At 45.1% G+C, this 72,089-nt stretch overlaps 3 protein-coding genes across 6 annotated transcripts; 2 read left to right on the forward strand and 1 right to left on the reverse strand.

Moving 5' to 3' along the window:
• Positions 1–5,073: 5,073 nt before the first annotated feature.
• LOC124043334 (basic leucine zipper and W2 domain-containing protein 2) lies at positions 5,074–31,318 on the reverse strand. Of its 4 annotated transcripts, none has more exons than XM_046361844.1 (12): positions 31,230–31,318; positions 11,874–11,944; positions 10,443–10,619; positions 8,381–8,484; positions 7,802–7,867; positions 7,501–7,636; positions 7,297–7,406; positions 6,910–7,080; positions 6,573–6,719; positions 6,264–6,402; positions 5,934–6,056; positions 5,074–5,717 (listed from the first exon to the last, which is right to left on the reverse strand). In XM_046361844.1, exons 2-12 carry the CDS (start codon positions 11,935–11,937, stop codon positions 5,689–5,691), a joined length of 1,266 nt encoding a protein of 421 aa, XP_046217800.1. In that variant the 5' UTR covers positions 11,938–11,944; positions 31,230–31,318; the 3' UTR covers positions 5,074–5,688. The 4 variants fall into 4 exon arrangements, with proteins under 4 accessions (XP_046217800.1, XP_046217802.1, XP_046217801.1 ...); XM_046361846.1 differs by lacking the exon at positions 31,230–31,318 and adding an exon at positions 12,856–12,875; XM_046361845.1 differs by lacking the exon at positions 31,230–31,318 and adding an exon at positions 12,340–12,624.
• Positions 31,319–31,704: 386 nt separating this feature from the next.
• LOC124044339 (ankyrin repeat and MYND domain-containing protein 2-like) lies at positions 31,705–41,933 on the forward strand. The gene is made up of 6 exons (XM_046363995.1): positions 31,705–31,771; positions 32,455–32,518; positions 40,051–40,162; positions 40,571–40,699; positions 40,842–40,944; positions 41,191–41,933. Exons 1-6 carry the CDS (start codon positions 31,705–31,707, stop codon positions 41,247–41,249), a joined length of 534 nt encoding a protein of 177 aa, XP_046219951.1. The 3' UTR covers positions 41,250–41,933.
• A 7,102-nt stretch (positions 41,934–49,035) lies between these two features.
• LOC124042749 (sclerostin domain-containing protein 1-like) lies at positions 49,036–52,459 on the forward strand. The gene is made up of 2 exons (XM_046360853.1): positions 49,036–49,361; positions 49,961–52,459. Exons 1-2 carry the CDS (start codon positions 49,166–49,168, stop codon positions 50,443–50,445), a joined length of 681 nt encoding a protein of 226 aa, XP_046216809.1. The 5' UTR covers positions 49,036–49,165; the 3' UTR covers positions 50,446–52,459.
• The last annotated feature ends 19,630 nt before the right edge of the window (positions 52,460–72,089 follow it).

Consider the following 72,089-nt stretch of genomic DNA (forward strand, 5'->3'; position numbering starts at 1 on the left):
CCGAGCTCGTGGTAGAGAGCTCGCGTTAACGGTGTTCCCCCTCTCCGCATCGCAACCATCTCCTTCCTCCGGTTCAGAGACTGAGCCCATGCAGCTGGGAAGTATTCGCATCTCGACTAAGGAGAGGGAACGGAGGATCACCAACCGCCTTTGCCTCTATTGCGGTTCTGCTGGACATTTTGTCAATTCATGTCCAGTAAAAGCCAGAGCTCATCAGTAAGCGGAGGGCTACTGGTGAGCGCTACTACTCAGGTCTCTCCATCAAGATCCTGTACTACCATGTCGGTCCATCTACGCTGGACCGGTTCGGCTGCTTCTTGCAGTGCCTTGATAGACTCTGGGGCTGAGGGTTGTTTTATGGACGAAGCATGGGCTCGGAAACATGACATTCCTCTCAGACAGTTAGGGAAGCCCACGCCCATGTTCGCCTTAGATGGTAGTCTTCTCCCCAGTATCAGATATGAGACACTACCTTTAACCCTCACAGTATCTGGTAACCACAGTGAGACCATTTCCTTTTTGATTTTTCGTTCACCTTTTACACCTGTTGTTTTGGGTTAGTTAATGATGTACTGAGAGACATGCTGAACATCTTTGTTTTTGTCTACCTTGACGATATCCTGATTTTTTCACCGTCACTCGAGATTCATGTTCAGCACGTTCGACGTGTACTCCAATGCCTTTTAGAGAATTGTCTCTACGTGAAGGCTGAGAAGTGCGCCTTTCATGTCTCCTCTGTCACATTTCTCGGTTCTGTTATTTCCGCTGAAGGCATTCAGATGGATCCTGCTAAGGTCCAGGCTGTCAGTGATTGGCCCGTTCCAAGGTCACGTGTCGAGTTGCAGCGCTTTCTAGGTTTCGCTAATTTCTATCGGCGTTTCATTCGTAATTTCGGTCAAGTTGCTGCCCCTCTCACAGCTCTTACTTCTGTCAAGATGTGCTTTAAGTGGTCCGGTTCCGCCCAGGGAGCTTTTGATCTCCTCAAGAAGCGTTTTACGTCCGCTCCTATCCTTGTTACTCCTGACGTCACTAAACAATTCATTGTCGAGGTTGACGCTTCAGAGGTGGGCGTGGGAGCCATTCTATCCCAGCGCTTCCAGTCTGACGATAAGGTCCATCCTTGCGCTTATTTTTCTCATCGCCTGTCGCCATCGGAACGCAACTATGATGTGGGTAACCGCGAACTGCTCGCCATCCGCTTAGCCCTAGGCGAATGGCGACAGTGGTTGGAGGGGGCGACCGTTCCTTTTGTCGTTTGGACTGACCATAAGAACCTTGAGTACATCCGTTCTGCCAAACGACTTAATGCACGTCAAGCTCATTGGGCGTTGTTTTTCGCTCGTTTCGAGTTTGTGATTTCTTATCGCCCGGGTAATAAGAACACCAAGCCTGATGCCTTATCCCGTCTCTTTAGTTCTTCTGTGGCTTCTACCGATCCCGAGGGGATTCTTCCTCATGGGTGTGTTGTCGGGTTGACTGTCTGGGGAATTGAGAGACAGGTTAAGCAAGCACTCACTCACACTGCGTCGCCGCGTGCTTGTCCTAGTAACCTTCTTTTCGTTCCTGTTTCTACTCGTCTGGCTGTTCTTCAATGGGCTCACTCTGCCAAGTTAGCTGGCCATCCCGGCGTTCGGGGTACACTTGCTTCTATTCGCCAGCGGTTTTGGTGGCCTACTCAGGAGCGTGACACGCGCCGTTTCGTGGCTGCTTGTTCGGACTGCGCGCAGACTAAGTCAGGTAACTCTCCTCCTGCCGGTCGTCTCAGACCGCTTCCCATTCCTTCTCGACCATGGTCTCACATCGCCTTAGACTTCCTTACCGGTCTGCCTTCGTCTGCGGGGAAGACTGTGATTCTTACGGTTGTCGATAGGTTCTCTAAGGCGACACATTTCATTCCCCTCGCTAAGCTTCCTTCCGCTAAGGAGACGGCACAAATCATCATTGAGAATGTGTTCAGAATTCATGGCCTCCCGTTAGACGCTGTTTCAGACAGAGGTCCGCAATTCACGTCACAGTTTTGGAGGGAGTTCTATCGTTTGATTGGTGCTTCCGTCAGTCTCTCTTCCGGTTTTCATCCCCAGTCTAACGGTCAAGCAGAAAGGGCCAATCAGACGATTGGTCGCATATTACGCAGCCTTTCTTTTAGAAACCCTGCGTCTTGGGCAGAACAGCTCCCCTGGGCAGAATACGCTCACAACTCGCTTCCTTCGTCTGCTACCGGGCTATCTCCGTTTCAGAGTAGTCTGGGGTACCAGCCTCCTCTGTTCTCGTCCCAGCTCGCCGAGTCCAGCGTTCCCTCCGCTCAGGCGTTTGTCCAACGTTGTGAGCGCACCTGGAGGAGGGTGAGGTCTGCACTTTGCCGTTACAGGGCGCAGACTGTGAGAGCCGCCAATAAACGTAGGATTAAGAGTCCTAGGTATTGTCGCGGCCAGAGAGTGTGGCTTTCCACTCGTAACCTTCCCCTTATGACAGCTTCTCGTAAGTTGACTCCGCGGTTCATTGGTCCGTTCCGTGTCTCCCAGGTCGTCAATCCTGTCGCTGTGCGACTGCTTCTTCCGCGACATCTTCGTCGCGTCCATCCTGTCTTCCATGTCTCCTGTGTCAAGCCCTTTCTTCGCGCCCCGTTCGTCTCCCCCCGTCCTTGTCGAGGGCGCACCTATTTACAAGGTACGAAGGATCATGGACATGCGTTCTCGGGGACGTGGTCACCAGTACTTAGTGGATTGGGAGGGTTACGGTCCTGAGGAGAGGAGTTGGGTTCCATCTCGGGACGTGCTGGACCGTTCGCTGATTGATGATTTCCTCCGTTGCCGCCAGGGTTCCTCCTCGAGTGCGCCAGGAGGCGCTCGGTGAGTGGGGGGGTACTGTCATGTTTTGTCTTTGGTTATTGTCTTGTCCTTGTGCTTTCCCTTCTGTTCGTTTCCTCCTGCTGGTCTTATTAGGTTCGTTCCCTCTTTCTATCCCTCTCTCTCCCCCTCCCTCTCTCTCTCTCTATCGTTCCGTTCCTGCTCCCAGCTGTTCCTCATTCTCCCTACTCACTCATTTACTCTTTTCACACCTGTCCCCTATTTTGCCCTCTGATTAGAGCCCCTATTTCTCCCCTTGTTTTCCGCTTCTGTCCTTGTCGGATCCTTGTATGATGTTCGCTGTTCTGTGTCCTTGTCTCGCCCTGTCGTGTTTTGTCTTCTTCAGATGCTGCGTGTGAGCAGGTGTCTTAGTCTGCTACGGTCGGTGCCTTCCCGAAGCAACCTGCAGTCTATGGTCGAGTCTCCAGTCAGTCCTCGTTACTACGAGTGGATTTAAGTTTTTTCCTGTTTTGTTTTCTCCTTGATTTATCCAGGATTATTACTTTTGTCATTTACTGGAATAAAGACTCTGTTTTCGTTAAGTCGCTTTTGGGTCCTCATTCACCGGCATAACAGTTCACTGGTCACGATAACAACACCCACCCGTAGCACACGTTCCAGCAGGCATATCTCACTGATCATCCCCAAAGCCAACACCTCATTTGGCTGCCCTTCCTTCCAGTTCTCTGCTGCCAGTGACTGGAACAAATTGCAAAAATTGCTGAAGTTGGAGACTTTTATTTCCCTCACCAACTTTAAACATCAACTATCTGAGCAGCTAACCGATCGCTGCAGCTGTACATAGTCCATCTGTAAATAGCCCACCCAATCTACCTACCTCATCCCCATACTGTTTTTATTTTATTTACTTTTCTGCTCTTTTGCACACCAGTATCTCTACTTATACATCATCATCTGCTCATTTATCACTCCAGTGTTCATCTTCTAAATTGTAATTCTTCGCTCCTATGGCCTATTTATTGCCTACCTCCTCATGCCTTTTGCTCACACTGTATATAGACTTTATGTTTTTCTACTGTGTCATTGACTTGTTTATTGTGTTATTGGCTTGTTTATTGTTTACTCCATGTGTAACTCTGTGTTGTTGTCTGTGTCACAGTGCTGTGCTTTATCTTGACCAGGTCACAGTTGCAAATGAGAACTTGTTCTCAACTAGCCTACTTGGTTAAATAGAGGTGAAATAAATCAAATAAATTAAAATGTTGATATAAATTGCAAGTGTTCACTGATCCCCTTTAGCATCTATATGGTGACCAATTAGCAATAATGAGTAGTCATTATGTAAGGTTATCATGTATCCTACATGTCATTTAGGTGTTTATACTTTACACACATTTCTGTAGTTCTCAAAATCCATATAGAGTAGACAAAATAGTTACAGATCTATAGGTTAACCAAACAGTTAGTTTAGTGATTAACCATTAAGTGCAGTTGGATTAAGTGATGGTCAAATGTATTTAAATAAACAAGAGAATCGTGTGAAAAGTATTGTGAGCATTGCTTTGTGAAAGGCAATTACTTTATATGAAAGGTATCTAGATGAAACACAGATTAGGTTTGATGAAAAAGTTAGTGCGATTTCAGGTGTTGTACTCAGTCAATTGAAAAGGTGCTTAAAGTTTTGAAAAAACAACCTTTTTGTTAATCTGTTTGCAGTTTTGTACAGAGTTGTGAAATTGTACCACATACTTGTGAAAATAGTTCCTAAGCAAGAAAGAAAAAGGGCAGGCAACATGCTGCTCTGAGAAACAGGCCTACAGTAAATGCAGTACTATGTCGTTTTGATGGTGATGTAATTATCTAGATCTACAGTGGAGGTCCCTGTTGCTCATTAACTCCCTGGAGTCTATGTCTCGAATGACAACCTCTTCCCTATGGGCCCTGGTCAGAAGCAGTGCACTAGATAGGGATTACGGTGTCATTTGGGATGCAAACCCAGTTTGTTTACCTAAGGTCCATTAGAACTCTGGGCCTTTTCACTTGAAGCACAGGACAGAGGTCACAGTAGTGTCAACAGCATTCCTTTACCTGGCCTGTGTATACGCAGGTGCATGAAAGTTACACAACGATTGGCTTGACTTCACCTCTCTTTAATAGCCATCACAATCACCCACTTTCTCATTCAGTTCTGAGTTACCGAGCACCGAACTAATTAGGACGTCTTTGAATAAACTCTCTTAACCTCCATTAGACATATGAACAGAAGCCTTATTTACTTAAGTTTATTTAAGAATACAACACAGAAACAATACTAAACCAGTGAATACATAGAAAACACTTTATTAATAAACAGATTCAAGCATTGCCAAGTTACACAAAGTTGAGTTTTCATAAAACAAGGATGACAATCTACTGTAGATTGAGGTCTTGACTTCCTCTCTAAACCTGAACAACATTGGTAAAGGGAGTTCACTGACTGACCTCCAATCCTTAAAAAACAACAAAAAAGCTTAAATATCACAGATGGGTGGTCTTGATAGATGACATCTCGTCTCCTATCCTCCTGAAGTTGAGTCGGGAGGTCCCGTGGTTTTTCACTGAGGGTTGCACTGTGACTGAGGAGTCTAGGACCCCTGGTCGGTTAGGTAATATGGATGGGTGTGTTCCAGGTCGTTTTTTATTGCAGTCACACTGCACACATTATCTCATACTTCTTACAATGCCTGGATAAGTATTTATCTTGAATGTACCAGGAACCACATTAATATGATAGTCTAGCAAATCTTCTAAAAATACGAGATGGGGACTACAGGCTGATTGACATATACAGGCCACAGGATGCAGCAGCCATCAGAGTTAGACTCCTTGTTGGGTTGGTCTGCTAGTCCTCCTCTCCCTCAGACTCGGACTCTACATGAGAAAATAAACAGATTATTATTAAACAGCTCCTCTTAGTGGTCAAAATAGGAATGACAGGTGAGTGCTCATCACAGCCCAAGTCTACAGAATGTTAATAGTCCAGTTTCATTGATTCAACAATGATTTTCTGAAAATGCAATGGCTTTCTTTTCCGTTGTTGATTAGGTTACCTGTAACTGTAACCTGTATTTAACCTGTAAATGGTACCTTCTTCTGCATTTTGCAGCCACTCAACAAACTTCTTCATCTGCTCGACAAAGACACCTTTCCCTTTGGTGGTGTGAGTGTCTTTGTACCACCTCAGAATGGCCTCCTCACTCAACACATCAGCTGGGTGGAGAGAAGACGGACAGAACAGGAACATTTAGCATAGCACCACAAGGAGAAGTTATGTGAAATTGGAATTTCAGTTTACTTCCTAAATTGAAATGGAATTGACCGCAACCCTGACTACGAAGACAAATGGAAGAGATACTTATTTTTTTTTTTTACATAGAAACTGTGAAACATTGTCCTGTATAAAATGATAACACTGACCTTTGTAGAAGAGCACCACTATCTTGGAGAAGGACTTCATGAAGTGGATATTGTCATAGCAGTACTCCTGGATCCTCAGTAGCAGCACAAGCTCTGACTGGCCCTGGGTGCTGAACGCTGCTAGCAAGGGGGCATAGTGCTGGAGGGGAGAGGATACACACCCCATCAACTGTCATTCATTCATGTTTGACGTTAGCGTTGTGCAATACTTCAAGGTGTTTGAGAGCCTCCACAGTGACCAGCTCTCATGTTATAGAGTGGTTGGGTTAGGAGTGAGATAAGTTATTAATGGTTGATGTTATGATGTACTTTAAGGTGTTTGAGGGCTTGCTTGGTGACCAACTCCTCCTTCTTGTTCCACTCCACAGCATTCATGAGAATGTTCCACAGCAGACCAATCACAGCCTGCTCCTGGAGAGCACTCCTCTTCATCTCCTCCTTCACGTACACCACCATCTAGAACCACAGAATAATTATTTACTGTCCATTATGTTGGACAATGGAATTGATCATTTTTGCTTCTTTACAACCCAACCTAGAGACAAACACACCCCAATGAGGGGTTGAAAGCAGAGGGGAGCGCAATGCAGTGCTCTTGGAGCTTGTTCAAGGGCACAAAGGCAGGACATGGTATCTGGTATTCCACCTCTCGTATGGGGCAGTCCTGAGAGAGGCGCTCCTGCAGTTCTTTCTGCAGCTCCTTGCGTGTTCCCTGAGACTGCTGCACACGCATAAAGTCTGACAGCTCCTTCAGCCCCGCCTCATTGAAGTACTTTGAGAAGTGCTCCATGTTCTGCTTGTTGGCAGGAAACAACTCCTAGAGAAACAACAAGTCTTGACTCAAACAACTTCCAATGAGCTTCAACCCTACAAATTCACTACAACAGTTCCCTCTTGTGGCTGAGCACAGTAAAAAAAAAATTGTAGCACTGTAAAAGAGTCTCTCTAACCACCATTTGAGGAGTCACTGAATTCTTGGACATAAGGTTCAAAACCACTGCTCTAGGTTACCTGCCTAAAAAGTGTTTCTTACCAGGAGTTTCTTATCCAGGTTAGCCTTCCTCAGGGCTGAGGTGACGACATTGGCATCTTTCTCAGATATCCAAGCCTTGAACATCTTCACCGCAAAGGATGCAGAGATACCTGCAAGATACCAATAACAGACAAGAGTAAGAGAACAACTTGGAAGAAAGCCAGAGCTATAAATATATCAAGAACCTCCCCACCGCACACACACCTTCCTTGACAACATTGTCACTGAAGAGGCTGGTGAGGATGGGTGGGGGCAGAGTGCCGTTAGCCAATAGGATACCAGTCAACATAGCCAGCTTGGTCTGCTCTGATTCGCTGAATGCCTTCAGGAACAGTAGAAGCTATGGGATAAAACAGCAGGACAGGAAATTATGTAAACTAAGGATCAAAAATGATCTACACAGCTGAAGATATAAAGTCTAATCACAAGTACATAGGATAATCCCAAACTGAAGGTGAACTGCTGTAGCGACTTCATACGAGCCTGTTTCCTGTGAATACTTTACCTTTTTGATTTCCTCCTCGAAGGCATTCTGCAGGTACTTGTACCTCCTGATAAGCTTGTTAAAAACCTACAGACACACACAGAGGGACATGAGATTCAGTGACAGACACAGAGAGACAAACAGATCGTGAAGGAGTGCAGTGACTTTAATCCAGGAGGATTATCTAAAAATGGTCATCGTGGACACACTGGATACTCCCAGGGGATTGGTGGCTATTAGCAGATCTAATACCACTCCACTGCCGGTGTCTCCCTACGACATTCCCTTCTACCCCAGTCAATGGTAAAACAGAGAGAGAGTGTATGTGTATACATGTGTGCTCACGCATTCATGAACAGCCATGGCCTGTTCAGCCCACTATCATCCAGAAAGCAAGGTTAGTAGAGGTGCATCAAAGCTGTGAGAGAGACTGCAGAACAAATTCCATCTCAAGGCCATCAGACTGTTAAATGGCCATCACTAGCCTGCCTCTACCCAGTACCCTAAACTTGGTCACTGTCACTAGTCGACTACCACCTGGTTACTCTACCATGCACCTTAGAGGCTGCTGTATTTGATTGTGTGTGTGTGTGTACCAACCTGAGCATAGTGGCGGAGGTTGGCATGGTTCTCCTTGGTGGTAAACACACAGTGTTCTGTCACCTTGGTCTTGTCCCCCTCGTCAATGCGCGTCCCACCGGGAGCTGAGACAGACAGTTATTTACATTACGATTGTAGTGATTGAGGGGGCAGAACCGGCACAGCCGGAGAGGGTAGTGACCCTGGTGCCATAAAGGTCAACACACCACTTCAATGACCATCTATCCCGCCCAGCCATAAAGCGATTAGAAAGAAGAGACGGACGGACATAGACAGACGGACAGAAAGACGTGGCAAGTCATCAGGGTCAAGGGTTAAAGCTTTAGCTCCGTTAGCTAGCAGCATGGGCATGTCCTTCCTGTCAGCTATAACTGTAGAATAAGCGAGACCTACCTATCTACCCTATGTCCATGATTGATTGATATAACAAAAGTTGTGGATATCATGGAGATAGTGGCTCATAAGGATGGGAGAGATCAGACCCTGATGTACAGTAATTAGTAATCACACGTTAACTGGATTATTACACAACATTACTACACCCATTCACAGGAAGGAGAGAGAGAGAGAGAAGAGAGAGAGAGAGAGAGAGAGAGAGAGAGAGAGAGAGAGAGAGAGAGAGAGAGAGAGAGAGAGAGAGAGAGAGAGAGAGAGAGAGGGAGGGAGAGGGAGGGAGAGGAGAGGGAGGGAGGGAGAGGGAGAGGGAGAGGGAGAGGGAGAGGGAGAGGGAGAGGGAGAGGGAGAGGGAGAGAGAGAGAGAGAGCACTTTGTTTCCGCCTAGTCAATCATCTATTGACTATCATCTCTCCATTTTTCCCTTTATCTGTTCCACCCCTGAGGTGGCTGTTGACATAGGGTGATCCATTGTTGTATCCTGTTTGGGCTAAATGAGGATGTATGTGAGGGCTTAACTACTCACTACACTATCTGAAGTCTTAGAGCCGACCTGTTAGATCTGGATCTAATGTCTACTATCCCTGTTGACTTCATAACTGCTTCATAGGACTGCGGTGGATTAAAAAAAAAACATCACTTACTGTATGTATTCATGCAAATATCATACCGTCAGTACATTTTATTAATAGTGTGCCTGCATGAACCAGGTACCTAGCCTTCATGCTACTAAAGGCTAATGTGGTTCCCCGAGAGGCTGGTTCCTTTCATGTATCCCTGGTTTCCATCTGAGCTGCTGTCTCTCCCCTGACACTGCCAGGCTCTTATTATAGGAGCAGGGTAAACCGGTTATCTCTAATAGGCTTGACATGCAGTATGCAGTGACTGACACAGGCCCCATCCTGTGTGTGTGTGTGTGAGACGGAGACAGACTGACAAAGACTGTACATTCAATTGATTCTACAAAGATTACACACGGCAGGATGTGACTGAGCATGTGTTTGTGAGTGTGGCCAAAGACATACTCTTTGTGAGTATTCCATGCCATGTAAACAATGAGTGTGTGGGGAGAAAGACAGTGATTATAGAATAAATCTACCAGCTTAGGTCTGCAGGGTCACACTGACTACCAGTTAACAGGACAAAGGGTTCAGCATATTAATCAATGCCCCACCCCCCACCTCACTGAACACAAATATGTCCACAAATACAAAAAAACTGTGTTCAAGTACCCTCATCTATTAGCGAGGAAAACGTGGGAGTTTAAACAAGTGAATACAGCTCAATGAGCAGTCCACTGACACATACAGGAGGAACAGTGTATTAGGTTCTCTGATAGGCCAGGATGTCTTTGATAATGGAACATGACCCTGGTAATCTGACAAAGCCAGCAGTGATCTGTTCGTCCTTGCCTGAGAGGACATGGTCATGCTTGGTGCCCTAGTGCGAATACTGATACGAAGGGACCGGGATGGCCCATTACGGAGCAGTGAGCTGAAACCAGGTGCAGATGTCCATGATACTGTAGCTACCTTAGTACAACACCTAGCAACCTCATCAAGCGGGGCAGACCTCTTGGTGTAATGGCAAAGATTATGTACTGACAGTCCTGGGACCTGGATTCAAGGCCCGGTCGGGCTGCCTGCTAAATTCAGGGCAATCCACTCACCGAGCATGCTCCCCGCGATGAGGATGTCGAAGAGAGTGTCCGCATAGCGACGGTAGTCGAGTCGGGACCCGGTAACGTCCAGGAACTTGGCTACAGCATCGAGGTCCCCTCCTGCTTCGTTGAGGCCCAGAATAATTGTGTCTCTAAAAACTGTGGGCTCAAACTTCTCCTTTTCATCTGGGTGGGGAGGAAAGGGCAGAGGAGAACATCTTTGTTGCATGTACACTACTGTGTGTTAAACCTTAACACAGTTAACATCAGAAAGTGAGGTATGGTAAACCATGCATAATACAGTAGATGCCTTATGCCAGGGATTATCAACTAGATTCACCTGCAGGTTGATTTTTTTCTTGAGCGGATGGTCAGGGGGCCAGAACAATAATGACAAATAATTGGTGGACTGCAAATTGACCGCAAGAAGCCTAAACAGATATAATATTTGACTAAAACAATCACGCTTATATTTGAATACAGATTTTCCTAAATTAAAATCACTTGAAGCGTATTTTCACAATCTTTTACAATAATACAAACAAAATAAAAATGTGCTCAGAAAACTTGTCGGGACAAATAAGACATTCCTTCAGCTCCCCAGCCAAGGTGTGATGAGGACAAGGGACCCTGCCCTGATGGGACACTACTTACCCTGGGGGAGAGTTAGCCTCCCCGATTGATCCTCTGTGGGTTTCACAAAGAACAGTGTCCAAACGATATCCCCTTCATTAACAGATCACTGGGTATCAACACACGGCTCAAGAGAATCAACAAGGTGCCCCACGGAGTATGAACCCAATGTCCCTACGACACTGCACGTTCTTCTCCTCTGTGAGTAATATATATAACGACACCCACTGCTTCTGGACTGGCAGGAAGTTCAGCTATAGCCTGGTCCCAGATCTGTTTGCGTGGTCATGTCTGGGAGTTGCCAAGAGAGCACAAACAAGAGAGCTGACGTTCTAGGAACTTAAACATCTTATTGACTGGGAGCCAGCCTGGATCGCAGTAGGTGTTGTGTAAGAGGGAATGTCAAGCCACAACAATCCATTGCTGCAAGAGAGAGATGAAACAGAACCCTAGACACAAAGAGTATTTATAGTCTGTTTATGTGTGGAGAGAACAGGAGAACCCTGCTAAACCTTTGCTGGTCCCTTACTAAGAAGCAGATCTTAATAGGAGAAATCTAAGCTAAAAGTGCATTGACACTCTGGAGGTCGTGAGACTCAAAAGATAATCAAGACATCTCACAGTCTCAAAGAGGCAGTTGATTTAAGAAACGGGTTCAATTATTTGGTACTGCAACGTAACACTGTCTGTCGTCTTGACAACATATTGGTATTGCAATTTCACACCATGCATGTTGTCTTGCCAACATACTGAATTAGGCATTGACATTGGGCGTTGACAGCTGTCTGTGGCTGTAACTCAACTCACCCCTTTTCCTGGTCTTGAACCGCTGGCCTGTTAGCACTGGCTTCTGTTGCTTACCGGTATTCATAAAAGTCCTGAGGAAGAAAACACACACAGAATCAGGAAATGAGCAGACCATTAGCACTACAACATACAATAGTACCATTCCATTGAATGACAGAATATCTTTGTTTCTGTCAGGCCTACTGCAACAGCAGTCTGTAAACAAAACATATTTAAAGGCCTGTAACATTATTTATACGTGTTAATATGCCCAAAATATACAATGTCTGACAGTTTACTAACAACCAACAAACCATTTAATAATAGTTCATAAGCGCTTCAGTCAATCTCAGACCTTCAACACACCTTCAACATGTCACTAAGCAGCCATTTATTTTCTACAGGCTTCCACAACTAAAAGTCAGATGTTCACATGCCCAACTAGAGTCCAGAAGGCTAAAGGAACAGGTGAAAGCTCTATGCTTACCAGCTGTGAGTCCCTCTTAGCAGTGACAGGGAGTTATTTAGAGTGTCACTGAATTTCCTGTGAATGTCTCAGACTTGTCCTGCCTGTCAACCTTGTGTCCTGTGCTATATACTGTATGTTGCAGGCTCATCCCGGTCCATGTCCCTGCAGTGTAAACTAGTCTCTCCATGATTCGCTCAAGCTAATTCCCTCTGAATCCCCCCTCGCTCTTTCTCTTAGACGCGTGTCAAATTACAACAAGGACATGTCGGACCACGGCACACACACACACACACACACACACACACACACACACACACACACACACACACACACACACACACACACACACACACACACACACACACACACACACACACACACACACACACACACACACACACACACACACACACACACACACACACACACACACAGGTTCTTTGAGGGCACACTCCTCCTTAGGACAGACATATAGAGTCAGACAGGCCAGTACTAGAGGGTCAAGTGATTAAGGAACTGTATAATCTACTTTACCACACCAAGACATGTTGTCTGGAGGGGATTCCACAGAGAACACTGTAGTAACCTTGTCCCAGACCTGGATGTGCTTTAGCCAACTTCTCTGACTGGGTGACATATCATAATTGGTACAACAGTGTCAGGGTACAGGCAAAAGCCAGGGTGGCAAGTCTGCTGAAAGAATAAATAAAAATAAATAAAATAAATAAATATATTTCGGCAACACATCAACAAAACATTTCTGGACAGCTACTAAACAAACATGCTGAGGATGGCAAATACAATAGCAGAGTACCCCTCCCATTTGGGTTCAACTCAGAGTTTGCGCTCCTGCCGTCCAGGAAGCACTCCAGACTCCCATGTGTGCCACACAAACTGATCCCGATGAACAAATAAGGAGAACAATAGGAACATGCTCTCCATCTCGCTCTCCATCTCGCTCACCATCTCGCTCACCATCTCGCTCTCCATCTCGCTCACCATCTCGCTCACCATCTCGCTCACCATCTCGCTCTCCATCTCGCTCACCATCTCGCTCACCATCTCGCTCACCATCTCGCTCTCCATCTCGCTCACCATCTCGCTCTCCATCTCGCTCTCCATCTCGCTCACCATCTCGCTCACCATCTCGCTCACCATCTCGCTCTCCATCTCGCTCACCATCTCGCTCACCATCTCGCAGTGCATTCTCTTGTACGTCAAGCAAAAATCAGACGTTTCAACAAAGAAATATCTAATGTCATGTCAGGCATGACAAGGAATGAGCAGAGCAGGGAGGACGTGTCTGAATTCTACAGATGGGTTCAGGCTGTCTGTATCTGCAATCAAATACACGGTGTATTGGTCACGTACACAGAGTTGGAGAAGTTATCACAGGTGCTCCAACAATAGCTAGAAAACAATATGCAAATAATCCCAAAGTAAAAATGCACTCATCAGAACGAGCAATGTCAGAGACCGTAATGTAAATACAGGACCAGTCAAAAGTCTGGACACGCCTACTCATACTAGCGTTTATTTGGACTATTTTCTACAATGTAGAATAATAGTGAAGGCATCTACACGATGAAATGACACAAATGGAATCATGTAGTCCTTCCCTGTGTTTCCTGTCTCTCTGTGCCAGTTCATCTTATATGTTCACGTCAACCAGTGTGTTTTTCCCGTGCTCCTGCTTGTCTATTCTCTTTTACTAGTCCTTCCGGTTTTGACCTTTGCCTGTTCTTCTGGACTCCATTCCCACCTGCCTGACCATTCTGCCTGCTCTGACCTTGAGCCTGCTTAGCCATTCTGTACCACCAGAAGTCTGAACTGGTTTTGACCTTTGGTCATGGACAGGCAATTCTGTCTACCCCTTTTGGATTGTTAATAAACATCTTGGACTCGAACCATCTGCCTCCTGTGTCTGTATCTGGGTCTCACCTTGTGCCCTTAAAATTGTACGCCGCCCTATGGGACTCCCAATCACTGCCGGATTTGAACCAGGTATTGTAGTGTTGCCTCTTACACTGAGATGCAGTGCCTTAGACCGCTGCACCACTCGGGATCCCTGACGCGATGCGTTGTGCGTAAGAACAGCCCTTAGCTGTGGTATATTGGCCATATACCAGACCCCCTTGGCCTTATTGCTTAAATATACAAAATCATGGGCATTAATATGGAGTTGGTCCCCCCTTTGCTGCTATAACAGCCTCCACTCTTCTGGGAAGGCTTTCCACTAGATGTTGGAACATTGGAAGCAAATCCCCCCAGCATTCAGCCACAACTGCAATAGTGAGGTCGGGCACAGATGTTGGGCGGTTAAGTCTGGCTCGCAGTTGGCGTTCCAATTCATCCCAATGGATGGAGTTGAGGTCAGGGCTTTGTGCAGGCCAGTCAAATTCTTCCACACTGATCGACAAACCATTTCTGTAAGGACCTCGCTTTCTGCACGGGGCATTGAACACCTACTCATTCAATTTAAGATGACCACAATGGAAATAAGTCCCAGACTTTATTGTGTGTTATCCTTGATGATTTTATTCATGAGCATGTGTGGCTTTTAAGTTGTGTGCTTGTTTTTTTTTAATGGTCAAATTAATAAACTAAACTAAAACTGTTGAAACAGGAAAGGGCGAAAACCAGAAACTGCTGCCACAAAGTTGGAAGTACAGAATCATCTAGAATGTCATTGTGTGCTGGAACGTTAAGATGTTCCTTCACTGGAAGTAAAAGGGCCTAGCCTGAACCATGAAAAACAGCCTCAGACCATTATTCCTCCTCCACCAAACTTTACAGTTGACACTATGCATTGGGGCAGGTAGCATTCTTCTGGCATCAACCAAATCCCTATCCGTCCGTCAGACTGCCAGATGGTGAGGAGTGATTTATCAGCGTTTCCACTGCACTAAAGTCCAACGGCGGCGAGTTTTACACCACTCCAGCCGACACCTGGCATTGCGTATGGTTAGTTTAGGGTTGTGTGTGGCTGCTCGGCCATGGAAACCCATTTGATGAAGCTCCCGACGAACAGTTTTTGAGCTGATGTTCCTTCCAGAGGCAGTTTGGAACTTGGTAGTGAGTGTTGCAACCGAGGACAGACAATCTTTACAGTCCTGTTCTGTTTGCTTGTGTGACCTACCGCTTCGTGGCTGAGCCATTGTTGCTCATAGACGTTTCCACTTCACAATGACAGCACTTACAGTTGACAGGTGCGGCTCAAGCAGAGCAGAAATTTGATGAACCGACTTGTTGGAAAGGTGGAAATCTATGACGGTGCCACGTAGAAAGTAACAGATCTTCAGTAAGGCCATTCTACTGCCAATATTTGTCTATGGAGATTGCATGGCTGTGTGCTCAATTTTATACACCTGTCAGCAAAGGGTGTGGCTAAAACAGCTCATTTGAAGGTGTGTCTCCACACACACACAACCGATCATTAAATGTTTTAGAACACCTACTCATTCAATTGTTTTTGTTAATTGTTTTACTATTTTCTACATTGTAGAATAATAGTGAAGACATCAAAACTATGACAACACATATGGAATCATGTAGTAACCAAAAATATCTATATTTTATATTGGAGATTCTTCAAATAGCCACCCTTTGCCTTGATGACAGCTTTGCACACTCTTACTATTCTATAAACCAGCTTCACCTGGAATGCTTTTCCAACAGTCGTTGAAGAAGTTCCCACATATGCTGAGCACTTGCTGGCTGCTTTTCCATCACTCTGCAGTTAGACTCATCCCAAACCATCAAAATTGGGTTGAGGTTGGAGGATTGTGGCGGCCAGGTCATCTGATGCAGCACTCTATCACTCTGCTTCTTGGTCAAATAGCCCTTACACAGCCTGGAGATGTGTTTTGAGTCATTGTCCTGTTGAAAAACAAAATCATAGTTCCACTAAGCCCAAACTAGATGAGATGGCGTATCGCTGAAAAATGCTGTGGTAGTTTAGTGTGCCTTGAATTGTAAATAAAATCACGGACAGTGTCAACAGCAAAGCCCCCTACACTATAACACCTCCTTGCTTTACGGTGGGAAATAAATGTGCAGAGATCATCCGTTCACCCACACCGCATCTCACAAGGACACAGCGCTTGGAACCAAAACTCTCCAATTTAGACTCCAGCCGAAAGGACACATTTCCACTGGTCTAATATCCATTGCTCGTGTTTCCTGGCCCAAGCAAGTCTTCTTGTTATTGGTGTCCTTTAGCAGTGGTTTCTTTGCAGTAATTTGATCATGAAGACCTGAGTCTCCTCTGAACAGTTGATGTTGAGATGTGTCTTACTTGGGACGCAATTTCTGAGGATGGTAATTCTAATGAACTTATCCTCTGCAGCAGAGGTGACTCTGGGTCTTCCATTCCTGTGGCAGACCTCATGAGAGCCAGTTTCATCATATTGCTTGATGGTTGTCACGACTGCACTTGAAGAAACTTTCAAAGTCCTTGACATGTTCTGCATTGACTGACCTTCATGTCTTAAAGTAATGATGGCCTGTCATTCCTCTTTGCTTATTTGAGCTCTTTACTTAAAATTGACTTGGTCTTTTACCAAATAGGGCTTCCTTCTGCATACTTTTGACCGGTACTGAGAGTGAGAATATATAAACTCAGCAAAAAAATAAACATCCTCTCACTGTCAACTGCGTTTATTTTCAGCAAAAGTAAAGTGTAAATATTTGTATGAACATATGATTCAACTACTGAGACAAACTGAACACGTTCCACAGACATGTGACTAACAGAAATGGAATAATGTGTCCCTGAACAAAGGGGGTGGTTCAAAATCAAAAATCTGTCAGTATCTGGTGTTGCCACCAAATGCATTAAGTACTGCAGTGCATCTCCTCCTCGTGGACTGTACCAGATTAGCCAGTTATTGCTGTGAGATGTTACCCCTATCTTCCACCAAGGCTCCTGCAAGTTCCCGGACATTTCTGGGGGGAATGGCCCTAACCCTCACCCTCCGATCCAACATGTCCCAGACGTGCTCAATGGGATTGAGATCCGGGATCGTCGCTGGCCATGGCAGAACACTGACAGTCTTGCAGGAAATGGCGCGCAGAACGAGCAGTATTTCTGGTGGCATTGTCATGCTGGAGGGTCATGTCAGGATGAGCCTGCAGGAACGGCACCACATGAGAGAGGATGTCTTCTCTATAACGCACAGCATTGAGATGGCCTGCAATGACAACAAGTTCAGTCCAATGATGCTGTGACACACCGCCCCAGACCATGACGGACCCTCCACCTCGATCCCTCTCCAGAGTACGGGCCTCAGTGTAATGCTCATTCCTCCGACGCTAAAACGCAAATCCGACCATCACCCCTGGTGAGACAAAGCCGTGACTCGTCAGTGAAGAGCACTTTTTGCCTGTCTGGTCCAGCAACGGTGAGTTTGTGCCCATTGGCGACGGTGGGTTTGTGCCCATTGGCGGTGGTGTTGCCAGTGAGGACATGCCTTACAACAGGCCTACAAGCTCTCGGTCCAGCCTCTCAGCCTATTGTGGACAGTCGGAGCACTGGTGGAGGGTGCGAGTGTGCGTTCCTAGTACAACTCAGGCAGTTGTTGCCATCGTGTACTTGTCCCGCAGGTGTGATGTTCGGATGTACCGATCTTGTGCAGGTGTTGTTACACGTGGTCTGCCACTGCGAGGACAATCAGCTGTCCGTCCGGTCTCCCTGTAGTGCTGTCTTAGGCGTCTCACAGTACAGACATTGCAGTTTATTGCCTTGGACACATCTGCAGTCCTCATGCCTCCTTGCAGCATGCCTAAGACACGTTCACGCAGATGAGCAGGGATCCTGGACATCTTTCTTTTGGTGTTTTTCAGAGTCAGTAGAAAGTCCTCTTTGGTGTCCTAAGGTTTCACAACTGTGACCTTAATTGCCTACCGTCTGTTAGTGTCTTAACGACCGTTCCACAGGTGCATGTTCATTAATTGTTTATGGTTCTTTTAACAAGCTTGGGAAACAGTGTTTAAACCCTTTACAATGAATATCTGTGAAGTTATTTGGATTTTTACTAATTATCTTTGAAAGACAGGGTCGTTTCTTTTTTTGCTGAGTATGTATATATATATTTAAAAAAATATGGTGTGTGGACAGCATGTGAATAGAAAAGGTGTACAGCAGTAGTTATATAGGATGAGCCGTGACTAGAAAACAGTATATAAAGTGGGTAAAACAGTATGTAAACATTCAAGTGACTATGTACAGTGCATTCGGAAAATATTCAGACCCCTTGACTTTTCCCACATTTTGTTATGATACAGTCTTATTCTAAAGTGAATGAAATAGTGTGTCCCCCTTCAATCTACACACAATGCACCATAACGACAAACCAAAAACAGTTTTTAGATATGTAAATTTTAAAAAAGGATAAAAATCCCAGGGAAAGATCCAATTTACAAAATTATTCAGACCCTTTACTCAGTACTTTGTTGAAGCGCCTTTGCCAGCGATTTCAGCCTCGAGGCTTCTTGGGTATTACTCTATAAGCTTGACAAACCTATAATTTAGGGAGTTGCTCCCATTCCTTTCTGCAGATCCTCTCAAGCACTGTCAGGTTGGACGGGGAGCGTCGCTGCACAGCTATTTTCAGGTCTCTTTTGATCTGGTTCAGGTCCAGGCTCTGTCTGGGCCCATCAAGGACATGTCCCGAAGACACTCCTGTGTTGTCTTGCCTGTGTGCTTAGGGTCAATGCCCTGTTGGAAGGTGAACCTCTGTCCCAGTCAGAGGTCCTGAGTGCTCTGGAGCAGGTTTTCATCAAGGATCTCTGTAACGTTCATCGTTTCCTTGATCCTGACTCGTCTCCCAGTCCCTGCAGCTGAAAAACATCCCCACAGCATGATGCTGCCTCCACCATGCTCAACCATAGGGATGGTGCCAGGTTTCCCCCAGACGTGACGCTTGAAATGCAGGCCAAAAAGTTACATCTTCTTTATAAGCATGCTGAAAGTGTGTTAATTTGTTTACAGAGAATTAGCATTGGTTCAATTGAGGTTTGAATGGAGCGGCAGGTTTTTTGTTCCTGCGAGTGTGGATCGGTGTTTAGCGGAGCGGTTGGAAAGATCTTGGTACAGCCCGACAGGATGTTCTCAATGCATGCGTAGACGTTTGTGAGGGTCTTCGTGGACAAGCTGCATTTCTTCAGCCTCCTGAGGTTGAAGAGGCCTTCTCGACCACGCCGTCTGTGTGAAGGGACCATCTGAGGACTCTGTCACTGGCACCATCAGTCATAGTGAAATGTAATTTACTCAGTAGCCTCCGGTTAGAAAAGATGTCATCAAAACCTAACTCAGTGATGAAATGGTTGTCATTTATATAACGAAGCAGAAAATATTTCCAAAAGACAAAAAACACATTTAGCATATCTTATTTTACATTGTAGGCGGCTAAAATGGAACCTCGCATCCCTCACAAAAACCCATCAAGCACCTGTCATCAACACCATTACTGCCACTTATGCAGCATTGGAATAGTCAACTGACAACTGATTATTCAAAAGCATTATCACTGATATGAATGATGCTCTCACAACATCTGGAAGCCTTCTTTACAACAATGAGACAAATAAGCCTTAAGACATAAAGGCTCATTACAAGTAATAATGCATTATACCTGCAGGTATTATAAACTCTAAGACATTATAAAGGCTCATATTGTCACGCCCTGGCTTTAGTATTCTGTGTTTTCTTTATTATGTTGGTTAGGCCAGGGTGTGACATGGGTGATTTATGTGTCTTGTTTTGTCTAGGGGTTTTGTAGTCTGTGGGGTTGTGTTCAGTTGAGTGTTCTAGGTAAGTCTATGGTTGCCTGGAGTGGTTCTCAATCAGAGGCAGGTGTTTATCGTCATCTCTGATTGGGAACCATATTTAGTCAGCCATATTCTTTAGGTATCTTGTGGGTGATTGTTCCTGTCTCTGTGTTTCGCACCAGTTTCTTATTTTGTATAGTGTTCACGTTTTCATCTTTCATTAAAGATGTTTATAAATAACCACCCTGCATTTTGGTCCTCCTCTCCTTCCCAGGAAGAAAACCGTTACACATATATGCTTATTACAATCTATAAAGCATTATAGATGCAAGTGTTACCAACAAATCACATTTGATGGTTAGGGGTTACTTAAGGTTAGAGTGAGCCTCTTGTCTCCCTACAGCTCTGCACAATGTTTATTCTGTAAAAAGACTTCTAGAGAGCACCAGACAATACCCACGGCTTCAGTCTTTTTACCCCAGTGAGAGCACAGAGAGCTGGGCTAAGGACGGGTAGTCTGCCTTGGGGGATGGTGGAAGTGGTCCCACAGCAATGATCAGTGTGGAAGATGTAAACAGGACTCACCTGATGTAAACCTCCACACCGTTGTGTCACCTCAGATGTAAACAGGACTCACCTGATGTAAACCTCCACACCGTTGTGTCACCTCAGATGTAAACAGGACTCACCTGATGTAAACCTCCACACCGTTGTGTCACCTCAGATAAACAGGACTCACCTGATGTAAACCTCCACACCGTTGTGTCACCTCAGATGTAAACAGGACTCACCTGATGTAAACCTCCACACCGTTGTGTCACCTCAGATGTAAACAGGACTCACCTGATGTAAACCTCCACACCGTTGTGTCACCTCAGATGTAAACAGGACTCACCTGATGTAAACCTCCACACCGTTGTGTCACCTCAGATGTAAACAGGACTCACCTGATGTCAACCTCCACACCGTTGTGTCACCTCAGATGTAAACAGGACTCACCTGATGTAAACCTCCACACCGTTGTGTCACCTCAGATGTAAACAGGACTCACCTGATGTCAACCTCCACACCGTTGTGTCACCTCAGATGTAAACAGGACTCGCCTGATGTAAATCTCCACACCGTTGTGTCACCTCAGATGTAAAAAGGACTCGCCTGATGTAAACCTCCACACCGTTGTGTCACCTCAGATGTAAACAGGACTCGCCTGATGTAAACCTCCACACCGTTGTGTCACCTCAGATGTAAACAGGACTCACCTGATGTAAACCTCCACACAGTTGCCTCACCTCAGATGTAAACAGGACTCACCTGATGTAAACCTCCACACCGTTGTGTCACCTCAGATGTAAACAGGACTCACCTGATGTAAACCTCCACACCGTTGTGTCACCTCAGATGTAAACAGGACTCACCTGATGTAAACCTCCACACCGTTGTGTCACCTCAGATGTAAACAGGACTCACCTGATGTCAACCTCCACACCGTTGTGTCACCTCAGATGTAAACAGGACTCACCTGATGTAAACCTCCACACCATTGTGTCACCTCAGATGTAAACAGGACTCGCCTGATGTAAACCTCCACACCGTTGTGTCACCTCAGATGTAAACAGGACTCACCTGATGTAAACCTCCACACCGTTGTGTCACCTCAGATGTAAACAGGACTCACCTGATGTCAACCTCCACACCGTTGTGTCACCTCAGATGTAAACAGGACTCACCTGATGTAAACCTCCACACCGTTGTGTCACCTCAGATGTAAACAGGACTCACCTGATGTCAACCTCCACACCGTTGTGTCACCTCAGATGTAAACAGGACTCACCTGATGTAAACCTCCACACCATTGTGTCACCTCAGATGTAAACAGGACTCAGATGTAAACAGGACTCAGATGTAAACAGGACTGATGTAAACCTCCACACCGTTGTGTCACCTCAGATGTAAACAGGACTCACCTGATGTAAACCTCCACACCGTTGTGTCACCTCAGATGTAAACAGGACTCACCTGATGTAAACCTCCACACCGTTGTGTCACCTCAGATGTAAACAGGACTCACCTGATGTAAACCTCCAAACCGTTGTGTCACCTCAGATGTAAACAGGACTCACCTGATGTAAACCTCCACACCGTTGTGTTACCTCAGATGTAAACAGGACTCGCCTGATGTAAACCTCCACACCGTTGTGTCACCTCAGATGTAAACAGGACTCACCTGATGTAAACCTCCACACCGTTGTGTCACCTCAGATGTAAACAGGACTCACCTGATGTAAACCTCCACACCGTTGTGTCACCTCAGATGTAAACAGGACTCACCTGATGTAAACCTCCAAACCGTTGTGTCACCTCAGATGTAAACAGGACTCACCTGATGTCAACCTCCACACCGTTGTGTCACCTCAGATGTAAACAGGACTCACCTGATGTAAACCTCCACACCGTTGTGTCACCTCAGATGTAAACAGGACTCACCTGATGTAAACCTCCACACCGTTGTGTCAACTCAGATGTAAACAGGACTCACCTGATGTCAACCTCCACACCGTTGTGTCACCTCAGATGTAAACAGGACTCACCTGATGTAAACCTCCACACCGTTGTGTCACCTCAGATGTAAACAGGACTCGCCTGATTTAAACCTCCACACCGTTGTGTCACCTCAGATGTACCATTGTGAAAAGGAGAAGAAAATCTGACATTAAATCTGAATAATGTCCCTTTTCAAAACCAGGTTGTCTGTGAAAAGGCCTATTACTCTGTTTTATTCACAAGAAATGCGGGGGGGGGGGATAAAAATCAACCCTCCTTTCACAATATTACTCCTCTGTTCATTTAGGCACCTAGAGCCAAATCTCAGGGTAACAGTCTGTCACGAGAGACTCCTCTGTTAGTGGACCTCTACTCTACTCCATTGACTCCATGACACAGGACCAATTTGATGTGGATGGCTGCGCTAGTAACGTCGCTGACCAGTTTCACAACCACACGTAGATATGGTCAGTCACAACTAGGGTTACAAAGGATAGGATATTTTCCAGTAAATTTTCCGTGGGACGTTAAGCCCTGGAATTAGGGAAATAAAAAAAATAACAAGTTAGCTTATAACAGTGAACCTTTTTTGTGGGATAAATATGAGGAAATTCTAGGTCCTGCGGCATATTTTGGTTAAACTATCCGCAATTGCATGAACAGTGCACTCTTCCATCACATGTACAGCTGATTCTCAAGATCTTGCACACTAATGAGATGCTATTGAGCCCACACTACTACACTGTCTGAGCCAAGGACTACATGCTTTCTGGTAAGTTTTGATTACAATACTGGGTGGGGTGAATATAATTTTATATGACACAATTTTTATTAACTAGTAAATAGTAGCCTACAGCAACGTGTGTTTAAAATAATTTCTAATTTAACAATTTCTGCTAGTTAGTTTTTGCTACCATGTGGATTTTAGCTTGATTGAGCCTGCTAACTGAGGAGTGTTAATGCACCCGTTTTCATACACGTTTCATTTTAAAATATTTATCTTACAAAAGGAGTTGAGTACATATGCAAATACTTTGCCAAATCATACATGAAGAATGCAAAGATGCAGAATCATCTTGCCAAGTGCATAAAGTTCCCTCAGCGCTCACAACAAGCAAACTGACAAAAGTCCCTCTATTTCCAGTTGAGGGGAAAAGTGATGAATCAGACACCTTATCGATTGCAACAGCTCATGGTCCTCCTGGAATCAGACACCTTATCGATAGCAACAGCTCATGGTCCTCCTGGAATCAGACACCTTATCGATAGCATCAGCTCATGGTCCTCCTGGAATCAGACACCTTATGGATAGCAACAGCTCATGGTCCTCCTGAAATCAGACACCTTATCGATAGCAACAGCTCATGGTCCTCCTGGAATCAGACACCTTATCAACAGCTCATGGTCCTCCTGATAGCAACAGCTCATGGTCCTCCTGGAATCAGACACCTTATCGATAGCAACAGCTCATGGTCCTCCTGGAATCAGACACCTTATCGATAGCAACAGCTCATGGTCCTCCTGGAATCAGACACCTTATCGATAGCAACAGCTCATGGTCCTCCTGGAATCAGACACCTTATCGATAGCAACAGCTCATGGTCCTCCTGGAATCAGACACCTTATCGATAGCAACAGCTCATGGTCCTCCTGGAATCAGACACCTTATCGATAGCATCAGCTCATGGTCCTCCTGGAATCAGACACCTTATCGATAGCAACAGCTCATGGTCCTCCTGGAATCAGACACCTTATCGATAGCAACAGCTCATGGTCCTCCTGGAATCAGACACCTTATCGATAGCAACAGCTCATGGTCCTCCTGGAATCAGACACCTTATCGATAGCAACAGCTCATGGTCCTCCTGGAATCAGACACCTTATCGATAGCAACAGCTCATGGTCCTCCTGGAATCAGACACCTTATCGATAGCAACAGCTCATGGTCCTCCTGGAATCAGACACCTTATCGATAGCAACAGCTCATGGTCCTCCTGGAATCAGACACCTTATCGATAGCAACAGCTCATGGTCCTCCTGGAATCAGACACCTTATCGATAGCAACAGCTCATGGTCCTCCTGGAATCAGACACCTTATCGATAGCAACAGCTCATGGTCCTCCTGGAATCAGACACCTTATCGATAGCAACAGCTCATGGTCCTCCTGGAATCAGACACCTTATCGATAGCAACAGCTCATGGTCCTCCTGGAATCAGACACCTTATCGATAGCAACAGCTCATGGTCCTCCTGGAATCAGACACCTTATCGATAGCAACAGCTCATGGTCCTCCTGGAATCAGACACCTTATCGATAGCAACAGCTCATGGTCCTCCTGGAATCAGACACCTTATCGATAGCAACAGCTCATGGTCCTCCTGGAATCAGACACCTTATCGATAGCAACAGCTCATGGTCCTCCTGGAATCAGACACCTTATCGATAGCAACAGCTCATGGTCCTCCTGGAATCAGACACCTTATCGATAGCAACAGCTCATGGTCCTCCTGGAATCAGACACCTTATCGATAGCAACAGCTCATGGTCCTCCTGGAATCAGACACCTTATCGATAGCAACAGCTCATGGTCCTCCTGGAATCAGACACCTTATCGATAGCAACAGCTCATGGTCCTCCTGGAATCAGACACCTTATCGATAGCAACAGCTCATGGTCCTCCTGGAATCAGACACCTTATCGATAGCAACAGCTCATGGTCCTCCTGGAATCAGACACCTTATCGATAGCAACAGCTCATGGTCCTCCTGGAATCAGACACCTTATCGATAGCAACAGCTCATGGTCCTCCTGGAATCAGACACCTTATCGATAGCAACAGCTCATGGTCCTCCTGGAATCAGACACCTTATCGATAGCAACAGCTCATGGTCCTCCTGGAATCAGACACCTTATCGATAGCAACAGCTCATGGTCCTCCTGGAATCAGACACCTTATCGATAGCAACAGCTCATGGTCCTCCTGGAATTACAAGTTTTTTTTTTACTCAATGGAGGAACATAGAGAAATGCTGATGAATGTCTTGCTTGAGCTGTGTATGCAACTGGTTCACCTCTGATGCTCACAGGCAATGTGTATTGGAAGAGATTTCTGAATGTTTTTCCTCCCAGCATACACACACCTCCAACCAGACATGCTTTATCTACTCATTTGCTGGATGCAGAGTTCAACAGAATTCAAGTGGGGCGGCAGCGTAGCCTAGTGGTTAGAGCGTTGGACTAATAACCGGAAGGTTGTGAGTTCAAACCCCCGAGCTGACAAGGTACAAATCTGTCGTTCTGCCCCTGAACAGGCAGTTAACCCACTGTTCCCAGGCCGTCATTGAAAATAAGAATATGTTCTTAACTGACTTGCCTTTTTAAATAAAGATAAAAAAATTAAAAAAGGTCAAGCAAATCAGAGAAAGCAGACTGTGTTGCAATCATCTCTGATGGGTGGTCGAATGTTCGTGGGCAAGGAATAATTAACTACATCATCTCAACCAGTATTCTACAAGAGCACATACACAAGGGACAACAGACTGTTCTCCACATTGAAGATGAGCTAAAGGCAGTCATCAATGACCTTGGACCATATTGGACCTTGGACCATATTGGACCTTGGACCGTATTTGCACTGGTGACAGACACTGCTGCGAACATGAACGCCCATTGGCTGTGCTGCTCATGCATTGAATCTGCTCATCAAGGACATCATGATACTGAAAAGAATGGAAACACTCTACAAGAGAGCCAAGGAAATGGTTAGGTATGTGAAGGGTCATCAAGTTATAGCAGCAATCTACCTCACCAAGCAAAGTGAGAAGAATAAGAGCACCACATTGAAGCTGCCCAGCAACACCTGTTGAGGTGGTATTGTCATCATGTTTGACAGTCTCCTGGAGAGGAAGGATTTCTCTCCAAGAAATGGCCATATCACAGTCTGCCGATATGGACAGCCCCATCAAGAGGATCCTCCAGGATGATATATTTTGGGGGAGAGTGGTAAGCAGCCTGAAACCTATAGCAGTAGCCATTGCACGGATTGAGGGAGACAATGCCATCCTGATTGATGTTCAGACTCTGCTTGCCGATGTAAAAGAAGAAATCTGTACTGCCCACTTCACTGTTGTGCCAAGCAGAGGAAATTGTGAAATACATCAAAAAGAGTGAAGAGTTCTGCCTGAAGCCCATACACGCCGCAGCGTACATGTTGGACCCCAAGTATGCTGGCAAGGGCATCCTGTCTGGTGCAGAGATCAACAAGGCCTTTGGTGTCATTACTACCGTGTCTCACCATCTTGGCCTGTATGAGGGCAAGCTTCTTGACAGTCTGACAAAGTACACTTCCAAGCAAGGGCTTTGGGATGGAGATGCAATATGGCAGTCGTGCCAACATATCTCATCAGCCACCTGGTGGAAGGGACTTTGTGGATCTGAGGCTCTTTCCCCTGTTGCCTCCATCATCCCCCAAATCCCACCAACATCAGCCGCCTCAGAGCGCAACTGGTCCTTGTTTGGGAACACACAAACACTGACCAATACAAGGGTTGAACAATTGGTGGCCATGTGGGCAAATTCGAGGCTTTTTGAGCCTGACAACAAGCCATCCTCAAGGTTGGAAAGTGACAGTGAAGATGAGGCCTCAGAGTCTGATGTTCAAGAGGTGGACATTGAGGAGGTCCAGGGAGAAGACATGGAAGCCTGAGAGGAAGACAACCAAAGCTTTAGTTTCTAGATCATTTTACAGATTTAGGAGATGTGATGGATCATTCAATATTCCCTTTCTTTTGTTGTTCAGTGAAATCATCCCATGTGAAGAGTCAACTCATTTAATTCAAGTTAAATTCGTAACTAAATTGTTTTTAAAAATGATTTATATTGGAAGGATTTAATCATTTGCAATTATGTCTACATATGATAAGGTAAAATATTTGTTTGTCTCCATATGATATGGTAAATATATTAAATGCAAAAAACATGACATTTAAATGGTATTAATATGCATATATTCCCGTTAATTCCCATATATTCCCGTTAATTCCGACGGAATGTTTCCATCTGTGAATATTCCCCAAAATGTGCAACCCAAGTCACAACCAGTGCTTTCAAAAACACACCCCTCATGATTTCACGTCAAACCATGTGCATTGTCACCATCAACACACGTCTAACTGCCACCAACATGCACGGACACATATCAAATGTTATTAGTCACGGGCCTTCCGGGTGGCACAGTGGTTAAGGGCGCTGTACTGCAGCACAGCTGTGCCACCAGAGACTCTGGGTTTGCGCCCAGGATCTGTCGTAACCGCCCACGACCGGGAGGTCCGTGGGGCGATGCACAACTGGCCTAGCGTCGTCCGGGTTAGGGAGGGCTTGGCCGGTAGGGATATTCTAGTCTCATCACGCACCAGTGACTCCTGTGGCGGACCGGGCGCAGTGCGCGCTAACCAAGGTTGCCAGGTGCACGGTGTTTCCTCCGACACATTGGTGCGGCTGGCTTCCAGGTTGGATGCAAGCTGTGTTAAGAAGCAGTGCGGTTGTGTATCGGAGGACGCATGACTTTCAACCTTCGTCTCTCCCGAGCCCGTACGGGAGTTGTAGCGATGAGACAAGATAGTAGCTACTAACAAATGGATACCACGAAATTGGGGAGATAAAGGGGATAAATTCCCCCCAAAAATGTTATTAGTCACATGCACTGAATAACACCTCACAGTGAAATGCTTACCAAGTCAAGTAATTAAAGAGCAGCAGTTAAATAACACGGGGGGGGGGGGTACCGGTACAGAGTCAATGTGCAGGGGCACCAGTTAGTTGAGGTAATATGTACATGTAGGTAGAGTTATTAAAGTGACATAGATAACAAAAGAGATTGGCAGCGGTGTGAAGGGAGGGGGGGGGGGAAGCGGCAATGCAAATAGTCTGGGTAGCCATTTGGAATAGGTTTGTTGAGCCCTCTTCATGACTGTCTTGGTGTGCTTGGGCTTGATAGTTTGTTGGTGATGTGGACACCAAGGAACTTGAAGCTCTCAACATGCTCCACTGCAGCCCCGTCGATGAGAATGGGGGTGTGCTCTGTCCTATTTTTCCTGTAGTCCACAATCACCTCCTTTGTCTTGATCACATTGAGGGAGAGGTTGTTGTCCTGGCACCACACGGCCAGGTCTGACCTCATCCCTATAGGCTGTTTCGTCGTTGCCGGAGATCAGGCCTACCACTCTTGTCTCATCAGCAAATGTAATGATGGTGTTGGAGTCGTGCCTGTCCATGCAGTCATGAGAGTACAGGAGGGCACTGAGCACACACCCCTGAGCACCCGTGTTGAGGATCAGCGTGGAAGATGTGTTGTTACCTACCCTTACCAACTGGCAGCAGCCCAGGGAGGTGTTTAGTCCCAGGGTCCTTAGCTTATGGATGAGCTTTGGGGGCATTATGATGTTGAGCACTGAGCTGTAGTAAATGTATAACATTCGCACATAGGTGTTCCTTTTGTCCAGGTGGGAAAGGGCAGTGTGGAGTGCATCATCTGTGGATCTGTTAGGGTGGTATGCAAATTGGAGTGGGTCTAGGGTTTCTGGGATAATGGTGTTGATGTGAGCCATGACCAGCCTTTCAAAGCACTTTATGGCTACAGACGTGAGTGCTACGGGGCGGTACTCATTTAGGCAGGTTACCTTAGTGTTCTTGGGCACAGGGACTACGGTGGTCTACTTAAAACATGTTGGTATTACAGACTCTGACAGGTTGTACACACAGGCTTTGTAGGCCTGTCCAACTGACATTCAATGCCCAAAATACAATTCCTGGAAACAGGCAACAGTCGCCAGAGAATGGTGACAGGGAGACTCAACAGCCTCTGTGGAGCTCAATGTTTCTGATAAGAACTACAGAAAGTGTGTGCTGGTATGAGAGGATGACAGTGAAACGTGACCACAGTATAAACAGACAGACTGGTCTCATAGATTAGACATGACATAGTAAACATATGTTACATTTGGTACGGTTAAATAAGACAGATGGTTAAAATAAAAGTAGAGTGTTGGTCAGGCTGGATGGCTAGGTGTATAACGTGAACGTCTAGCAACCCAAAGGTTGTGAGTTTGAATATCATCAGGGACAACGTTGGCAATTTTCAACTACTTACTACATTTGAGCTACTCAGCATGTTAGCTAACCCTAATCTGAACCCTAGCCTAGCTAACGTTAACCACCAAGTTAGAATTCATATCATATTGTACGTTTTGTAAATTTGTAACATAGTGTAACGACCCTGGGTTTATAAGCGCGGAAATCGACTCTGTCGTTTGAGCGTGCTTTTACGGCACAGTTGATAGCGCGCCGGGCCTCGGGCTCGAAGGTCGACGGTTCGAGACCTATTCCCTGCTGTTTGATTACACTGGTGTCAGAAGTGGGATTAAAACCCAGGGTCGTTACAATATCATACAAAATGGGATGTCTTGGATTTATGTACAGAATAATACTAAATGCTCTGAGATTAGGTTGGTATAAAATAATGCACCTCAATAAATGAGTGCCCTATCATATTGTAGGTTGGCATTTTGTCATGTTTGTTCTGGATGTACTAGCTAGACTCCGTAACAATAACCACATAAAATCCTAGCCTGAACCTTAACCTCACCACTCACCCTAACCATAAAATAAGACCAAAAACCTTATTTTTGTTTCATGAAATTTTACAATAGACACTATTTTGACTTTGCAGCTAAGGGGAAATAGCTCAGTTCTTCCTCAAGGACAAGCCTCATGATTCAGACTTGATTTTTCCTTACGGTTAAATAGTGTCAAAACCGTAAATTAATTATAATCCACATAATAATTCAAATGTCCTGTTGCTGCTGTAGCAAACTGTCTACTATAGCCATTTAGCCGCAGAGCGGTTACTTCGATCGTTATTATTGGATCACTGATAATCTGTACACGTGAAAGATTATTTTATTAGGCAAGTCAGTTAAAAACAAATTATTATTTACAATAACGGCCAAACCCTAAACCGGAAGATGCTGGGCTAAAGTGTGCGTCGTCTTGTGGGAGTCCCAATCACGGCCGGATGTGATAAAGCCTGGAATCGAACCAGGGTCTCTAGTGACGCCTCTAGCTCTGAGATGCAGTGCCTTAGACAGCTGTGCCATTCGGGAGCCCCGATGCTATCCAATTCCAAATATACCCGAATACCAGTCTCGTCTCCAATATGCTATTCGGTCTTTGGAGGACGTGGGCACTATCATGTCACAAATAATGTTTATAAAGCTTCTTTAAAATGATACATAATAGGTAGTAGCTACATCGTACAGTAGACCATGCCCGTAGTCATTTCCAAAACCGCCCAACCCCTGCGCGCACCTGTAGCGCACCTAATGGTCGGCAGAACCAGCTTGATATTTGTCGAATAAAACAACTTCTGTAAAGAAGTACTTACGACGAACAACAAACAGTTTAGGAGAGTGTAAGGCATGATTTCAATTCCGTTACATGACTAAACTTGTCATAAAATCTCGCCATACTAATCAAGTTTAACAGTTAAACCTGAAATAGTATTACATTTCACGATGTGAAATACTTGAGGGACTTACCCTGCAGTGGTTGACTCTACAACAAGTTGAGATGACCGAAGAGAAGAAAGAATAGTTACTTATCGCAGCGTCGGACTGACCACTTGAAATTACAGTCGGGATAAACCAAAGACGTCAGCATAGTGGAATCCAGGCAAAATTAAATATACCAAACGATTACATTAACATACGGCGATCTTTGTACTTCAGATAGATTTATTACAAACAATTTGATTATAAAGAATAATAATAATATATGTTCGATATACATGCATGACATTAACGTTATGGACATTCTGTCACCGATTTCTTCACGTCGTGGTGTAGTCCAAGGATGGTTTATTCCTTTTAGAAATTTGGTGAAGTAAATCATCTTTTACTGTCGTCATGTCAAATGGAGTGACGAGTTTGGGATAAATACATATCCACAGTAATATATTGTTTGTCAACACTTGTGAACTCAGATAATATTAATTACATGTTAACAACAAAGAGAATGGCTGCTCCCAAGAAAGGTGATCTTTCAGCACACGAGCGGGAAATATTTAAGGTTATTGCTGCAGGTAAATTGCTTGTAGATTTGTTTTGCCTGACTTTGTAAACACGCTTTTCTGTTATTTTCATTTTTTTCAGTGCAATTTCTCGCAATATTGTCTTGCGTTGTGACACCAATATGATTAAAGCAATTATCCACAGGCATTTTTGCTTCTTTCATTTTCAGTAGGCTACATTTTTGCTGTTGTTGTGTATACAATTACATTTACATCAGGCTGCTGATTATCCCGCACACCTGTCACCATCGTCAAGCGCACCAGCACCTCATGACACTCACCTGGACTCCATCAACTCCTTGATTATCTTCCCTACATCTGTCACTCCCCGTGGTTCTTTCCTCAGGTGTTATGGACTCTGTTTTCATGTCGGTGAGATGTTTGTGGGTCGTGTTGTTGATTAAAACACTCCCTGTACCTGCTTCCCGACTCTCAGCACACTCGTTACAGCTGTAACAATTGTATAGTAATAATTTCATTAGCCTAGGTTACTTCCCATAGTAGTCGCAATAACATTATGACAAATTAAATATATTTTTATACCAAACTGCTGGAGTGCAGCTGTTTTCACAATCGCAGTTTCTTGCCAAATTGTATACCTACGGGGTGAGAATGAGAGATTGCACATAATTTATAAGCAAATGTATGAGATTGAGGTATTGCATGTTTCAATCTATATCTAAAATCTCTCTTAGGTGATGTGCAATATGTTGTAGAGCTGCTGGGCTCCAATGATGTCAGAGTCAACTGTCTGATGAGGTACGGATGGGGCTAGGGAGTCTTGTGGAAAACTGACAATGTTACCTGTGGTGTTTGTGTCATTTGTCAATGCTAAAATGAGATTTGTCATTAATTTCCACAAGATATCCTTGTCCCAGATCCATATGCTAGCCATAAATACCCCTGAGATGTTTAGAATATTATAAACTATAACTGTCATTTAAAAGTGAATTTCACTAAAATCCTCTACACATACACGCTAATGGTTAGTGCCACAAACAGAGTGATGTAATTGGGATGATGTAGCCATAGAGGCATGTATAACGTGGGTGTAGGCCTGCAGCATGTGTTTTCCATTGTCATGTAGACCTATGGCGAAGACTCTTGAGGGCAGGATGCAGTACTCTAGGACGTTCCACAATAGCATCACGCTGCCACTAGATGTAACCCACGGACTACTTCAGACCACGTCTTTGTGTGTTGTGTTGTGTCCAGTCTGTCAGAATCAGATGGGGCAGCAGAGATGACAGTATACACTTTGATGTCACTACCCGCTTTAGATCTGTCTGAAGAGATCTCTCTGTCTGGACGTGAACGCAGGACACAGAGAGAGGTAACACTCTCAGACCTCTGCTATATAAGCCTGCTGGCAACAGTCATGTTTGAAGCTTTGTTAGTTGTATGTACAGGGTACACATGGTATACATCGTCCAATGAAATCTTTACTGAAAGTCATGTTACGCTCAGGGCAGTGCATCAATGTACAAGAATAGTCTGATCTGTTTTGACTGTCTAACCAACTGCATACACCTGGTGGCTGTCATTCGTCAGTTAGATGAGAGAACCTAGTTATTTACACGTGTTTTTCTGAGTCAGTTATGAAGTCATAGGAGAGTGTTTATTCAGTAGCATACCAAGTGACCAGTCAGTACTCAGCTTGAGGTTTCTGCCACAGTGTTTCTGTGAAGGTTAGTGCTTCTTTACGTAATAGGATTTCAGTTTGTTGAAACATTGGAAAGTGTTAATTTGTTTCTCTTGAACAGCTTTGTTTGACATCCTTCTCTAGAACATGAGCTGTGACGGCTTCGCTCTCACACACTCTTAGGAAAAAAAGGTGCTCTCTAGAACCTGAACGTGTTCTTCGGCTGTCCCCATATGAGAGCCCTTTGGAGAACCCTTTTTGGTTACATGTAAAACCCTTTTATTCCCTCGTTCGCTCTCTCCCTCGTTCGCTCGCTCTCTCTATAATTCTCTCTCACTTTATAATTCTCTCTTGCTCTCTCTTTATAATTCTCTCTCGCTCTCTCTCTCTCTTTATAATTGTCTCTCACTCGCTCTCTCTTTATAATTCTCTCACTCTCTCTCTCTTTATAATTCTCTCACTCTCTCTCTTTATAATTCTCTCTCTCTTTATAATTCTCTCTCTCTCTCTATAATTCTCTCTCGCTCTCTCGCTCTTTATAATTCTCTCTCGCTCTCTCTCGCTCTTTATAATTCTCGCTCGCTCTCTCTCGCTCTTTATAATTCTCGCTCGCTCTCTCTCGCTCTTTATAATTTTCTCTCGCTCTCTTGCTCTTTATAGTTCTCTCTCGCTCTCCCTCTCTCTATAGTTCTCTCTCGCTCTCTCTCTCGCTCTTTATAGTTCTCTCTCTCTCACTCTTTATAGTTCTCTCTCTCTCTCTCTCTCACTCTATAGTTCTCTCTCACTCTTTATAGTTCTCTCTCTCTCTCTCTCTCTCTCTCTCTCTCTCTCTCTCTCTCTCTCTCTCTCTCTCTCTCTCTCTCTCTCTCTCTCTCTCTCACTCTTTATAGTTCTCTCTCTCTCTCTCTCTCTCTCTCTCTCTCTCTCACTCTTTATAGTTCTCTCTCTCTTTCTCTCTCTCTCTCTCTCTCTCTCTCTCTCTCTCTCTCTCTCTCTCTCTCTCTCTCTCTCTCTCTCTCTCTCTCTCTCTCTCTCACTCTCACTCTCACTCTTTATAGTTCTCTCTCTCTCTCTCTCTCTCTCTCTCTCTCTCTCTCTCTCTCTCTCTCTCTCTCTCTCTCTTTATAATTCTCTCTCTCTCTATAATTCTCTCTCGCTCTCTCGCTCTTTATAATTCTCTCTCGCTCTCTCTCGCTCTTTATAATTCTCGCTCGCTCTCTCTCGCTCTTTATAATTCTCGCTCGCTCTCTCTCGCTCTTTATAATTCTTGCTCGCTCTCTCTCGCTCTTTATAATTTTCTCTCGCTCTCTTGCTCTTTATAGTTCTCTCTCGCTCTCCCTCTCTCTATAGTTCTCTCTCGCTCTCTCTCTCGCTCTTTATAGTTCTCTCTCTCTCACTCTTTATAGTTCTCTCTCTCTCTCTCACTCTATAGTTCTCTCTCACTCTTTATAGTTCTCTCTCTCTCTCTCTCTCTCTCTCTCTCTCTCTCTCTCTCTCTCTCTCTCTCTCTCTCTTATAGTTCTCTCTCTCTCTCTCTCTCTCTCTAATTCTCTCTCTCTCTCTCTCTCTCTCTCTCTCTCTCTCTCTCTCTCTCTCTCTCTCTCACTCTTTATAGTTCTCTCTCTCTTTATAGTTCTCTCTCTTTCTCTCTCTCGCTCTCTCTCTCTCTCTCTCTCTCTCTCTCTCTCTCTCTCTCTCACTCTTTTATAGTTCTCTTCTCTCTCTCTCTCTCTCTCTCTCTCTCTCTCTCTCTCTCTCTCTCTCTCTCTCTCTAGTTCTCTCTTTTCTCTCTCTCTCTCTCTCTCTCTCTCTCTCTCTCTCTCTCTCTCTCTCTCTCTCTCTCTCTCTCTCTCTCTCTCTCTCTCTCTCTCTCTCACTCTTTATAGTTCTCTCTCTCTCTCTCTCTCTCTCACTCTTTATAGTTCTCTCTCTCTTTATAGTTCTCTCTCTCTTTCTCTCTCTCTCTCTCTCTCTCTCTCTCTCTCTCTCACTCTTTATAGTTCTCTCTCTCTCTCTCTCTCTCTCTCTCTCTCTCTCTCTCTCTCTCTCTCTCTCTCTCTCTCTCTCTCTCTCTCTCTCTCTCTCTCTCTCTCTCTCTCTCTCTCTCTCTCTCTCTCTCTCTCTCTCTCTCTCTCTCTTAACCCTGTGGCACACCCATAGAGACTGTCAGAGGTCCGGACAACAGGCCCTCCGATTTGACACACTGAAGTCTATCAGAGAAGTAGTGATGACAAGCTATGTGTGCTTATCAAGAGGTGTGTTGTCACACTCCATGCATCATCTTACATTACATTTACATTACATTTAAGTCATTTAGCAGACGCTCTTATCCAGAGCGACTTACAAATTGGTGCATTCACCTTATGACATCCAGTAGAACAGTCACTTTACAATAGTGCATCTAAATCTTAAAGGGGGGGGGGATGAGAAGGATTACTTATCCTATCCTAGGTATTCCTTAAAGAGGTGGGGTTTCAGGTGTCTCCGGAAGGCGGTGATTGATTGTCCTGGCGTCGTGAGGGAGTTTGTTCCACCATTGGGGGACTAGGGCAGCGAACAGTTTTGACTGGGCTGAGCGGGAACTGTACTTCCTCAGTGGTAGGGAGGTGAGCAGGCCAGAGGTGGATGAACGCAGTGCCCTTGTTTGGGTGTAGGGCCTGATCAGAGCCTGGAGGTACTGAGGTGCCGTTCCCCTCACAGCTCCGTAGGCAAGCACCATGGTCTTGTAGCGGATGCGAGCTTCAACTGGAAGCCAGTGGAGAGAGCGGAGGAGCGGGGTGACGTGAGAGAACTTGGGAAGGTTGAACACCAGACGGGCTGCGGCGTTCTGGATGAGTTGTAGGGGTTTAATGGCACAGGCAGGGAGCCCAGCCAACAGCGAGTTGCAGTAATCCAGACGGGAGATGACAAGTGCCTGGATTAGGACCTGCGCCGCTTCCTGTGTGAGGCAGGGTCGTACTCTGCGGATGTTGTAGAGCATGAACCTACAGGAACGGGCCACCGCCTTGATGTTAGTTGAGAATGACAGGGTGTTGTCCAGGATCACGCCAAGGTTCTTAGTGCTCTGGGAGGAGGACACAATGGAGTTGTCAACCGTGATGGCGAGATCATGGAACGGGCAGTCCTTCCCCGGGAGGAGGAGCAGCTCCGTCTTGCCGAGGTTCAGCTTGAGGTGGTGATCCGTCATCCACACTGATATGTCTGCCAGACATGCAGAGATGCGATTCACCACCTGGTCATCAGAAGGGGGAAAGGAGAAGATTAATTGTGTGTCGTCTGCATAGCAATGATAGGAGAGACCATGTGAGGTTATGACAGAGCCAAGTGACTTGGTGTATAGCGAGAATAGGAGAGGGCCTAGAACAGAGCCCTGCGCAATCCAAGCGTGGGCCGCGCCGGAGTTGCCCAACTCGGAGAGGGTGGAGAGGAGGATCTGATGGTTCACAGTATCGAAGGCAGCCGATAGGTCTAGAAGGATGAGATCAGAGGAGAGAGAGTTAGCTTTAGCAGTGCGGAGCGCCTCCGTGATACAGAGAAGAGCAGTCTCAGTTGAATTACTAGTCTTGAAACCTGACTGATTTGGATCAAGAAGGTCATTCAGAGAGAGATAGCGGGAGAGCTGGCCAAGGACGGCACGTTCAAGAGTTTTGGAGAGAAAAGAAAGAAGGGATACTGGTCTGTAGTTGTTGACATCGGAGGGATCGAGTGTAGGTTTTTTCAGAAGGGGTGCAACTCTCGCTCTCTTGAAGACGGAAGGGACGTAGCCAGCGGTCAGGGATGAGTTGATGAGCGAGGTGAGGTAAGGGAGAAGGTCTCCGGAAATGGTCTGGAGAAGAGAGGAGGGGATAGGGTCAAGCGGGCAGGTTGTTGGGCGGCCGGCCGTCACAAGACGCGAGATTTCATCTGGAGAGAGAGGGAGAAAGAGGTCAGAGCACAGGGTAGGGCAGTGTGAGCAGAACCAGCGGTGCCGTTTGACTTAGCAAACGAGGATCGGATGTTGTCGACCTTCTTTTCAAAATGGTTGACGAAGTCATCTGCAGAGAGGGAGGAGGGGGGGGGGGAGGAGGATTCAGGAGGGAGGAGAAGGTGGCAAAGAGCTTCCTAGGGTTAGAGGCAGATGCTTGGAATTTAGAGTGGTAGAAAATGGCTTTAGCAGCAGAGACAGAGGAGGAAAATGTAGAGAGGAGGGAGTGAAAGGATGCCAGGTCCGCAGGGAGGCGAGTTTTCCTCCATTTCCGCTCGGCTGCCCGGAGCCCTGTTCTGTGAGCTCGCAATGAGTCGTCGAGCCACGGGGCGGGAGGGGAGGACCGAGCCGGCCTGGAGGATAGGGGACATAGAGAGTCAAAGGATGCAGAAAGGGAGGAGAGGAGGGTTGAGGAGGCAGAATCAGGAGATAGGTTGGAGAAGGTTTGAGCAGAGGGAAGAGATGATAGGATGGAAGAGGAGAGAGTAGCGGGGGAGAGAGAGCGAAGGTTGGGACGGCGCGATACCATCCGAGTAGGGGCAGTGTGGGAGGTGTTGGATGAGAGCGAGAGGGAAAAGGATACAAGGTAGTGGTCGGAGACTTGGAGGGGAGTTGCAATGAGGTTAGTGGAAGAACAGCATCTAGTAAAGATGAGGTCGAGCGTATTGCATGCCTTGTGAGTAGGGGGGGAAGGTGAGAGGGTGAGGTCAAAAGAGGAGAGGAGTGGAAAGAAGGAGGCAGAGAGGAATGAGTCAAAGGTAGACGTGGGGAGGTTAAAGTCGCCCAGCACTGTGAGAGGTGAGCCGTCCTCAGGAAAGGAGCTTATCAAGGCATCAAGCTCATTGATGAACTCTCCGAGGGAACCTGGAGGGCGATAAATGATAAGGATGTTAAGCTTGAAAGGGCTGGTAACTGTGACAGCATGGAATTCAAAGGAGGCGATAGACAGATGGGTAAGGGGAGAAAGAGAGAATGACCACTTGGGAGAGATGAGGATCCCGGTGCCACCACCCTGCTGACCAGAAGCTCTCTGGGTGTGCGAGAACACGTGGGCGGACGAAGAGAGAGCAGTAGGAGTAGCAGTGTTGTCTGTGGTGATCCATGTTTCCGTCAGTGCCAAGAAGTCGAGGGACTGGAGGGAGGCATAGGCTGAGATGAACTCTGCCTTGTTGGCCGCAGATCGGCAGTTCCAGAGGCTACCGGAGACCTGGAACTCCACGTGCGTCATGCGCGCTGGGACCACCAGATTAGGGTGGCCGCGGCCACGCGGTGTGGAGCGTTTGTATGGTCTGTGCAGAGAGGAGAGAACAGGGATAGACAGACACATAGTTGACAGGCTACAGAAGAGGCTACGCTAATGCAAAGGAGATTGGAATGACAAGTGGACTACACGTCTCGAATGTTCAGAAAGTTAAGCTTACGTAGCAAGAATCTTATTGACTAAAATGATTAAAATGATACAGTACAGCTGAAGTAGGCTAGCTGGCAGTGGCTGCGCTGTTGACTTTGTAGGCTAGCTGACAGTGGCTGCGTTGTTGACACTACACTAATCAAGTCGTTCCGTTGAGTGTAATAGTTTCTGCAGTGCTGCTATTCGGGGGCTAGCTGGCTAGCTAGCAGTGTTGTTTACGTTACGTTGCGTTAAAAGAATGACAATAGCTGGCTAGCTAACCTAGAAAATCGCTCTAGACTACACAATTATCTTTGATACAAAGACGGCTATGTAGCTAGCTATGTAGCTAGCTACGATCAAACAAATCAAACCGTTGTACTGTAATGAAATGAAATGAAAATGTGATACTACCTGTGAATGCGACCGGGTTGTTGAGTCCTATTCGGTAGACGTTGGCTAGCTGTTGGCTAGCTGTCGGCTAGCTGTTGGCTATCTGTTGGCTAGCTGTCGGCTAGCTGTTGGCTAGCTGTTGGCTAGCTAGCAGAGTCTCCTACGTTAAGGACGACAAATAGCTGGCTAGCTAACCTCGGTAAATTAAGATAATCACTCTAAGACTACACACTCTAAACTACACAATTATCTTGGATACGAAGACAGCAAAGACAGCTATGTAGCTAGCTAACACTACACTAATCAAGTCGTTCAGTTGAGTGTAATAGTTACTACAGTGCTGCTAATCGGTGGGCGTTTGCTAGCTGGCTAGCTGCTGGGCAAATAGCTAGCTGCTGGGCAAATAGCTGCTGGGCAAATAGCTAGCTGCTGGGCAAATAGCAGTGAAGACTACGTTAGGACGACGAAATACGATAATTATGCAATTATCTTTGATACAAAGACGGCTATGTAGCTAGCTAAGAATAAATTGCTAAGATTAGACAAATCAAACCGATGTGCTATAATGAAATGTAATGAAATGTAATGAAAAAGTTATACTACCTGCGGAGCGAAGTGCCGATGCGACCGCTCGCTCCAACCCGCTCCAACCCGGAAGTACTCTTGTTTCTCTTGATAGTAGTTGATGTGATTGATTGCATTGCAAGCATTATAACCTGTACCCATCCAATTTAATTATTTCTTTTAACATTTCCAGACTAGACCATTGGGTACTAATTGTTGTGTTTTATAGTGCTTTATATTGCATGCATACCTTATGTAAACTGTATCGACAGTTCCCTAGACAATTTCCATGTTTCATTGTCTTTAAAATACATGTTTTTGTAAATCTCTTCTCTCAGCCTGTTGAAGGGGAGGGATGGAGATGGTTTTCCTCAGTACCAGGAGAAATTTCCCTACTGTGAAGCCGCACTGCTACATCAGCAGGTCATGAGCATCGCACCAGTGGAGATCGTGAGTGAACTTCCACTCATTCATCCATTCAAACCTTCCTTTGACTTAGGTCTCATCCCCCAAAATGGTTTTAAACTACATTGTTGGTTAAGGGCTTGTAAGTAAGCATTTCACTAAGTTCTACACCTGTTGTATTCAGTGCATGTGACAAACAACACTTGATTTGATTTGGTGTAAGGCTCCTCCTATGGACTCATGTTATTTGTCCCTGCAGAAATTAATCAATTGAAGATTGATTGGATTATGCAAAACATTTTAAATGTGTAATTTGCATATTAAGGAGTCCATGTTCATTCTCAATTCATTTAGATTATATTGACAATTGATGTTATTACAAATGCCTTTCTGTATGGCAATGTTCACTCTTCAATGTTGAACGTTCCATGTTCCACTGCTTCTCGTCTCCAGGGTAACGACCGGACAGCGTTCTCAGTGTTAAGCCAGGCTCTCACGGGTAAGATGACCTTCATAGATGCTGATTTCTGCACTACGTGTGGCGAGAGAGGGGCAGAGAAGAGATGTTCCCTCTGCAACATGGTAGGAAAACCACCTCCGACCTACAGAAGCACGTGGTTTCTCTCAATTGTTTCCCTCTCTATTACTTTGGTTACACTTAATGATTTCATCCATGAATACGCCATGCTTACATGCTAATAAATGTTTTATTTTACTACTACAGGTGACTTACTGTGGCCTGATTTTTCAGCGACTCCACTGGCCCACCCATAAGATCTGTAGAGGACCGCAGGAGAAGGATACCCCGAGACTGAGGGAGCACTGTGGTAAACTATGCACTCCTATCTGTTGAAAACACATACAATAGGTTTGCTATTGTTATACTACACTGTGCTATGTTGCTCCATACTGGACATGCTTTTTAGCCCAGGAATAGGCTTATTCTGAGTGTGGGATACTGGCCTCAATAGCCTACTTTAATACTGTAGCTTGTTACATACTTGTAGCTTTCTGATGCCTTCCAAGTTCAACTTTAGACTGTTTCCCCATTCTCCTCTCTATCCTGGGTCCAGATGAGGAGAGTGACATGGTAAAGGAGACAGCCAGCTTCCTGGCAGAGCTGTGGTTTTAAGGCAGAGGAGCATGGCGTCGTTAGGGTGTCCCAGTCCCTCAGTGCCAGACCAGCTAAACTGCCCCTCCACATCCTCAGAGGGACCATCATCCTGCCACCAGGAATGAGAACGACTGCTGGTGTTCTTCTCTACTGGGTAGTTAATTGATTCATTGATTAATGTTACTGATTAGCCAGAGTACAGTGATATTAATAATGAAGTTATATTGAACTGAATTGATTCCATTCACTTGGTGTATGAGGTCTGAATCAATCCCTGATTTAAAGGGGAATGATGAAAATCAGCATTATTACTGATTGGCCAGGATGTCCAGATTGAGAGGGGAGAGTGAGGATGAATGCTTTATTCACCAAGCAGCTGGACTCAGGGTGTATTCAGGGTGTGTATATGATGTACAATAGCATATTGTGTCTTAAAATAACAATAACAATTTCCTCCCTTCCCTTACATTAGTAATGTGAAAAATGCTTTCATGTATAAATAGGACCACCTTACTGAACAATACCTGTCATTGTTATGGCAGTGGATAAGACACACAATATGTGTTACTCTAAACTCCTTGTGATTTCCTTCTATAACTTGAGACCCATGGCTTATCTTACCAGTGATGTATCCATATCAGTCCACATCACAGATGATCCACGGATGGCCCAATGACCATCTGACTTCAATGCTGGACCAAACTTTACACCCAAATGGCATTTGTTTTGCTTTCCAGTTTTACATTTTCAATCACATCAATAAAGAGTGCCTTAATAGTTGTGCTTCACTGTCCATTTTGTTGTTATGGGGACTTTCCCATATGTTTGTTTTGCCACTAGATGGCAGCTTTTCCCTTTATTGCCATCTATTGCAATGATTCTAATGACTGGTTATTCAGCCACTGCACTCTGTCGGCAGGGTTCAAAGGGTACTGGAGCATGATGTTTTGGCTGAATCTATAGTTCTATACAATATGCTGTCAGACTTTCTTTGCAGAGAGTGAGCATTCTCTATATGAAACAAAGTTAATTCCAATTCTTCACAGTGCAGACAGTAACCTTTAATTCATAGTCATGTGTCAGCTAGTCAAGACACAAGGTCTTCATAAACAAATACATCTCCCAATATTTCAATAACTCCACTGTTGACCTGTTTTTGTTGGTGGCCTCCTCTTGGTTGCTATGCAAGAGTGGGTCTTCAACACCATCTATATAATAACTATAGTTTCCCAAGGGCAGGAAAGGAGCACTCATGGACCATCTTCTCACACAAACATCAGATACTTCAGGTAGTTAAGTCCTACGGCCATGCTGTTGAATTCTATAGACCCCTGTCTCCGCTTCCTGTCAGTATTGTTCTCAAGCTTCCACTGCCCAGGGTCCCATGGGAGAACAGACAGTGGCCCCTGCAAATTATGGCTGCTGCTGGTCATAGTGTATGTGTGTGGTTGCTGCTCATAGTGTGTGTGGCTGCTGCTCATAGTGTTTGTGTGTGTGGCTGCTGCTCATAGTGTGTGGCTGCTGTTCATAGTGTGTGTGGCTGCTGCTCATAGTGTATGTGTGTGTGGCTGCTGTTCATAGTGTGTGGCTGCTGTTCATAGTGTGTGTGGTTGCTGCTCATAGGGGCCAGCTAACTAACGAGCATTACATTTACATTTACATTTAAGTCATTTAGCAGACGCTCTTATCCAGAGCGACTTACAAATTGGTGCATTCACCTTATGACATCCAGTGGAACAGTCACTTTACAATAGTGCATCTAAATCTTAAAGGGGCGGGGGGAGGGAATACTTATCCTATCCTAGGTATTCCTTAAAGAGGTGGGGTTTCAGGTGTCTCCGGAAGGTGGTGATTGACTCCGCTGTCCTGGCGTCGTGAGGGAGTTTGTTCCACCATTGGGGGGCCAGAGCAGCGAACAGCTTTGACTGGGCTGAGCGGGAGCTGTACTTCCTCAGTGGAAGGGAGGCGAGCAGGCCAGAGGTGGATGAACGCAGTGCCCTTGTTTGGGTGTAGGGCCTGATCAGAGCCTGGAGGTACTGAGGTGCCGTTCCCCTCACAGCTCCGTAGGCAAGCACCATGGTCTTGTAGCGGATGCGAGCTTCAACTGGAAGCCAGTGGAGAGAACGGAGGAGCGGGGTGACGTGAGAGAACTTGGGAAGGTTGAACACCAGACGGGCTGCGGCATTCTGGATGAGTTGAAGGGGTTTAATGGCACAGGCAGGGAGCCCAGCCAACAGCGAGTTGCAGTAATCCAGACGGGAGATGACAAGTGCCTGGATTAGGACCTGCGCCGCTTCCTGTGTGAGGCAGGGTCGTACTCTGCGGATGTTGTAGAGCATGAACCTACAGGAACGGGCCACCGCCTTGATGTTGGTTGAGAACGACAGGGTGTTGTCCAGGATCACACCAAGGTTCTTAGGGCTCTGGGAGGAGGACACAATGGAGTTGTCAACCGTGATGGCGAGATCATGGAACGGGCAGTCCTTCCCCGGGAGGAGGAGCAGCTCCGTCTTGCCGAGGTTCAGCTTGAGGTGGTGATCCGTCATCCACACTGATATGTCTGCCAGACATGCAGAGATGCGATTCGCCACCTGGTCATCAGAAGGGGGAAAGGAGAAGATTAGTTGTGTGTCGTCTGCATAGCAATGATAGGAGAGACCATGTGAGGTTATGACAGAGCCAAATGATTAGGTGTATAGCGAGAATAGGAGAGGGCCTAGCACAGAGCCCTGGGGGACACCAGTGGTGAGAGCGCGTGGTGAGGAGACAGATTCTCGCCACGCCACCTGGTAGGAGCGACCTGTCAGGTAGGACGCAATCCAAGCGTGGGCCGCGCCGGAGATGCCCAACTCGGAGAGGGTGGAGAGGAGGATCTGATGGTTCACAGTATCGAAGGCAGCCGATAGATCTAGAAGGATGAGAGCAGAGGAGAGAGAGTTAGCTTTAGCAGTGCGGAGCGCCTCCGTGATACAGAGCATGGTGCTGTCATGTTGCCTGTCTGTGAATAGAGCCATAACTGACTCATCCCCCATCCTCCACAACCCCTCTGTTAACCTGTCCTCCACAACCCCTCTGTTAACTCATCCTCCACATCCCCTCTGTTAACCCATCCTCCACACCCCCTCTGTTAATCCATCCTCCACATCCCCTCTGTTAACCCATCCTCCACAATCCCCTCTGTTAATCCATCCTCCACATCCCCTCTGTTAATCCATACTCCACAATCCCCTCTGTTAATTCATCCTCCACATCCCCTCTGTTAACCCATCTTCCACATCCCCTCTGTTAACCCATCCTCCACAACCCCTCTGTTAACCCATCCTCCACATCCCCTCTGTTAACCCATCCTCCACATCCCCTCTGTTAACTCATACTCCACAATCCCCTCTGTTAATCCATACTCCACAATCCCCTCTGTTAATCCATCCTCCACATCCCCTCTGTTAACTCATCCTCCACAACCCCTCTGTTAACTCATCCTCCACAACCCCTCTGTTAACCCATCCTCCACATCCCCTCTGTTAACCCATCCTCCACAACCCCTCTGTTAACCCATCCTCCACATCCCCTCTGTTAACCCATCCTCCACATCCCCTCTGTTAACCCATCCTCCACATCCCCTCTGTTAACTCATCCTCCACAACCCCTCTGTTAACCCATCCTCCACAACCCCTCTGTTAACTCATCCTCCACAATCCCCTCTGTTAACTCATCCTCCACAACCCCTCTGTTAATCCACCCTCCACATCCCCTCTGTTAACCCACCCTCCACATCCCCTCTGTTAACCCATCCTCCACATCCCCTCTGTTAACTCATCCTCCACAACCCCTCTGTTAACCCATCCTCCACATCCCCTCTGTTAACCCATCCTCCACATCCCCTCTGTTAACTCATCCTCCACAACCCCTCTGTTAACCCATCCTCCACAACCCCTCTGTTAACCCATCCTCCACATCCCCTCTGTTAACCCATCCTCCACAACCCCTCTGTTAACCCATCCTCCACAACCCCTCTGTTAACTCATCCTCCACAACCCCTCTGTTAACTCATCCTCCACAACCCCTCTGTTAACCCATCCTCCACAACCCCTCTGTTAACTCATCCTCCACAACCCCTCTGTTAACCCATCCTCCACATCCCCTCTGTTAACCCATCCTCCACATCCCCTCTGTTAACCCATCCTCCACATCCCCTCTGTTAACCCATCCTCCACATCCCCTCTGTTAACCCATCCTCCACAACCCCTCTGTTAACCCATCCTCCACATCCCCTCTGTTAATCCATCCTCCACATCCCCTCTGTTAACCCATCCTCCACATCCCCTCTGTTAACCCATCCTCCACATCCCCTCTGTTAACCCATCCTCCACATCCCCTCTGTTAACCCATCCTCCACATCCCCTCTGTTAACCCATCCTCCACAACCCCTCTGTTAACTCATCCTCCACAACCCCTCTGTTAACTCATCCTCCACAACCCCTCTGTTAACCCATCCTCCACAACCCCTCTGTTAACCCATCCTCCACATCCCCTCTGTTAACCCATCCTCCACAACCCCTCTGTTAACCCATCCTCCACAACCCCTCTGTTAACCCATCCTCCACAACCCCTCTGTTAACCCATCCTCCACAACCCCTCTGTTAACCCATCCTCCAAATCCCCTCTGTTAACCCATCCTCCACATCCCCTCTGTTAACCCATCCTCCACAACCCCTCTGTTAACCCATCCTCCACATCCCCTCTGTTAACCCATCCTCCACATCCCTCTGTTAACCCATCCTCCACAACCCCTCTGTTGACCCATCCTCCACAACCCCTCTGTTAACCCATCCTCCACATCCCCTCTGTTAACCCATCCTCCACATCCCCTCTGTTAACCCATCCTCCACATCCCCTCTGTTAACCCATCCTCCTGTTAACCCATCCTCCACATCCCCTCTGTTAACCCATCCTCCACATCCCCTCTGTTAACCCATCCTCCACATCCCCTCTGTTAACCCATCCTCCACATCCCCTCTGTTAACCCATCCTCCACATCCCCTCTGTTAACCCATCCTCCACAACCCCTCTGTTAACCCATCCTCCACATCCCCTCTGTTAACCCATCCTCCACAACCCCTCTGTTAACCCATCCTCCACAACCCCTCTGTTAACCCATCCTCCACAACCCCTCTGTTAACCCATCCTCCACAACCCCTCTGTTAACCCATCCTCCACAACCCCTCTGTTAACCCATCCTCCACAACCCCTCTGTTAACCCATCCTCCACATCCCCTCTGTTAACCCATCCTCCACAACCCCTCTGTTAACCCATCCTCCACATCCCCTCTGTTAACCCATCCTCCACATCCCCTCTGTTAACCCATCCTCCACAACCCCTCTGTTGACCCATCCTCCACAACCCCTCTGTTAACCCATCCTCCACATCCCCTCTGTTAACCCATCCTCCACATCCCCTCTGTTAACCCATCCTCCACATCCCCTCTGTTAACCCATCCTCCACATCCCCTCTGTTAACCCATCCTCCACATCCCCTCTGTTAACCCATCCTCCACAACCCCTCTGTTAATCCATACTCCACATCCCCTCTGTTAACTCATCCTCCACATCCCCTCTGTTAACCCATCCTCCACAACCCCTCTGTTAACCCATCCTCCACATCCCCTCTGTTAACCCATCCTCCACAACCCCTCTGTTAACCCATCCTCCACAACCCCTCTGTTAACCCATCCTCCACAACCCCTCTGTTAACCCATCCTCCACAACCCCTCTGTTAACCCATCCTCCACAACCCCTCTGTTAACCCATCCTCCACATCCCCTCTGTTAACCCATCCTCCACAAATCCCCTCTGTTAACCCATCCTCCACATCCCCTCTGTTAACCCATCCTCCACATCCCCTCTGTTAACCCATCCTCCACATCCCCTCTGTTAACCCATCCTCCACATCCCCTCTGTTAACCCATCCTCCACAACCCCTCTGTTAACGACCCATCCTCCATCCTCCACAACCCCTCTGTTAACCCATCCTCCACATCCCCTCTGTTAACCCATCCTCCACAACCCCTCTGTTAACCCATCCTCCACATCCCCTCTGTTAACCCATCCTCCACATCCCCTCTGTTAACCCATCCTCCACATCCCCTCTGTTAACCCATCCTCCACAACCCCTCTGTTAACCCATCCTCCACAACCCCTCTGTTAACTCATCCTCCACATCCCCTCTGTTAACCCATCCTCCACAACCCCTCTGTTAACCCATCCTCCACATCCCCTCTGTTAACCCATCCTCCATCTGTTAACTCATCCTCCACAACCCCTCTGTTAACCCATCCTCCACAACCCCTCTGTTAACCCATCCTCCACAACCCCTCTGTTAACCCATCCTCCACAACCCCTCTGTTAACCCATCCTCCACAACCCCTCTGTTAACCCATCCTCCACATCCCCTGTGTTACCCCCCCTCCACAACCCCTCTGTTAACCCATCCTCCACAACCCCTCTGTTAACTCATCCTCCACATCCCCTGTGTTTCACCCCCCCATCATACCCCCCATCCCCCTGTTTCCCCCTCTATTATCCCTCTCTCTTCACCTATATGTCATGTCACTCACAGAAGCATAAAAGGATTGATCTCAAATTTCCGGTTTTTGAGATGTATAAATGTGCGAATGCTGCCTGCGTCATGGTATCATATAACTTTGATAGTCCTCTTTTAAGCCCCCAGGTTCCCTCTTCTCAGTTTCCCCTCAGCCTCATCCATTCCCTCCCCTTCTTCCAGACAGTATGACTAACATTGCTTTTTGGAGGTAATGGGAGATTGTTTGGACAGCGGGGCTTTTAAAAAGAAAGAAGAAATAAGATATGAAAAAGAAAAGCTACTTATTTAACAATATGGCATGAGCCTGGACAGTTTTACAGTGGATTCATTTTCACGCTTATCAAAGGAGGGGACATAGCTGAGGAGACGTTGGGTGAATTCATTGTCAAGGCAGGCCTGGGAAAGGAGTGAAAACAGACACTGGTTCTTAGGGGCAAGGAGTCGACAGGATGAATGGGTGGATGGAGGAGATCTAAACGTTTGTCTTATTCTCTGATTTGGGTAATGCATCATACATCATGTTGGTGAGTTTACCTGAAGCACCTGAACTGCAGAGATGGAGAGATCACTGGATGAGAGAACACATGAGAACTACAGTAATCACTACCTCTGGTGCTTTTCGCTAGGAACGCACACTATCGCCCTGGACCAGAGCTCAGTACTCACCTGGTCTGACTGCAGGGTCTCCAGCTGAGCTTCCTTGCAAAGACAAATCAATCCGTTCAGAAATGGAAAAAAATGTTAACTATAAACTTACAAATCATCATGAAATAGAGTATCAAAGGATATGCCTCTGGCATGTGGCACTCTTTGATTATCTACATATGATTTGCATACATACATTCATTCAATAATTAATACATTATTTACACACAGTTACCTGATGGTCAACAAACCAGTATTATTGCTAGTTTATTATAAGCCTTTATATAGTTGTTGATCATGTTCTGTCCACTGGCCTATCCATAGAGGACAGCAACGTTCATCAAACTATGTTGACAGAAACATCTATTAATTGTCTGTCTATGTGTTGACTCAACTGACTGGCAGCCTATGTGCATAGTACTTGGAGGAGTATACAAGCTGTAAAAAAAACGCACTGCCCTTTGCTTTTGTGGGCGTAGCTGTGAGTGAAAACGCCTAGGTCATTCAGAAAAAGCACGCACTGCATGCGCACTAAGATGTTGTGGCAAAACAAGAGGCGGGTATATAAGCGACTGAACAATAGGTAAAATAACATCATAACGACCTAATTCCTCCTTTAGATCGCTGCACATATATTCTCTCACTCTCTACCTACCTGCCTGCCGAGTGCCTACGGGGAGGTGCAGAGATGCTTCTTACCACGAGTGGGTACCAGCTTGCGCTATTTTGCCTTCTGATAAGAAGCTGTCAAGCTGTCAAGAACGGCGCCACGGAAACGTTAAACGCTCAGTTGATAAGTACGGTCCAGGATACACCGAGTAGTAATGTATCAATGAATCAAGCACGCAACGGAGGAAGACGTTTGACCAGCGATGCGAGGAAAGGTGAGTTGCATGTTTATGCACATTCTAAATGGATTAATTCAACAATTCATAGTGGACCAAACAGATTCATTGTATTCACTGATCCTGAAGTGTAATTTAGCAAAAGGTCAATATGTATATTTATAATGTATTGATTATATAGTATTGGAATTGATATAATTCTGTATATAGGCACATTTTCCACAGACAAAAATGGGAGTTAAATAAACTAAAGTTGAATCATAGACTTGAATGGGAGACTTGCGTGTTTGAATGGGAGAAAGTTAAAAGTTCAAGCATTTGTAATTGTGTTGGACTTGTTGTTAACTCATGCTGCACATCAGATTACCCTGACCATGCCACCGTTATTGGTTTTGACAGTTCAACAATCTGTAATAAGAACATTACATGGAATAATCCCAAATGCAACTCCAAAATAAATCAAACACACCTAAAATACTTTCAATTATTTGAGCATCGCATTTGAACATCGTTTGATTTATATTTTAGTTCGTATTTTTGGGATTAACTCAATTTTCTGCCTAAAAGTTTGACAGCAATATTAGGTTTTGACAATATGTATCTGACAGAAGGTAACAGTCTCTCTCGCTCTGTCACAGAGCAGGGCCAGGCACAGAGCCAGGTGGGCTGCAGAGAGCTGCGCTCCACCAAGTACATCTCAGACGGCCAGTGCACCAGCCTGAACCCGGTCAAGGAGCTGGTTTGTGCCGGGGAGTGTCTCCCCTCCCACCTACTGCCCAACTGGATCGGCTCTGGTCCCGGCTACACCGGAAAGTTCTGGAGCCGGCGGGAGGCCCAGGAGTGGCGTTGCGTCATCGACCGGACCCGGACCCAGCGCATCAGACTGCAGTGTCAGAACGGAAGCTCCAGGACCTACAAGATCACTGTGGTTACTTCCTGCAAGTGTAAACGCTACTCCAGGCAGAACAATGACTCAGGGAATGGGAAGTCAGAGGTGGAGGTTGGGCAGGCCCAGGGGCAGAGCTCCACACTCCAGGGGCCCAAGAGGAGGAAGGGAAAGGAAGGGAAGAATGGACGTTCTGGGCAGGAGGACTGGGCTGAAGAACAGCCAAAAAATGACTGAACGGAGACTTCTGGTCAGGGGTGCTCTGTACACCTCTGAGGGGATGGAAGGTCTCTCTGTGCCCCCACTTAAGAAACAACTGCAGCACCAACAGACACTAGTTTTGTTTAGATGGAGCCAATGTGTTCGCTATGTTTAAAGTAGCTATATGGAGAAGGCTATGCAATGATTCTTCAGACAGTGCAACTGGTTTGCCTAATATTGACCACTGTGGATGTGTTTGTAAATGTATGTGTTTTTGTATGTGATAGAATAAGACTAGTTTAAATAGTACAAGAACCACATTAGACAACGTGAGATGAAGTGTTCCTATCAACAGCTGAGTATGTTTTCCAAATAGTAATGTTTATAATAACATAAAATGGCATGGAATGTATATAAATAGTGATTCTATACTCGTTGTGTTACTTTTCAAAGTATACTAGTAAAGAACAAGAAGGCCCTCACACTGTTAAGACTCCCAACTCATCACTTTCTTGACAACATTTCCAACCCAAACAGATCTTCTTCTGGTCAAACAGACTGAGTGCTCACTTCCCCAAATATACACATTTCACCTCACATGACCAAATAAGCACATGATGCATGGTGGGGGCAAAAACAATTTGTTCATCTCTAATAATGTGATATAAATGAGACGGGCACATATAGTAGTTTCAGAAAATAATATATAGGTACAAAATGACCAAGTAAGAGACCTGGAAGGCAAGACAAATCAAAGTGACAAATTCATGTAAGAAATGTTCTGATATCAAACTCCTGGTTCAGACCTTTAGGTGACATGGTACAACAACGGTGAATCCAATACAATTCTCTTCTCGGTAATAGATGATCATATCTCACCCCCTCCAGGGAGTCTTAACATGTTCAATACCAATGTATCTCAGAGAGCTGATGTCGTGACGAGGCTCCATGAAATGCGCAGCCACAGGGTTTCTCTGTACAAGTATCCTGGTATTACTCCGGTGTTCTGATGTCCTTGTTTTCAGAGTTAGTTTTTCCTACACAGCATAGGCCACAAATACACTTGATCAGGTATATCACACTTTTTTGTGGAACACGTAATGATGCCTTTAATCCTAATGACCTTGCCTGCAATATTGTGCATTTGTTCATAAAGTTACACTAGGTACATCAGCCACGTCTATAATTACTTTTCAAAGTATGTAACGGATTACTATGACAATGTAATATATTTTTGTACGGAGATAGCTTAAACTTAATAGAAATAAGCTCATCTTTTTTATATATATATTTGCTACATTCCATGTAATCACTTTCTGGACAAGTTGTGTCTCAAATAATTTGCCTTTGGATAATGAAATAAATATTGTCTACTATGATTAAATCACTGATTTAATATAAAAAAGGACTTTTCTTTAATTATTTGTGTAATAACAATTGATTTACTTGTCAATAAATTGTGCTTTAATCATTAGTAGTTAAATGCCTTGAGCATGAGGCCACAGGCGGAGGACCTATAACTTCACAGCAAACAGGAAGTCAGTAACAACAGAAGCATTAGCCAGTGATGAAATGTTCTATTGAGTGTAATAGAAACTGTCCTCTGTGCAGGAATCCTCTCTCCTTCAGGCTACTGGGCATGTTCCAGTCAGGAGCTACATGTTAACATACATGACTGTGTCAGATACCCCTTCAGTGTAATACCATGCAAGCTATATATTTAGTACTTATGGCTTCCTCAAAGAGCATTGGGAACCCTTGATATTCCTAGTTAGGGGATGGCAGCTAGTTTTGGCATTAGGACAGAGGGGTTCTAAAACTGACAGCACCAGAGTGGTGCGTACCATAAGGGGGAAGAAGCATAGGGAATTCATGTCTGTGAATCTCAGAGCAGAGCTTGTGTCATTGACACAATAATACAAGGCTTGTAAAACTTCCTCTCTGTAATTGTCCCTGACAACATATTCTCCTCCTGAGTAGCAGTGATGCTATAGGACTTGTAACTACTACCTTTAATTTGAATTGTAACTACCACAAACACGCTGTGAAAAATGCTCTTACAATAAACTCATATTTGCAAAGTCAATCGGATGCCGTTAAAGAATTATAGACATTGTCCGACACTCTACAATCATATTACTTACTCATTCTTTTCCTCTCTCTCTCCCCTCGTTCTCTCCCTCTCGCCCCCCCCCTCTCCCCTCTCTTTCTCTCCCTCTCGCTCTCTCCCCCTCTCTCTTTCTCTCGCTCTCCCCCTACCTCTCTTTAATCTTGAAGCATGCAATTTGTAACTTATACCCTCTCATCACATCCTAGCCTGCCAGTGTTTCAATCTCCACACTGCTGCCCCCCTCTCTCTCTCTCTCTCTCTCTCTCTCTCTCTCTCTCTCTCTCTCTCTCTCTCTCGCTGTTCAACCCTGGCTCTGTGTAGGACTGTGAACCATAATTACATGCTTATGGAAGCACTTCTGAGGCTCAGCCTTGTAATCTTGTAATACTTGACTTGTACAGAACTCCACATCCTGTCGTAGTCTGATGTCTCACACTGATAGAACTGCATCGAATCCTTTCCCAGGAAGTGTGAGGCACCTTTCTACTTTCTACCTCCAGAACCTATACCTGAGAAACCAGGGTCATGATCATTAGCGCCTGAAGAAACAAGAACTAAATCAGGGAGGGACTACTTGGACTTCATACTATTCCAATCAAAAACAGTCATTTTAATTTTCCATTAAAAAAATGTTTTGTTTCCTTTTCCATGGTGTGCCCAACTGAACTCAACCAGGTGGTTGATCTGATGACAGGGGGTAGATGGTGACCTTCTCACCCCAGCCGGGTGCTGGGCAGGTGGGTGTCGGAGCTGAACTGAGCGGTGTCCATGTGGTAACGATTCATTATAATGAGGCCCAATTAATTAGGACATAATTATCTGCTATTATCAGGCTGGCTGCCAAACTAGAGTGTCATTTAGAGCCAATGCCACTACAAGGCTAATCCTTCCTATCACCAATAGTAGACATGAGGATACGTGGGCTAGCAGCTTCCATGATCAGACACTGATCTGACACTGATGGGAAAAATGAACAGTCACAGCAAGAAGCAACACTGCATCAATCCATCGCCTCGCAACCAAACATCGTATCCCTTTTGCACAGCATAGAGCATGTTGGTCCTAGTCAAAATAAAATGACTACTTCCGGAATGACACCCCTGTTTAAAGTATTTAGTGCACAACATTTGGCCAGAGCCTTGTAGATGGACGGCGAGCTGGGCGGTCTCCATGTGTGTTCCAGATTCTGAAACCAATAGCCAGGGAATGGCTGCCTAATTATCAGAGAGAGAGAGGAGTTTAATCTCTGGGATGCACGCCTGACATTTTAGGTAATGAGCGTGCGAACTGGCTGGATATCTACGTGACTGGCACGCACCAGCCCAAACAGTCCACAGACAATAGGCTGTGGTGATTAGGCCTACAGGTCGATGATACAATGTAGGCTACCTTTATAATAACCAGTCAATGTTATAATTTCTACTCACTTGTGATATGTTGTATAACAAGTGTGGAACATGTCTAGCAGTAGGAACGCTCTTGAAAATGCTAGCATGATATCTAAACATTAGCAAACTGTGGATGATGCCAAATATGAGGGAAATGCATTGGAGTCGAATGTCGGAGGTGATGGGCAGTGTGCATGTCAAGAGTTGATATAGGCTAGTGTCAGCCAGGGAATGAAGTGGATAGTGGGGTAAGTTGACCCATGAGCCAAAAGGGGTGAGTCGAGCCACCTTTGTTTCTTGGAAACCATACACAAAATATATCATTTGACCAAATATTTAGTGAGGCTTCATAATTTCATGGAGTCTGTGAAGCAAGAAACCACATGGAAAAAGTGGCAAATTAGGTCTAAGAAAACAGATTTTCACAAAGTCAAATGAATTTATTGTGTTACAGGTTTCACGATGCTTGTATTTAAACCAAAGTAGATACTTTAAATATTGTTATATATGCCAATTGGCGTCTCTATAATCTTCAATATGAGGTCCTTAACCTAGCATGAAAGTACATGCCTGTAGCTGTGTGGGCTAACATTGTCATAATGTTTGCCTTGGAGTTAGTTGAGCCAATGGTTGAGACAATGCAAGTTGAGCAAATTGAAGGGTTTTCTTCCCAACTGTAATTATCATTGAAATATGAGGTAACTACAGGGCCTGGCCTATGTTAAAAGTGCTTTAACCTGTGATTTGGTATTTTTGGTATTTTATTAGGCTCCCCTGTTGCAAAAGCAGCAACTACTCTTCCTGGGCTCCACACAAAACATGAAACATGACATAATACAGAACATTAATAGACAAGCACAGCTCAAGGACAGAACTACATGAATGTAAAAAAGGCACATGTAGCCTACATGTCAATACATACACACACACTATCTAGGTCAGATAGGGGAGAGGCGTTGTGCCGTGAGGTGTTGCTTTATCTGTTTTTTAAAACCAGGTTTCTGTTTATTTGAGCAATATGAGATGGAAGATAATTCCATGCAATATAGCTCTATATAATACTGTACGCTTTATTGAATTTGTTCTGCATTTGGGGACTGTGAAAAGACCCCTGGTGACATGTCTGGTGGGGTAAGTGTGTGTGTCAGAACTGTGTGTAAGTTGACTATGCAAACAATTTGGGATTTTCAACACATTAATGTTTCTTATAAAAAGAAGTGATGCACTCAGTCTCTCGACTTTTAGCCAAGAGAGACTGGCATGCATAGTATTTATATCAGTCGTCGGATTACAATGAAGAGCAAGACGTGCCGCTCTGTTCTGGTCCAGCTGCAGCTTCACTAGGTCTTTCCTTGCAGCACTCGACCACACAACTGGACAATAATCAACATAAGTCAAAGTTAGAGCCTGCAGGACTTACTTTTTGGAGTGCAGTGTCATAAAAGCAGCATCTGCTTAAAATGATTAAAAGACAAAAAAGCGATTGTGATTGTGTTGAATGGCCGATTAATTAGATGCCGATTATGGCCGATTACATTGCACTCCACGAGGAGACTGCGTGGCAGGCTGACCACTTGTTACGTGAGTGCAGCAAGGAGCCAAGGTATGTTGCTAGCTAGCATTAAACTTATCTTATAAAAAACAATCAATCTTAACATAATCACTAGTTAACTACACATGGTTTCTAACGACTCTCCTCTTCTTCTGACGAGGAGTAAGAGATGTCGGACCAATGCTCAGCGTGGTAAGTGTTCATCTGGTTTATTTGCCTGAACACTAAAATACAAAATAACAACGTGAATAAACGAAACAAATGAAACAGTCCCGTGTGGAACTTTCCTGCATTTGCCAGCAGCTCTTCGCAATGCATGAAGCACAGCGCTGTTATTGACTGTAAGCCTATCAACTCCCTAGATTAGGCTGGCAACACTAAAGTGCCTATAAGAACATCCAATAGTCAAATGTATATGAAATACAAATGGTATAGAGAGAAATAGTCATATAATTCCTATAATAACTACAACCTAAAACTTCTTAACTGGGAATATTGAAAACTCATGTTAAAAGGAACCACCAGCTTTCATATGTTCTCATCTTCTGAGCAAGGAACTGAAACGTTAGCTTTCTTACATGGCACATATTGCACTTTTACTTTCTTCTCCAACACTTTGTTTTTGCATTATTTAAACCAAATTGAACATGTTTAATTATTTATTTGAGACTAAATTGATTTTATTTATGTAATATATTAACTTAAAATAAAAGTGTTCATTCAGTAATGTTGTAATTGTCATTATTACAAATATATATGTAAAAATCGGCAGATTAATCGCTATCGGCTTTTTTTGGTCCCCCAATAATCGTTACCGGTATCGGTGTTGAAAAATCATAATCGGTCGACCTCTAATTCTGATGAACTCCAGAGATACACAACATCCTGAAATATATGTAGACATAATTGTTATAAAGAATACTATACATGCATTTCCCTTGACGGAGTGATGCTGAATGTACTCTCCCTTACATAGAGTATGTTCAAGCCTCAACCCAGTCTATAAAATGCAACACAGGGATATTTTCCTAAGACATTTTGTCATCATTACCCTCACAACTTCAAAACGTCTAGATCTTGACAGATCTATAAATGCTTTTATTTCAAGTCTTTTTCCTTTTCTCTTCATTGGCACCTGTAGGATTTTCCCTCATTAGTGAGAAGTGTTGGTTTTGTCACCTCATCTGAAGAAACGGCCATTTTAGTTCCGTAATGACCTGGCACAGTAACTGGCAGCGACACTGAGAGAAATAAATGTCACACGCAGGAAGAGTTATGTTCTTTTGGCCCCAGCGTAACTGATGAATGATAATTGAAAGTGTGTGTGTGTGAGTGCGTGCATGCATGTCTGTGTGTGTGTGTCTGTGTGTGTGTGTGTGTGTGCACATGTGTGTGCCTGCGTGAGAGGGTACTTTGCACAGAGGCCCTTCATGGGTACTCATGTCCTTATCTTCAGTTCATTCCTCTTACCTGACAGAGAGCGTAAGATATCTGGCCCTTGAGAGTTTGGGGAGCGCTTCCAGACATCTACAGAGAGATATCAACAGTGAGAGTGGTCTGGGGAGTGCTAGACTGAGTATGCTCTTTACACCCTTTCAACTCAGAGCTGACAGGACGACAAAGAGACACCTGATCGGGTCACATGACGGACTGATTTAGGGCTAAAGAGTACAGTAATATTCTCCTGATCCCAGCATATGGTTGGTAGGTTTCCAAAGAAATAGGATTGTCACGACTTCCACCGAGGTCGGTCCCTCTCCTTGTTTGGGCGGCGTTCGGAGGTTGACGTCCCCGGTCTTCTAGCCATCGCCGATCCACTTTTCATTTTCCATTTGTTTTGTCTTGTTTTCCCACACACCTGGTTTGCATTCCCTCATTACTCGTCTTGCATCTGTTTCCCCCCATGTCTGTGTGTGGAATTGTGATATGTAAATGTATGTGTACTCCAGGATGGTTTGCGCCAGGTTATTGTAACCCGCGTGTGTTTAGTTTTCTGAGTGCCGTGTTTTGTTCGCCTCAATAAAGGGCTCCGTTTGCTACCCATTTCTGCTCTCCTGTGCCTGACTTCCCTGTAGCCAGTTACACACTCCTTTACAAGGATGACTAGCACAATAGAATGGACATTCCCAGTCAGGTCAACATTGTCACATTTCTAGTGATAGTTCAGCCTCTCACCACGACATAGAAATACAATTTATTTATTTGATTGAACCTTTATTTAACTAGGCAAGTCAGTTAAGAACAAATTCTTGTTTACAATGACGGCCTACACTGGCCAACCCCGAAAGACGCTGGGCCAATTGTGCGCTGCCCTATGGGACTCCCAATCAGGGCCGGTTGTGATATAGCCTGGATTACAACACAGAAAGCAGAAACCAGATGGGCAAATAAATAATGTTCCTATACTTGAACACTCTAAATATTTATAATCATTGTTGTGGTCAAAATGCTGTTAAGAGATTTTGACAATCAGACAGACAGGCAGGCAGACAGACATGTTGTGTGCTGTTGTTTCTCCAGCCATGCTGTATTGTAGGTGTTTACTTTGATTCATGTGAGTCAATAGTCTACTGTCAGTTAGAGCTGATGGCAGACATCGTCACCTTGTAATATGGTTTAGATTAGCTGTGCTGTGTATTGTGTAGTATACATTTATGCTGTTGAAATACCACTTGGAGGAGTGATTCAGCATTTTACTCTCAGCCTGTGGTCCTCTCTCTCGTTCTCATTCTCTCTCTCTCTCTTTTTTCTCTCTCTCTCTCTCTCTCTGAGTCTTCCCAGGTGAGCTCATCTGTGTTGTCCCAGGTGTGCCATGAAAAACAAGCCTGTCAGGTCATCAGCTGCAGAAGGCAAAGAGTGTGTGTGTGTCAGGTTGTGTGTGTCACCAAGCTTTGTTGCCGGGATGATGACGATGATAAGCCTCTCTTCCTCCTGGTGAGTGCTCATCAGTCATCGCCAGGAGAGATCACTGGGTTCTACTTGGGTGGGCCGGCTGGGGAGTCACATAACTGAGACTGAGCCAGTCCAAGAGGGGTAGTCTCACTGGACTCCTCTCTTTCTCACTCACTCACTCACTCACTCACTCACTCACTCACTCACTCACTCACTCACTCACTCACTCACTCACTCACTCACTCACTCACTCACTCACTCACTCACTCACTCACTCACTCACTCACTCACTCACTCACTCACTCACTCACTCAATGAACTCTTTCTCCCTCTGAATCAAACTCTTGACCTGATCTTGATCTGTACTGAATAAGATCTGTGGAAAACCTATTAACCTCGCGATGATACATATTGATCCAAAGTACTGTACACACACACAGGAAGTGAACATAAAAGAATGTGTTATCTCCAGATTGGTTAGAAGAACAACAAAGCGTTAGAGAGAGAAAACAGCTTCCTGGCTCTTAGTCAACACTGCTCCTTAAGAACTATTCCTAATCACTGGAAAAGTTCTATACTATAATCTGATTAAACAAGTTATTTTGTTAAGAGTCAAGCTTGGATGAAATATGACAGATTAGCATAGCATGGCTCATAGTCAACAGGACAGGGGCTGTAACACGAAGAGTTATACAGGAGATTGACAGCTCATAGCCCCAGGTAAAGAGAGTGGGGGTAACTTTAGGGTAAACTCACTAGCTCATGTAGCACTGTAAAACTGCAACCCGATGATTCATGATGAGTTACATTGGCTTTTGGTACTCCGATGGAAAATGTATATTTGATATTAATTTACCTAATGTATATACATGCATCATATCCACATCCCTACCTTACATAAGCTATGATTCCTGAAAGTACAGTATGTAACATTTTTTATTCAATTATTATTATTCAATATTTTGCAATGAGATCACATGTAGAATGACACTTACCTGTCCAAGCAGTGGTAGTGAACATCGACCCTGGCTTCTGCACATGTAATAGAGGTGGTTCGGTGTGCTGCTCTCACATGATGTGTAATCTCGTCTGAGATATGAAGACTTGCAATAGCTCCCCAAGCTAACTCCTAGACTTTAGCTCAGCGGGCTAAGAACGTCCATTGGAAGCCAACCCAGGTTCAAACCCAGTCGCTAGCATAAAGTAGGAGGAAATAATGCCTGAGATGATGAGAAATAGCTACCCATAATGGTGATTGTATCAGAATACATTTGAATCATCTAGTGTGACAAGCCATTATATTAATCCACTTTAAAAGGTTAGGTGCTCCTCTCTCTGTCTGTGTAATAAGCGTTGCTCACAGCTTTACTGTGAAACCTGTCGATGTCACTGTGCAGGACCACTTTAGGCATGAGCTCAGGCCCCATAATCACTGACGATTAAACTATCCCCGTACACAAGACTGTGCTATTGTGACAGACACCTGATCCTGACAGACAGGAAATAGAAAGAGCAATGTTATTTGTTTCTTGTTGAGTATTATGTGACTGGAGATATACAACAGCCACCTGATACTCCTGCTCCTCTGTGGATGACTTCATGCTGCTGGTTGCACCATGCTCTGAAATGACAGAGTAAAGGACTGGTAGCACTCAAGTACACTCTACTGTGGTGTACACTGATCTTAACCCAGTATAGCCAAAGGAAAATGGGCCTCACCTGTTGAGAGATGGGTTCCTCTCAAGGTGTCTTCCTTGTCACTGTGTTTCTGCTAGCTTTTTGGGATCTAGGCCAATGCCATTGAGGTGAACAGACACTAAAGCCCTCATAATTTGGGCAATTAATCAAATCAAATCAAATCACATTTATTTATATAGCCCTTCGTACATCAGCTGATATCTCAAAGTGCTGTACAGAAACCCAGCCTAAAACCCCTAACAGCAAGCAATGCAGGTGTAGAAGCACGGTGGCTAGGAAAAACTCCCTAGAAAGGCCAAAACCTAGGAAGAAACCTTGAGAGGAACCAGGCTATGTGGGGTGGCCAGTCCTCTTCTGGCTGTGCCGGGTGGAGATTATAACAGGACATGGCCAAGATGTTAAAATGTTCATAAATGACCAGCATGGTCGAATAATAATAAGGCAGAACAGTTGAAACTGGAGCAGCAGCACAGTCAGGTGGACTGGGGACAGCAAGGAGTCATTGGGCACGGTCCTAGGGCTCAGGTCCTCAAAGAGAGAGAAAGAAAGAGAGAATTAGAGAGAGCGTATAAGGGTGGCCAGTCCTCTTCTGGCTGTGCCGGGTGGAGATTATAACAGAACATGGCCAAGATGTTCAAATGTTCATAAATGACAAGCATGGTCGAATAATAGTAAGGCAGAACAGTTGAAACTGGAGCAGCAGCATGGCCAGGTGGACTGGGGACAGCAAGGAGTCATCATGTCAGGTAGTCCTGGGACATGGTCCTAGGGCTCAGGTCAGTTGAAACTGGAGCAGCAGCATGGCCAGGTGGACTGGGGACAGCAAGGAGTCATCATGTCAGGTAGTCCTGGGGCATGGTCCTAGGGCTCAGGTCCTCCGAGAGAGAGAAAGAAAGAGATAAGGAGAGAATTAGAGAACGCACACTTAGATTCACACAGGACACCGAATAGGACAGGAGAAGTACTCCAGATATAACAAACTGACCCTAGCCCCCCGACACATAAACTACTGCAGCATAAATACTTGAGGCTGAGACAGGAGGGGTCAGGAGACACTGGGGCCCCATCCGAGGACACCCCCGGACAGGGCCAAACAGGAAGGATATAACCCCATCCACTTTGCCAAAGCACAGCCCCCACACCACTGGAGGGATATCTTCAACCACCAACTTACCATCCTGAGACAAGGCTGAGTATAGCCCACAAAGATCTCCGCCACGGCACAACCCAAGGGGGAGGCGCCTACCCTGACAGGACGACCACAACAGTGAATCAACCCACTCAGGTGACGCACCCCCTCCAGGGACGGCATTAGAAGGTAAAACGTTTGCCGAACATACAAATGGCAACCCAATATATCTGTGGGTGATTGACAAAGCTCCACAGACCGAGGCCGTGTGTATAAATGAGCTTAGTGGGGAGTGTGAGTGGTTTAGTGGAGGGTAATGGAAAAATACATCTGTTGAATGGTGAATAATAATAATATTATGGGAAAAGAACATCGCTGTGGATAGAATATCTTCTCCTGTGACAAATTATAACTGCAGCTTTAAAATCCTAAAAATCTGTTTTGAGTTACAGAGAAAGCGCTACTGCTTTGCCAAATAGTGTTGTGAGCCCCGCTGACAGAGTTGGCCTCTTATGGTAGTGAGCATCAGATCCCAATTAGGATCATGCAGAGCACAGACCTGGGTTCAAATAGTATTTGTTTTCTTTCAAATACTTTGAGCGTTTGATTAAGCCTGCCCTGGAGTGCAGGGTTTTGCACTTTTGGGGCTATTCCATTGATTCCATTGTACCAGGCAAGCTCGGTTGAGCACGGCCAAAGTAGTCGAAAGATAACAAAAAGTGATCCCAGGTCTGTGTAAAATACATACACAATGGATGGACTTCCAACGTCGAGTCATTTGTCAAACTATTGGATGTAAGATTCTGCTAACGACCAATGTGATATTAGGATGTCTGTTGGAGAGGGTGGAGATTTGTTACCGTCACTACGAGGCCTTCTAGCCTAGAGAGGACCTACAGCAGTGAAATAACACATGTTCTGGATTACTTGTCAAGGATTTTTCCATTTATAGACTCGATGTATGTTTCTGAAGTTCTGCCCCACATGCATTCCCAGTCCAAACTCCAAAGGATTACATGCAAATAGATTGTTGTTGCAAATCGGCATATTATGATTATGTCCTCACATATGTCTGAGACTCTAGAACACACATGTATCCATTCTGCCTCCAAACCAGTGCTAACAGTTTGGCCGGCCCACCCACTGAAGTCATGGATTTCCCAGTTTTGTCTGCAACTGCGGAATATACAGTGCATTCGGAAAGTATTCAGACCCGTTGGCTTATTCCACATTTGGTTACGTTACAGCCTTATACTCAAAGGGATGACATATTTTTCCCCCTCATCAATCTACACACAATACCCCATAATGACAAAGCGAAAACAGGTTTTAGGACATTTTTGAAAATGTATTACAAATAAAAAAACAGATGCCTTATTTACATAAGTATTCAGACCCTTTGCTATGAGACTCGACATTGAGCTCAGGTGCATCCTGTTTCCATTGAGCATCCTTGAGCTGTTTCTACAACTTGATTGGAGTCCACCTGTGTTAAATTCAATTGATTGGGCATGATTTAGAAAGGCACACACATGTCTATATAAGGTCCCACAGTTGACAGTGCATGTCAGAGCAAAAACCAAGCCATGAGGTTAAAGGAATTATCCGTAGAGCTCCGAGACAGGATTGTGTCGAGGCACAGATCTGGGAAAGGGTAGCAAAATATTTCTGCAGCATTGAAGGTCCCCAAGAACAGTGGCTTCCATCATTCTTAAATGGAATATGTTTGTAACCACTAAGACTCTTCCTAGAGCTGGCTGCCTGGCCAAACTGAGCAATTGGGGGAGAAGGGCCTTGGTCAGGGAGGTGACCAAGAACCCAAAGGTCACTCTGACAGAGCTCTAGAGTTCCTCTGTGGAGATGGGAGAACCTTCCAGAAGGACAACCATCTCTCCAGCACTCTACCAACCAGGCTTCATGGTAAAATGGCCAGGTGGAAGCCACTCAGTGAAAGGCACATGACAGCCCACTTGGAGTTTGTCAAAAGGCAAGCAAAGGACTCTCAGACCATGAGAAACAAGATTATCTGGTCTGTTGAAACCAAGATTAAACTCTTTGGCCTGAATACCAGTGTCACATCTAGAGGAAACCTGGCTCCATCCCTACAGTGAAGAATTGTGGTGGCAGCATCATGCTGTGGGGATGTTTTAAAGCGGCAGGGACTGGGAGACTGGGAGTCAGGATCAAGGGAAAAATGATCGGAGCAAAGTATAAAGAGATCCTTGATGAATACCTGCTCCAGAGCGCTCACGACCTCAGACTGGGGGGAAGGTTCACTTTCCAACAGGACAATGACCCGAAGCACACAGCCAAGACAACGCAGGAGTGGCTTCGGGACTGAGTGGCCCAGCCAGAGCCCGGACTTGACCCCGATCGAACATCTCTGGAGATACCTGAAAATAGCTGTGCAACCTCGCTCCCCATCCATCCTGACAGAGCTTGAGAGAATCTGCAGAGAAGAATGGGAGAAACTCCCCAAATACATGTGTTGCAAGGTTGTAGTTTCATACCCAGGAAGACTCGATGTTGTAATCGCTGCCAAAGGTGCTTCAACAAAGTACTGAGCAAACAGTCTGAATATTTATGTAAATGTGATTTCAGTTTTTTATTTGTAACAAATGTGCAAACATTTCTGAACCTGTTTTTGCTTTGTCATTATTGGGCATTGTGTGTAGATTTATGAGGATTATTTAAAAAAAATCAATTTTAGAATATGGCTGTAACGTAACAAAATGTGGAAAAAGTCAAAGGGTGTGAATAGTTCCCGAATGCACTTTATCTTATTGAGATACTGTACAGGATTAAGAGATAGGATTATGATTGTCTTAGAGCTGCAGACTCTGTTTTTCTGTCCCTTGGGGATTTCAGCTATATCTCTGTGCTTTGTTCAGTTGCCAATAGCTCCATAAATATGAGACGCCTCTAGCAGAGGACCATCACTTCCCTTTGTACTGATACTAGTTGGACACATTTACTTAGATAACTATAAGAGAGAATAATATAATAATAGAATGACTATGATCATAATTTTACCTGACACAAGTTCATTCAGCCATAGCGACATTAGACAGTACCACAGGGAGCTGTTAACATACAGTGGGTTGCTATGTAATTCATATAATTGTCTGAGAGTGTCTCTTAGCAACCAAACATTTGTTTAAGCTTCATTGCACGAGGTGCCTTACCACAGCAGGTAGTCCAGACCCATGCACCAGTGTATGCATTGTCTTACTGTAGGGTAAGCTGTTGTGTAGTAGACCTGGTGAAGCAGCACCGAGGGTTTCACTGTGAGAGGTATGCAATGCATCATGAATAGACTAAGACTGATTAAAAATAGTTTGCCCAGCTTTTGGAATTTTGGGGGGGGAAACTATTATTTTGGAAAACTTTTGAAACTTACTCATTACATTGCCTTGCAAAAGTATTCATCCCCTTGGCATTTTTCCTATTTTGTTGCATTACAACCTGTAATTTAAATATATTTTTAGTTGGATTTCATGTAATGGACATACACAAAATAGTCCAAATTGGTGAAGTGAAATGAAAAAAATAACTTGTTTAAAAAAATAAAAAAAAATAAAAACGGAGAAGTGGTGCGTGCATATGTTGTCACCCCCTTTGCTATGAAGTCCCTGAATAAGATCTGGTGCAACCAATTACCTTCAGAAGTCCCATGATTTAGTTAGATTGCACACACGTTGACTTAACTTAAGTGTCACTTAATCTGTAACATGATTTAAGTATCTATACACCAGTTCTGAAAGGCCAAGCCAGCGGCTCCACCAAGCAAGCGGCACCATGAAGACCAAGGAGCTCTCCAAACAGGATAGGGACAAGGTTGTGGAGAAGAACAGATCAGGGTTGGGTTATAAAAAAATATCAGAAACTTTGAACATCCAACAGAGCACCGTTAAATCCATTATTAAAAAATAGAAAGAATATGGCACCACAACAAACCTGCCAAGAGAGGGTCGCCCACCAAAACTCATGGAGAGACCAAGATAACCCTGAAGGAGCTGCAAAGCTCCACAGCGGAGATTGGAGTATCTGTCCATGGGCTTAACAGAAGAGTGTCTAGAAAAAAGCCATTGCTTAAAGAAAAAATAAGCAAAAACATTTGGTGTTGCCAAAAGGCACGTGGGAGACTCCCAAACATATGGAAGAAGGTACTCTGGTCAGATGAGACTAAAATTGAGCTTTTGGCCATCAAGGAAAATGCTTATGTCTGGCGCAAAACCAACACCTCACATCACCCCGAGAACATCATCCCCAAAGTGAAGCATGGTGGTGGCAGCATCATGCTGTTGGGATGTTTTTCAACAGCAGGGACTGGTCAGCATTGAAGGAATGATGGTTGGCGCTAAACACAGAGAAATTCTTGAGGGAAACTTGTTTGTCTTCCAGAGATTTGAGACTGGGACGGAGGTTCACCTTCCAGCAGGACAATGACCCGAAGCATACTGCTAAAGAAACACTCAAATGGTTTAAGGGGAAACATTTACATGTCTTGGAATATCCTAGTCAAAGCCCAGACCTCAATCCAATTGAGAATTTGTGTTATGACTTAAAGATTGTTGTACACCAGCAGAACCCATCCAACTTGAAGGAGCTGGAGCAGTTTTGCCTTGAAGAATGGTAAAAAATCCCAGTGGCTAGATGTGCCAAACTTATAGAGACATAGCACAGGAGACTTGCAACTTTAATTGCTACAAAAGGTGACTCTACAAAGTACTGACTTCAGGGGGGTGAATAGTAATGCACGCTCAAGTTTTCTGTTCTTTTGTATTATATCTTGTTTGTTTCACAATAAAAAATATTTTGCATCTTCAAAGTGGTAGGCATGTTGTGTAAATCAAATGATTTTACAACCCCCCCAAAAAAATTCCAGGTTGTAAGGCAACAAAATAGGAAAAATGCCAAGGGGGGTGAATACTTTCACAAGCCACTGTATATTTAACTGCTTCTGTCAGGCTCATGAAAACCTACATTTTATTCATGAAAACCTCTATTTAGCGGCACAATGCGGACTGTGAAGAGACACACACACACACACACACATATAACACCCACTCTACACACACCCATACATTATTCTTAGTAATGTCATGTAGTACTGTAATATTGTAATGTAATAATGGAGCAATGTACATTTGTATAATGCACAATATTTTGTTTGATGTGATGTTTTATCTATGTTTGGACCCCAGGAAGAGTAGCGGCTACCTTGGAAACAGCTAATGGTGATCCTAATAAAATACTACATCTGAATTATGAGAGGACAGTGTCACCTGGTGGTGTGCGGCAGTAATTCTAACCATATGTCAACTGCTTGGTGAGGACAGAGAGGGTTTTTACTTAGCTGCGATCTTTTCGCAGTGTGGAGTCACGTGTGGTGTTTATACTACCTGAACTTGTCCAAGAAGAAAGGCTTGTTTTTGGTTTGAACAAGACCGTAGTTTGTGGTTAGGGATGAGAGGTCAGGGTCAGGGCAGGGTCTCACAGGGCTAGCGTCTACAGTAAGACCACAGAGCTGTGAACTCTGTTCACGCATACTCTAGGACAGAAAAAACATCAAACCTGCCCTTCCACATCACAACACTGTGGTGGTTTGGTCTTTCCGCTTAGAAAAGAAACACAAATAGACCTTTAGCCACAAGGGAGAAGGACATTTAATGCCAATGCCAGTTCTGTCCTTTGCGTTCTCAAAATATACAAACCCAAAATGAATGAAGTGAAATGGGCCAAGAAATCACTCACTACCACTGCAATTTCCCCTCTATACCACACCCCTTTCAGTCAATGAAAATACCGCGTGTTTACTCTCTGTATTGTCAATTATTGATGTGAACGGATATTTAGAGTGGGCATGAAGGGGTGAAATGTTCTGCAGGAGAATATTGATGGCCTCATTCAGAATAAGGAAGACCAGGGATGTTCTCTTGAAACGTGTGTGAGTATTTTTCTGTCCTGCTAAGTAATTTTGGTTGTCAGGGAAAATGTGTGGAGTAAAAAGTACATTATTTTCTTTAGGAATGTAGTGAAGTAAAAGTAAAAGTTGTCAAAAAATATAAATAGTAAAGTAGAGTACAGATACCCCCAAAAACGACTTAAGTAGTACTTCAAAGTCTTTTTATTTCAGTACTTTACACCACTTGTCACCTTATAAATCTAACTAGAGCCATGGCAATTCACTGTACTTATTTGTGTGTCTTTTTGGAGGAGCCTAAAAAAACACATCAGATTTGCAGCCATTTCCACTTCCGGCAGGTACAGGTTGTTTGAGTTACGTAATTGAGACATCCCAGGATATAAACCTCCAACATGGTGACAAGTTTAGTTTACTGCACTGTGAGATGGGTCCTTGGCTGGCCAGAGAAACTATACTAGAGTGGCTGATGTTATAAACCTACACAGCTCTAGAATGTGTTCTAATTATATTTATAAGCCGACAGGTCGCAAGAGAGCAGAATAGACCCGGAATGATCCATGCGGTGATTCTGCTACAGCCTATGACAACACAAACACATCCATCCACTCTTAGTGTAAAAAAATTCTAACCAAATGTTTCCTCGTTTCGTTGCTGTCGGTGACAAAAATAGTTTTCTTTGAGATGGAAAACGTGGTGCCAGAGACTCCATCATCGTCAAAAGCCTGTCAACACCATATCTGTAAAAATGGATTTGCAGTGTGTAAATCCGTCTTCAACTATACTGTAGTATGCTTGTTCCATGTCCCAAGAAACAAAGAGATCTTCTGTTGAATCTGACAATTCATCTTAATGGTTGTAGAGTCGTCTCAAATAAAACTGTGAAGGACCTCGGCGTTACTCTGGACCCTGATCTCTCTTTTGACGAACATATCAAGACTGTTTCAAGGACAGCTTTTTTCCATCTACCTAACATAGCAAAAACCTGAAACTTTCTGTCCAAAAATGATGCAGAAAAATGTATCCATGCTTTTGTCACTTCTAGGTTAGACTACTGCAGTGCTCTACTTTCCGGCCACACGGATAAAGCACTAAATAAACTTTAGTTAGTGCTAAACACGGCCTCTAGAATCTTGACTAGAACCAAAACATGGATCATATTACTCCAGTGCTAGCCTCTCTACACTGGCTTCCAAGGGCTGATTTCAAGGTTTTACTGCTAACCTACAAAGCATTAGATGGGCTTGCTTCTACCTATCTTTCTGATTTGGTCCTGCCGCACATACCTACATGTACACTACGGTCACAAGACGCAGGCCTCCTTACTGTCCCTAGAATTTTTAAGCAAACAGCTGGAGGCAGGGCTTCCTCTATAGAGCTAAATTCTTCTGGAATGGTCTGTCTATCCATGTGAGAGGCGCAGACTTGGTCTCAACCTTTAAGTATTTTTTGAAGACTCATCTCTTCAGTAGGTCCTATGATTGAGTGTAGTCTGGCCCAGGAGTGTGAAGGTGAACGGAAAGGCTCTGGAGCAACGAACTGCTCTTGCTGTCTCTGCCTGGCCGGTTCCCCTCTCTCCACTGGGATTCTCTGCCTCTAACCCTATTACAGGAGCTGAGTCACTGGCTTACTGGTGCTCTTTCATGCCGTCCCTGGGAGGGTAAGTGGTAAGTTGGTGGTTGAAGATATCCCTCTAGTGGTTTGGGCGCTGTGCTTTGGCAAAGTGGGTGGGGTTATATCCTGCCTGTTTGGCCCTGTCTGGGGGTATCGTTGGACGGGGCCACAGTGTCTCCCTTATCTCAGCCTCCAGTTTTTATGCTGCAGTAGTTTATGTGTCGGGGGGTCAGGGTCAGTCTGTTATATCTGGAGTATTTCTAATGTCTTATCTGGTGTCCTGTGTGAATATTAGTATGCTCTCTCTAATTCTCTCTGTCTCTTTGTCTCTCTCAGGCGCTGAGCCCTAGGACCATGCCTCAGGACTACCTTGCCTGCTGACTCCTTTCTGTCCCCAGTCCACCTGGTCGGGCTGCTGCTCCAGTTTAAACTGTTCTGCCTGTGGCTATGGAACCCTGACCTGTTCACCAGACATGCTACCTGTCCCAGACCTGCTGTTTTCAACTCTCTAGAGACAGCAGGAGCGGTAGAGATACTCTGAATGCTCGGCTATGAAAAGACAACTGACATTTACTCCTGAGGTGCTGACCTGTTGCACCCTCGACAACCACTGTGATTATTATTATTTGACCCTACTGGTCATCTATGAACATTTGAACATCGTGGCCATGTTCTGTTATAATCTCCACCCGGCACAGCCAGAAGAGGACTGGCCACCTCTCACAGCCCAGTTCCTCTCTATATTTCTTCCTAGGCTCTGGCCTTTCTAGGGAGTTTTTCCTAGCCACTTTGCTTCTATACCTGTATTGCTTGCTGTTTGGGGTTTTAGGCTGGGTTTCTGTACAGCACTTTGTGACATCAGCTGATGTAAGAAGGGCTATATAAATACATTTGATTGATAGCATGGCATTGTGCTGAATGACTCTCTAGTCATCAAACATGGAATATCCCAGGGTTTGAAATACCATGTACTGTACAGATGTAGGATCTTAATTTGATCACACTGTTGCAGGAGAACCTTCTAGTGTATTTGAGGTTTTACAAAGGCTTCTGAAGCCTGCTATTTCCACGTAGATATTTCAGACCTGATTTTCTTTCATGAAAAATGTATCATCCCCTACAAAAAAAATTCTGTTCATTATAATCAAAATAATCATTCACATTTCCTGTTGCTGCAGGATTACTTTCCTGAGGAATTGAACTGGCTCAAATTAAGATCCTACATCTGTAGGCCTATTTCTTAAATCCAAATACTCCTATATGACTTCCACCACAAACCAATGGTCCATAAACAGATCAACACAGAGAGAAGAGTAGAGTGCAAGGTTTAGAGCAGCTTTCTCTGCATGGTTATAGGCTAAACTGTGAGTCAAATCAAATTTTATTGGTCACACACACATGGTTAGCAGATGTTATTGCGAGTGTAGCGAAATGCTTCTGTCATATCCTCTCATATCTCTTATCATCTCTCTATCTCTCTCGCTCTCTTTCTCTGTCCCTTCTTCTCTCCCTCTTCCTCCTCCTATCCTCAGCATGCTCAGACGTTGCTGCCTTTCAGTTTGTGGTAAGGTGGTGGTGGTGAGTCATGTTGGAAAAGCTTTTGTCACGTGCCGGTAGCCCCCTAGATGGAAGATGGAGGCTCCATGCCCTTCCAGGGCCTCTTTTCTTTCCTAACATCTGAAATAGAATGTTTCGGAGCCAACTCCACCACCCTCAGCCCTCCTCTCTCTACCCTCCACCACTCTTCACCCTGCACCCTGAACCAGCCCCCCTTCAGCCCCTCTCCAGCATCGCACAGCAATATTTGCCCTCCTAAAAGCAGGAAATGAAATCATCTTTGTGGTTTAGATGGCATGCAGCTAGCTTCACCCAAACAGTATGCTGACAAAATCACTGTAACGTAGACATGAACTAATGTGGGGGCTCTGGATTTACTGTGTGGCTCACATGACCAGACGTCTGCGGTCGACCCGGTGGTACCGACATTCTGGGGCCCATCCCGGACCCATCAGGACTGGGTTGATGATGGGTTCCTGAACAGACAATCATGAGGTAGGAGACATAAGCCACCGTAGCCAATTGCAAACCTGTGTTAGCGTTGGCTGTATTGGTGTGCTGAGCCTGCGCCAGGCTATAATAGATATGTTGGTCACTCATCTGAGGCCCTGTGGAATACCAGTGATCTCTGCATGTGACTGTGTGTGTGTGTGTTTCCGTGTGTGCGTGTGTGTGTGTGATATCCTTAGGCCGGTCGTCCACAGGGCATCATCTGGCCATAAATAAAACAGCTTTCTTGGTGGAGAACTGCCTGCTTACTGAACTTTCCACCCAGAGAGAGGGAGCAGCTGTATCTTTCATCCTTCAGCTTCATGGCTGCCCTACATGACACATTGGTCTTGTCTTCAATTAGAGAGCTCTGATTGCATGTGGATGATTCAGCCGTGGTCAACCTCTAGTTCCACATGCCTCAGGATCCTGGCTTTAGAAAGAGGCAGTGTTTGGCACTATACCGGCTGGATTCAGGGTTTGAACTGTGAGTGACAGCATGATTTATATTCTTCCACTCTGTCTTCTATGGAGGCAAGCATATGAAGGCCAGAGACTATGGGACTAGTGAAAGTGGTCTTTCCTCCTATCACAGCTTGCCAAATAATCTCATTCCTTCAGTCAGATTTAATCGGATTGTTGTTTAGACTCTCACCATGAGAGTTATAATGTTATAATGGCCAGCGATGCAGTCTCTCTCTCTCTCTCCTCTTTCTCAGACGGGGCTGTCTGTCTCTTCTTTATCATTGCTGTATGACTGGGCAGGATAGATAGTCGTTGAAGAGGTGTTGACCTTTATGGCACAAGGGTCACTGGTTCAAGTCCCTCTCAGGCTGTGCTGGTTCTGCCACCTCAATCATTACAGTCATAATGAAAATAGGACTCCCAGGATATTGACATGAACACAGTGAACACATCCACATATTGTGTTGTCCTCCAGACAGAACTGAGAGAACAGAGACAGGCTACCACACCTGATGGTTTATACACGTCTGTTTATCACAGTGTTTATGACAGGCAGTGTGATCACAGAAACACAACAGATGAACTATTTACCCTTCATCACCATCATCATCACAATAAATAGGATTATCTCCTACAATTCTGTCAGTAATTCTGTAATTCTGTCAGATTAACACCCTTGACAGGGTCTGGGGTGTGTGTGTGTGTGTGTGTGTGTGTGTGTGTGTGTGTGTGTGTGTGTGTGTGTGTGTGTGTGTGTGTGTGTGTGTGTGTGTGTGTGTGTGTGTGTGTGTGTGTGTGTGTGTGTGTGTGTGTGTGTGTGTGTGTGTGTATGAGAGAGAGAGAGAGTGAGAGAGTGATAG

Source organism: Oncorhynchus gorbuscha, linkage group LG09, assembly GCF_021184085.1.
Source record: "Oncorhynchus gorbuscha isolate QuinsamMale2020 ecotype Even-year linkage group LG09, OgorEven_v1.0, whole genome shotgun sequence".
Lineage (NCBI taxonomy): Eukaryota > Metazoa > Chordata > Actinopteri > Salmoniformes > Salmonidae > Oncorhynchus > Oncorhynchus gorbuscha.

Excerpts from the sequence above, each read along its gene's own strand:
- LOC124043334 (XM_046361844.1), bottom strand. The coding sequence starts at position 11,937 with ATGAATACCGGTAAGCAACAGAAGCCAGTGCTAACAGGCCAGCGGTTC. Across the intron at positions 7,868-8,380 it reads ACCTCCGCCACTATGCTCAG|GTTTTTAACAAGCTTATCAG; the intron begins GTTGGTACACAC and ends GTGTGTCTGTAG. Across the intron at positions 7,407-7,500 it reads TGACAATGTTGTCAAGGAAG|GTATCTCTGCATCCTTTGCG; the intron begins GTGTGTGTGCGG and ends GGTATCTTGCAG.
- LOC124044339 (XM_046363995.1), top strand. The coding sequence starts at position 31,705 with ATGGCTGCTCCCAAGAAAGGTGATCTTTCAGCACACGAGCGGGAAATA. Across the intron at positions 31,772-32,454 it reads ATTTAAGGTTATTGCTGCAG|GTGATGTGCAATATGTTGTA; the intron begins GTAAATTGCTTG and ends AATCTCTCTTAG. Across the intron at positions 40,700-40,841 it reads GATGTTCCCTCTGCAACATG|GTGACTTACTGTGGCCTGAT; the intron begins GTAGGAAAACCA and ends TTACTACTACAG.
- LOC124042749 (XM_046360853.1), top strand. The coding sequence starts at position 49,166 with ATGCTTCTTACCACGAGTGGGTACCAGCTTGCGCTATTTTGCCTTCTG. Across the intron at positions 49,362-49,960 it reads GACCAGCGATGCGAGGAAAG|AGCAGGGCCAGGCACAGAGC; the intron begins GTGAGTTGCATG and ends GCTCTGTCACAG.